The sequence below is a fragment of the Brachycentrus maculatus genome, unplaced genomic scaffold (genome assembly GCF_059751285.1).
Source record: "Brachycentrus maculatus isolate JH-2025_06_01 unplaced genomic scaffold, ASM5975128v1 h1tg000815l, whole genome shotgun sequence".
Lineage (NCBI taxonomy): Eukaryota > Metazoa > Arthropoda > Insecta > Trichoptera > Brachycentridae > Brachycentrus > Brachycentrus maculatus.
Window position 1 is genome coordinate 1 of NW_028281543.1, and position 59,275 is coordinate 59,275.

Consider the following 59,275-nt stretch of genomic DNA (forward strand, 5'->3'; position numbering starts at 1 on the left):
TCCCAACCCCAACCCCAACCCCAACCCCAACCCCAACCCCAACCCCAACCCCAACCCCAACCCCAACCCCAACCCCTTATTAGTATTAAATAAAATTCCCAACCCCAACCCCAACCCCAACCCCAACCCCAACCCAACCCCAACCCCAACCCCAACCCAACCCCAACCCCAACCCCAACCCCAACCCCAACCCCAACCCCAACCCCAACCCCAACCCCAACCCCAACCCCAACCCCAACCCCAACCCCAACCCCAACCCCATAATGTATCAGCGTGTATAAATGTCTAATGTACAAGTAAGTGTGTATAAATATATATATATAATGTATAAAATGTATATAATGTATATAATGTATATAATGTATATAATGTATATAATGTATATAATGTATAATGTGTGAACACCATTCCTGCTCAAACTTGTGATTATTATTACATTTTAATTTCAGTAAGCCTTAAGTATTCATGGGAGACTGCACCAGCACAATAAAAACAGCCAACCAGAATATGCAACCCACCAGAGATTTACGAATCCGAGGCCATAACCATCACCATCTCCTAACCGATAGACTCGGATACCCTGAATTGCCCTACGACACCGACAACGAGCAATATGAGCAACAATTCTATCAAATTCAAAACAAAACAAGCTACAATGCTAATCAAACCCACAATCCTAACTATCCACAATTCAAAGTCAATGATATTGGTGCACATTTCAACGAAGAAGACATTTCGACAGAATAAAACAAATGCGAATCAGCAAAAGGAAAAAGCTGTTCCACATTTCCGAAAATGGGGGAGCAAACTAAAAATAGAACTCTTCTCGCCAGCAAGCATGATGTCTCGAAGTCAAAGCCTGAAAGAAACCAGATATGACAACTTATCTATTTTATACTTCCGATTTCCTATCAAATCTTTATACATAATCTTATTATATGTATATGCAATATTAATCATGCCAGCACGAGGTCTTCGAATAACCCTCTCAGTTCTTTTATTTTATTGGCCTTGTCTCTACCTTTATTGGCCCCATATTTCTACTCATCCTGTTTGTGCTGCATAAACTAGTTTAGTTGGTCTTGTTTTCTAAGCAACTCGTCTGCGAGCAGTTACTTCGCCTTGTTTACATCTTTCATCTATTTTTTGAAGAGCTAGTTCTGTTCCATTAGCAAATAGAAACCTTACTCTACTCTTTCCCGTTACTTTTCCGAGTTTCTTAACTCTTAACCAATGCCTTTGTATTCGTTTTATAATTTCTTGTTGAATGCAGAAAGCCGTTATATTTAATTATTCGCCGAATCGAGCTCCCTCTCAGTGTTCTTGTAGAGTTCGAGCTTCATGTGGGCCTGGTTTAGTTCTTCCTCAAGCTATTTGGTCTTTTCCTTGATACTGGCTGCAAAGCTTTTCTCCAATTGTTCTCTGCTTTTGACTTCTTGATCGTACTTAACCGCCAGTTTCTTCAGCTAGCTTATGATGTTTTCGTTTTTTTCTTCAAGCTCTTCGACATCTTCTTCAAGTTCTTTACTATTTCTTTTTTCCTTTTCGATCGTCTTCTTGAGACTTTTGATTTCTGTTTTGAGCTCCATGATATAGTCCTCGGATCTTCGTTGCTAGTTAATAATACGCGACTTGAGTTCTTCATTCATCGATTTCAAGTACTCGTTCTTGCCTTTGAGATCCTCGATCGAAAATGACTTCTGTTTCAACTGATTCGACATATCTTGGAAGATCTGTTCACGCTTAGTCGAAATTTCATTCAGCATTTGCTGTTGTGTGTGATTGTTCAGACTGTTTGCCTACATCTACTGTAGCTTGGAGGACAACATTTCTACTTTGTTATTAGATTTAGCCAGTTGCTCATTCAGGATTGTCAGCATTTTACTCTCGTAGTAAGGATCTTTCGCATTATGTGATGCGGGCAAAGTTTTCTCGTCCACGAAAGATTCGTAATCTTCGTTATGAGCCGCAGTGTTCTTTGTATATTGTCGATTTATATTCTATTCAAGACGCATCGGTTGGGGACTGCGGAATCTATTCGAAGTCGCATTATGGTGATTAACCATATTCCTGCCCGGTATATGATGCGGATCCAGCATACTCATATGATCTACAGATCGTGAATACTGCAATGTCTTCTCCACATCCCGTTCCGCCCCTTCTTACTGCCTGTTACTTATTCTTGTATTGCTATTTATCTTACTATGGCTAGCTTTCGATTCCTCAACATGACCAAACTCAGTAATGGAGTAATTACTTTTCATGTTGGCATCTTTGGATATATTTTAATTATTCCTGGCAATCATTTACTTTTTGAATATTTTGGTTTTTTGTTTGACGAGCTCGACGACCGCCCCTATAATGTGCATAATTTATGTCTTATTTTTAGAGGCAGGCATATCTTGTGTTACTTTCTATTTTATTGCTTGCAGTTTTCTATTCAGTTTTTCTAGTTTAGTAAAGTCGGTTGTCATGGATATTTGATCCTTTAGTTTGAGCAGTTTCTGCAATGAGTCTTATTGGATGCTTTGTGACGACATATGCTTTGGGGGTTTTTGGAATCTGCAATTGCTAAACTTAAGTTATTATGCATTCATAATGGCAGAGGCATAGCACAAATATATTTAAATTTCATAAGCAAATTGTTTGGCAAATAAATATAAATAAATACAGTATAAATTTAACGATGAAGGTTCGCCAGGATTCAGATATTCCTTTTGATGAACACTTTCGGGTTTTTATTTGCTTTCTCAATATTGTTATTTTTGGTCATTTTATGGTTATTGCTATTATTACTTTCCGAATCCTTTGCAAAACTTAGCTACACTTGATCAGACTCTCTATCTCCTTGGTATCGCATTTGTTGGTTTGTAGATGGGCAATCGAGGGAGTGAAGGATTGGTTGATTTTTGGCAATTCCTTTGATGATGTCACTGAGCTATTTAATTATATAGTCCTTTTCGTCCTAACTTAACGATGAAATACCACAATGCTGACGAGGTAATCTTGCACTTATGCGACTTTCTCCCTCAGGGTTTCATTGGTTGACTTCTGCTCTTCGAGGGCCTTGCAACAATCTTCATAACTATGCCGAATATCTTCGATGCTGCCCTTGTAGGAGTTCTAATTGAAAAGATACTGCTTTCGTTACTATACTTATAATCTTAGGAGTACATCCTTGAGACGCTATTCGACTTCTGCCTCGATAATACGAATGAACTGCAGTTTGTTTTTGGTGTCCTCGACAATAGTGGAGTCTATTTCTACTTTGAGCTGAGTAATAATGCGATCCCTCTCTTGCAGCTCTAGTGAAATTATTTCGAGTTGTTTGTTAAGCCGTTTGTTTTCGATGAGCAGTTCATTGTACTGCTGATGTGAAATAGCCTATTCTTCGGATGCGTAATACTGTAAGCCCATACTATCAGTGTTGCTATGATAGTGAACACAGTTAATGTGAGCATTCGCTTATTTATGGTTCTGCTTCAGGTGTTTCATTTGCTTAATTTTAGTAATAATCAACGTACAAACCACTATAGCATTATGATGAAAATTGTTATCTTTATGAGCATTGGGGTATTCAGAATGCAGTATATCTTCGTTTAGGATATAGGTTATCTTTCAGAGTTATTCGGAGAGTCAGTTCTTTTGAATTAGATGTGCAACTATCAATGTGCGGATGACTGTAAACAGATTTGTCATGGTTAATTTAATTAAAGTCAAATATATAGATATATATATACCCATATTATTCTGTTTTGCAAAGCTGACCACATCTTCACATGAACCACTTGATCCTTACAATTCGGCATGCAATCACAACTCCGCATATTGCGCACACCGCGAAGAAGCTGGCCACTGACCGTAAGCTTTCTATGGTAATATTGGCAATTATTCGTAGTATCCCATTGTCGGCTTAGTGGAAACGAAACTTGGAGCTTTCTTCCTAAACAAACCAGAGAATAACAATGTACATTCACTCTCATATCCAAGATTATGAACGAGGAGGCCGTCGATGAATGGTTTCGGTTTGTTAACAGCTACCACCATGACCATAGTGTCGAAAATGTCTTTATTGAAAATCGAGGCCCTGTCTTCTCCGGAGGTGCTGACTATGAAGAACTACTGACTAATCCTATGTATCTGGATAAACTTTATCGGACCACCATTATGGTTGCAACATTGAATAAGCCCACTTTTGTCAAAGTCGACGGCAGTGTCAGGAACATCGCTGCCTATTTGCTCAACATGTTTTCAGTGCCACTTGGAACTGAGAAGTCCTCGCTCAGGCTCGATTAAACTGCACGAGGGTTTATTCCCATTATTGGAGGCTCGCACTATTTAGCGCATCTTCCCTGCAGTATCGGTATCTACCTTGCCTTAACCGGCAAAAAACTAGATCGAGATGAAATGACTAGATTAGGGTTCCTCAAAGCTGTGTTTCGGGATGAGTTTACCTCTCAAGAAGTGCGGAAGAAGATCAGTGACGCCAACTTATTCATGCAAAACCCTTTCCCATCGGAACTGCACGGTCTTTCAGAACAGAGGAAAGACTCGTTAGTCCGCACCCGCATGAAATAATTTTACAACATGATTGATAAATACCAAAAATAGCTTTTTACCTCCAAAAGGAACTTCTACACTAAATTCGCCCTGAACCAGTATCGAATTGCGAAGACCGAGTTCGAGAATATTATGAGGCCGCACCATACCTTTTCGGAGCACTAGGGCAAATAAATTAATAACTATTTTGTCATGAGGAACGATCGTCCGTTTAATTTCTTAAAAGAGTATGGGGCTTTCGAAGAGGCTGAAGCATCAGACAGATATTTATCGAGTGTGCCTACCGAGAAAGTAGTTTCTATTTTCGGTCGGGATACTTTAGAAGAGGTCATAGAAGCACTGAAGAATGACTCCAGCGAATGGGCAAGGGAAACAGAAAGGGCGATCTTCAAAAAGGACCCTCTTTCAGTCCACTTGACTTTCAAGTTGATTAAGAAGGCCCATAGCAGGTCGTGGGTGGAAACATTGGAGCTGGAATACACAACGGCCAAAAGGCTGCTCGATATCAGTCGGGTCGAGCTCCAAATCAAATAAGGCCAGAATAACAGCAAAAGCGAAAGCCGAAAGATATTTGTGAATGAATACTCGCAAAAGACAGTCAGCCAAATATCGAGTGCATAAGTCGAATAGAAGTTTTTCCATCCCCCCACAAAAGCATAGTAAGTCTTAGAGCATGATATCCCAAACCACTCCTTGCTCCCCACAAGCAAGTATTACAGATTTTTCCCTGACTCCGTTCGAAACTATCTCAATAGAACATTCTTCGAAGATGTGCATCAAAAGAATACCGTCACCGAAATAAAGAGATTCCTGCAGCTCAACAGCATCAACTATGCAGACCCAACTTACGATGTGAATGTGCTACGAGAGAAAGTACATAACGACATGCACTATTTGTAGCTATTCGAAATGGAGAGATCACGAATTCAGGCAATATTGACAAAAAATTCATAATCTTATCATTCGCTAAAGGCACGCCGATACGCAGTGATTGATAGCAAACTGCTGCTCTCTGAAGGAGGTGAGAATAAGCAGCAAGTTTTGGGGATTGTTGCACGAATTACACAAAAGATAAAGCAAAAGTTTGAGGATAGGCTATCCAACAGGTTTGTTGGCTTTGATGAAAAAACCTCCAAGGTTGCCTCAAAGGAGCAAAAACTGGAAATATTCAGGAATTATCAAAAAACACTGATTGACAATATTGTACTTAACGGGTCTATAATTGAAGCCAATAACATGGCACAAAATGTGAAGCACTAGGGCATCCTCAGGTTTGATGGACATGCGAAGGATGGAGGAAATATTTTCTATGCCAGCGAAACAGAGCACGAACGCAACAACAAATTCATTCAGGACACCAAAGAATAATACAAAAAGAACAGTCTGAGTTAGATCTCTGAACAGTATGCCAAGTAGCACAGCTCGGAGCCCAGAACTTAATCCAACATGCTGACGCCTCTCGAACTGACTCCTCAGGAAATCGAGTAATAACAGAAGGATGCTGCTTTACTAAAGAAATACAATAAGTCAACCCAATTGAGAAACAAGATGCTCAAGTATCGGTACCTTATGGAGAAAACAGCAAAGACTTCGGATGAAGTTGCATCAATGCTCGGGTGGGCAGACGAAGACATAGAAGCCATTATCTTAAATGCTCCGAAAGAGCCTGACAATTATATAAACTTTGCAAAAGCCATTCGAAACAACACCAAGGAAATTGAGGACAAACTGCGGAATCTCAATGCAGTTTATTAATAAATGAGGAGAAATCAGGAGAAGGCATTAAACGAACTTAGCGAAACTAACAATGGCAGTTCTCCCTTTGATGAGGGAGCCAGCAAACTGTTCTTCTTTGACATCAAGAAGATTCCAAGGCCATTCCGAAAAGTATACTTGGGCTTATTGGACAAAGTCATTCAGTTCTTCACTGTTAAATACTAACAAGATGGGTGCCCTATATTCCCAAATATGGACAGCAAAGCTCAGACACAGAACATCATGGACAGATGGGTGCAAAAATCTGTAGCTACGGATTTCACGGAATTTTTGAAAAATGATGTGGAATATGTTTTCAGTTATCTGGCGATATTGCACATGAGAGACATCGTGAACTAAGTAAAGTATTTTGAGGACTATGAGCCGATTGAGGCATTTGCAAACTTGATTGGGTTTGAATTTGAGGACGAAATATACCAAAATAGCAAGGCCATTGAGAAATAGATGCTTGACTTTCTATACTCGATGATGGATATCCACGCTGACTCCAAACAAAGACTTCTGCTCCCTGAAACCAAACTCATTGATTTCATCAACAGGCAGAAGATCTCCGAAGAAGTCGAGAACCAGCAGGGCCTCAGCTTTGAAGTATTCATGCTCCTTGTTGCGAAAGATCGAAAACGAATCAGGGATGTGCGAGACCACCAGAAATCTCTGCTTGGGTACAATGTTGAGTATACTCTCTCTGCATTGAAGGTCGAAGGCGATGCTCACAATAATCAGAAAAGGTTGAGCTTATTGACGGGTAAAGACTACGATGAGTCTCCGATCCGGGAAGATTACGAAAGTTCCGAATAAATTTACCAAACTTTGAAAGTTTAGGAGGTGAAATTGGAGAACCGACAAATTGAAGAGCGATAAAACAGATAAAAATATTTCAACAGGCGTTACGAACAATAAAATAACCCTGACTCGATGCGTAACTCAAGGTATAACAGATACGATGAGTAATCTGAAGATTCAGGCCTCTTAACCACAGACATTTCCCAAAATAAAAACTACGAGTTCCCATTCTTAACTTTAACAAAGTAGTAGCATCTAAAGAAACAAGCTCTCTAAGGATCGGAGTCTGCGAAATCTCGACGTCACCTTGAAATGGTTAGTCTATCCAATAATAACGCACGCAATAGAAAATCCCTTGTTGTCGGGTTTCAGTCATACCTCATGAGAATAGAGTAACTGCTGCATAAAGCAACAAACAGCGACTCATTCATGTTTGATGAATCCTTTAACAACGTCAACAAGAGCTCATATGAAACAGCAAAGAACTTACTCAGGACCGATATCTCCGATGAGGAATGGTTTGATCAATCCCTAAACAAGTGCATAAACAATCTCTTAGAGTTCAGGTTCGAAAGATAAAAATAAATGAACAAGGCGGAACTAATCTAATTCGATAAAGAGTTCTACCAATTGTTCAGCCCTGAGAATATAAGTCTCCTGATGAAGAAAGATATGTAAATGGAGGAATAATTTTGTCGGAAGTTTGCCAAAATGCGCACACCCACTGCCGGAAAAACCATCAATGAGGAAGACCACTCCGCCTACAAATAGCAACAATAGAACTTGTACCTTAAGCTCAAAAACTAAGTGAAATCTCCAAAGGCATTACAGCTCCTTAACAATTTGATAATGGCAGAGAATATTGTCAAGGAAAGGACCCTAGAAATCGAATATGAAGCTCATCATAAGCCTAAAAAGAATGCATTGAACAGCGAGGAACGCTCACCTGCCACAAACGAATAGATCAAGGATCTCTATGATCAGAAGAATATAAGAATGCCCGAAGTGACCTTAGCAAGACTGACTCGCGAAGCATTCAGATACTCAGATGATGAGGCAGATATCGAACATCAGAAGAAAGACATGCGCAAGGCAATGTCGATCTCAAATAAATCAACCACTGCCTTCCTGAACTAAATTAAAAGCATCAGGGATCTGCTGACAGAAGATGACATCAAGAAAGAAATCAGTTTAAGGATTTCGCATTTAGAAATGATAGAATGATACTGATCGAAGATATTCACATATTGATAATAATATCATCATCTTTTGCCAATGCAGATGACTCCATCACCTCGCAGATACATCAGTTTCTTTTACTGCGTGTCATACTTTTGTTATTCTGTCAATTGTTACCCGTTTTAGTTCGATGATTGAAGTTTTTAAAGGATGTCTTTGGGTTTGAGTTTCCGGATTGTGACATCCTTTAGCATCAAGTTCACGTGTTAGTCGTAAGCCACCAATACTCCATCGATTTGTGTGCTGTTTCTTAGTTTGATGTATACGGAGGAGTTTATGTGTTTTTTTATCATCTATAGTGGCTCATTGAAGGTGTCCATTCCTATTTATCAATATAAGCTATTATAAATTAACAAATATGCATACAATATAAGCTATTATAAATTAACATCGATGAAATCAAAGAGTGGAATAAAGCTGACATAAATATTGTATCAACCTGCATGTATGATTCACTCTCTCGTTTGCAGTTCCCATAATTGATTCTTCTTCCCATGGTAGTCCCATTGTATAACTTTGGCCCCATTAAACATGCTATCATTGTCGATGTCCAACGCTTTCCCGCAAAAGGTATATATCACATACTTGCCTGATCCAGCATCCTTCTAAACCATGCGAAATATCTGATTGGGTTTGAATGACCTTGGGGCTGTGAAAAGTGTGGCTCTATTCTTGTCATCATCGATGGTGAGGTAGAGCCCATTTTTGCGGCATCGGATGTAGCAATCGTGGCCGTCATAGGTAATCGAAAACATTTGGTGTTCTGCTTTCCACTCTGACCACACTATTAACTTCCCTTAGTTTTCACCCTTTTGGCAGATATCGAATACCTTGCCCGATTTTACTGACTTTATCACACAGAAATTGCCTTCTTCCGATTTCATTATATTATACCTTTTATATTAAAGCTAAAGAGCCACATTATGATAAAATGATAGCAATGGACATGAGTATCTGCAGATCAACAACACCAATTAAACACCAATTAAACAACAACGAAAAAAACAAAAAAAAAACAAAGAATGCCATGAATAATTCGTATCTATGGAATCAGACCAATTTGTTTTATAGTTAGTTTTCGGTGAGTTCAGTCTTGGCAACAATGAATTTGGCCAGCTCATCCAAAATAGCACCGAATTCGATTTCCTCCTTGTTCTTTTGGAGGAGCCGGTTGTTGGATAGACTTGCCTTCAGCTCTCCCTTGCAGTCGAGAAGCAAATCCAAATCTCTTGCAAACAGCTTGAGCTCCGAAATGTCACAAACTTTCTTATCTTTGCCTATGCTCTTTATGAATATCTTGTGGATTGTGTCGAAACGATGCACAAAATATCTATTGATGTTCTCGGTCTTAGAATATTTGAGCATTAGGCTGCTTAGGGGCGACCCTGATTTTATGTTATGATTCTGCCTCATTAAGTACTGCCCTAAGAACAAACAAGGATTGAATCGGCTTCGGACTTCTGAATCAATTGACTCAGTGTTGTCCATTAGCTCCTCTAGCTCTTTCGAAAGTGCAATCATTCCATCAGTGAGTGTGGGCAGTAGTTTCTCAACCAGATACAAATCTTTATAATATTTCTTGCCATCCACCACAACTGTTTATCTTTTGAGGGTGTCGATCCCAACCCCAACCCCAACCCCAACCCCAACCCCAACCCCAACCCCAACCCCAACCCCAACCCCTAGTTACATTTTTGAAACTGCTGAATTTGATTATACTATGCATACATACTATATCAATGTTACGAGCAAACACACACATAATAATTGCAATTTGAAACTCGATGATTAAAAACAATTACACTCTCATAGAGAGCCAATCGAATCTCTTTGAAATATTCGAAAGCGATTCATCTGATAACCCGCAGTTCGACAGCACTGTGATGAGTGACCAAAATATAAACAAAAAGAAAGCAATCTGTGTAGGCACACTCTCCTAATAGAATCGATCATGTTTTCCTTTGAAATCAAGCCATTGCTTTGATGGCCTTGAGTTAAAAATGTATGAGCAAACTCTCAGCATCGCGTCCAGTGACACTAAGTATTGACCATTTTATAATTAGGGGGAAATGTTGTTGGCGATGCAGACCTGAAGTGAAGGTTATAACTCCCAAAAAAGTGGTGATTGGCACTCTCTCCAAAAAGAACACATGTTCTCTCTCCTGCTCCAAGCAGACATCCGTCGAAATTAGGGACAGTACTGACAAGCTGATATTTTGTATAACCTCTTCTTGTTGCCAACTGGGCAACTTCATCCCAGACTGCTGCGGATTCCTACGCTGCGACAGTTAAGTAATCTACGAAATCGAGGACAAATAGAATAAGGTTATCGGTAGGATTGAAAACGAAAGCAATGCCAAATGTGGAATTAATCGCAAATTTAAATTGAGCATAGACTTCTAAAATCACGAAGTTAAGAAAAAGATACTCCTAATAAATGCGATTGCATTGCTGTTATGAGATCTTTCCTTATTTCGAATCGATGATATATATTCACATACTTGATGCGATATTGTGGGTATTTCTATGTTATTTTCTGATGGACAATAATGTAATAAGTTTATTTGGGATAGATTTATACTCGAAGGCTTCTTTAATAATTATATACTATACACCTATCTTTGCGGATTATGCAAGAGTATTCAAATAAGGCTTACAAAGATAAAAGCCGCCGTGGTTCGGAAATGGTCTCAGAATCGACGGCCTATGAATCACATGTCAGCACTTTCATAGGAGTGCGCAAATGTTCATAGACATTGTCAGACTGCTCAGTAAAGTACAAGACTGAAGTAAACTCCTGACATAGCTTAGATATGCCAATATTGGAGGAATGACGGCTTGTGCCCTTTTGGTCCATCTGTAGCATTTATTTAAATTTAGTGTTCATTTGCTCACGGAGAGCATGAGAAGAGGGGTAGCGTGTCGCCAAAGTACAAGACAAAGCCATGTTATAATTTTACAAATAATTATACTTGTCCTTATGGCATTCGCTGTCAGTTCCTACATGAGGATGCCAAGAACAAGTTTGATAAAAATTCTCGCGTCGATAGGCATCGGCTCAGGCTTTCATGGTTTGGAGATTAATTCGGTATTGCTAAACTTTGGGCCACAAAATCTTCAATTTATAACGAACATAGGCCATCATCAGCACTCATTCGCATTCTTGAAGATAGACAGTAATAACATGAAATATAAAACAATTATATGATGAACGCGGAGCTACCTTCGTAGTAATGCAGTCGTTGTTTCGACTAGGAAATCATGGAAATGTTCGATATAAAAGTGGGGGATCCGTTTCCGAAGCCTCGCCTGTATTCTCTCTGAGGCATTCGATATTGATGGATGCTGCAATATATATATAATATGTATATGTTTATATGCATTTAATGTGCGCAATATATCATACATATCAAAAGTTAATTAAATAGACTGAATAGATTGAATAGACTGAATAGATTGAATAGATGGCACATATCAATATTATCAATATTTTGTTTCCTGTTTGCTCTGATAAGAGGAGGAAGATGGCCTATAAGCATAAGATTCTGGCTTCACTTATGGCTTGATGGCATCAGTTCGCTCCATATACTGAGAACGGGAAGATGAATAACTGTTGTATCTGTCCGCCATGCTACTCCTGTCCGAATTGTAGTAGTTGTTTTGGTTATAGCCCGACGCAGTGGTAGAGTATCCGTTGTTGTTGCTACTGCTGCTGCCGTAGTTGTTGCTACTGCTGCCGTAGTTGTTGTTGCTGTTGGTATACCTGTCAGAGTTGTTGTAACTCCGGTAGTTGGATGAGCTGTTGTTGTTGTATCTATCCGAGGGAGTGTAGTCCCGGTTGGAAGAGGACTGGTTGTTGTATCGGTCTGATGTCTACATCGCCATAGGCTTCAGGTCACTGCAGTTTAGGGCGAGTAGTTTGATCTTGGATTATCTTTCGATGCGGCGGATCAGCTGTTCCTCCTGTGACGAGAAGAGTGTGAGACAGACTCCCTTCTTGCCTGCTCTCCCAGTCCTTCCGGAACGATGGATGTAGGAGTCGGTGGTGCGAGGGGGTTGGAGTTGGATGATCAAGTCGATGTGCGGGAAGTCGAGTCCCCTTGCGGCCACATTTGTTGCAACCAAGCACTGGATCTACCCAGCCTTAAAGCTCCTGAAGATCTTCTACCTTTTGAATTGCATGACATCGCCATGGAGAGACTCAGTTCTGAGGGAAGGCAGCTTGAGGTTTCCAATCCTTTATGTTTCTCTTTTGGTCTCGCAGAAGATTATGACTCTTTTGTCGGTCTTGTCCTTCAGGAAGTGCTCAAGGATGCTGCCCAAGTACTTCTCCACATCCATCTTGGAGATCCGCATTGCGAAGTGCTCGACAGTGGTGGATGCCTGCGTTGTTGAGTTCTGGATCAAGTTTATGAAGGGCCTGCCCTTTGATTGGTATCGGTCCGAAATAGACCAGATCCATTCAGGGATGGTCGCCGAGAAGAGCAAGCATTGGATCTTTTATTGCTTCACTTTGGTGATGTATTGGAAGACTCGTTAGATGTCCGGTTGGAAACCCATGTTCAACATTTCATCCGCCTCGTCCAAGCAGATCACTGAAAGCTCCTGGAAGTTTATCAGGCCACGATTGATGAAATCGATTAGCCTGCCCGGTGTGGCGATCAGAATGTCGACACCATTTTTTACCATGCTGATTTGGTAGTCCATGTTCCTGCCTCCGTAGATTGCGCCACAGACGAAGTCATCCTGGCCATGGAGCCTGAGACTGCGAACTTCCTCGCAGACTTGGATGGCGAGCTCTCTTGTGGGGAGGATGATGAGGAACTTGGGCCGATGAGCTCTGTTGAACAATTTTTGCTCCCTCATCTTGAGGATGGTAGGAAGAGTGAAGGCCAGGGTTTTACCAGAGCCTGTGCGATCCTTTGCAACCACATCCTGCCCTTTATAAATGATATTGAAGGTCTCATACTGGATAGGGAAGAGTTTGTTGATTCCTTTCCTTTTGAGAATACTGATGGTGGCTTCGTCCTGGACATAATTTCTAATGTCTTATTTGGCCTACTGGGTGGGAGACTCGCCCTGCTTCTTCTCCAAGGTGGAGAGAGTGGGGGTATCTGCGGCGTGAGTGTTGATTCTTGTGGTCATGAGCCAATTGATGGAACACTATTGATTATAAGAGAAATTATTTAAATGTTGAAATTAACAGCACAACAGCGGAATTCTATAATATATAATCAATCTATTATATATAATATATACTCTGTTGGTATTGTGGTATTAGTAGCCTATTATACGTCAATAATTCGGAGCTATTATACGTCGAAAATAATCCAAAATAGTTCTGTTGAAATTCAAATATTTCTTTGCACATCACCACACTTTCTATGTTAGTAGGGCAGATTTCCAGCGTATTCGCATTCACTGCCCAGTTCCTCCTATATCCGCAGGAGTTGGTTGTACTTGGCCAATCTTTATGATCTGCATGGTGCTCCTGTTTTGATCTGGCCTGAGCCGAGTCCTACAACTAAATCTGCAATGAAAGTGTCTTCAGTCTCGCCAGACCGATGGGACACCATGAGTCCCCATTTGTTGTGATGGCTGAGAGTGGCAGCAGAGAGTGCTTCGGTGATGGTGCCAATTTGGTTAATCTTCAGGAGCAAGGAGTTGCATGCGTTCATCTTGATGGCTTATTCGATCCTGAGGATGTTGGTGGCCAGTAGGTCATCGCCCACAATCTGGACCTGCTTTCCCATTTTGGAGGTCAATATTTGCCATCCTTCGAAATCGTCTTGATCGAATGCGTCTTATATCGATATAATCGGGTACTTTTTCACTAAGTCCACATACATCTCCACCAGCTGCGCAGATGTCAGCAGTTGCGGCTGTAGAGGCTATGTGTTTTTGAAACTTAAGTCATACATTTTAGTTTCTGAGTCATAGAACTATGATGCTGCACAATCCATCGCAATACTAATCTTGCCTTGATGACCTGCAGCTTGAATTGCCGTGGCTATCAATGAGAGGGCCTCCTCCGCATTTGATACATTTGGTGCAAATCCCCCTTCGTCCCCGACATTCGTAGCATTCAACCCATATTTCTGCTTGATAATCTTGCCCAAATGATGGTATACTTCTGTGCCATACTGCATTGCTTGATAGAATGAGGTAGCCCCCGTTGGAAGTATCATGAACTCTTGCATAGCCAGTTGATTTCCAGCATGGATCCCTCCGTTTATGACGTTGAATGCTGGACAAGGCAGTATATATATTTCTGATTGTTCTGTGTTGGTTTTATTGGCGAGCTTGCGAATGTATTGGTAGAGTTTCATTTTGCTGGCTGATGCGCCGGCTTTGCAGATTGCCATTGAAACAGCCAAGATAGCATTGGCTCCAATTTTGCTCTTGTTCCATCCGTATTCACCTTGGGACCCATCCAACTCCTCCACCATCATCCTATCGATTTATTTTTGATCAGTGCAGTCCTTGCCAATGATATGCTTCGCAATGATAGTGTTGATGTTTGCGACCGCAGTGAGGACCCCTTTGCCTAAATGATACTTGGAGTCATGATCCCTGAGTTAGAGAGCCTCATATTTTCCTGTGGAAGCCCCTGATGGAACAGCTGCTCGAAAACACCCATTTCCTGTAATGATATCGCACTACACTGTAGGGTTCCCTCGGGAGTCATAGATTTGACGCGCTTTTACTCCTATAATTTCAGACATGCTACAGAACAACAATTAATAAATAGACAACTAAATTGTCAATTATTTTGCCCCTATTTTCATAACCTATCTCATTCCCGACTTCTCGCTTTCACTTCGCGCAAATCAAAACACTTTCTACACTAAAACAGCTCACAAATAACAAATTTAATAAATTCATCATCAATAAAATCAAAGCTAATAAGTAAGACTATATTTCACTATTCAATCATCCGAATTTCCATCATTGAGTCTATTTCCCATTTATTAATTGATAAAACACACAATATTTATACATACCATTGCGAGTTTAATCCCAGCATTCTGCAAACACAACAAATAAATTTATTTGTTAGGTTTATTTGTTAACAAGCTGACTGTTATCATCTGTTGTGTGAGCATAATTATCGATAATTTAAATGCTGGTTGAACAGAAACCAAGAAGAAAAGCTGCTGGCTTCATTCGCACGAGTTCATATAGAGCTCTCCCCACATTCAAAGCACCCTAAAAGAATGACTCATCTGATTCATTTTCATCGTTTGATAATGGCAACCATTTCAAAAGATAGTCAGAAGATTAGTTTAGCCCATACAAACATAAAGCGAACATTCAAATCAAATCTACACTTCCCCATTCTTCGTCTTATGCGTCCAGACTCAAGTAAAAGACATAACTTTAATATTTCTTTCCATATGTAGAGTCCAATCCACAATATAATTAAATCACTGTGAATAGGAATACGAAAGAGCGCGTGAAGGTGAAGAAAACGCTAGATTCCAAAGATGAGCAGATCTAACACATTATTAGAAAGAGAGCGACAGTAGAGAAATAGTTGGCTCAAATTGGGAAGATTTGCACTAAAATTGCAGAAATGAAGAATCCCTATTCAGATTCATCGTCCTCTCATCGATAAAGAAGGGGTAAAAAAGTAAAATCGCAAGCTTCTCATTCAAAGCAACAGCTCCTAAACAATGTTGAGTACAGTTTCGAATAAGTCGAATAGGAATAGCATTCTCCCTTCAAAATTGCAGCCAATGGCCACCCTCGAAGAGCACCAAATCTCCACACTTTAAAACCGAACAATTTGCACACATAAAACAAGAACACCCTAAACAATCCATCGAAGAACAAAAACAAATATACACTCGCTACTAATCAACCAAAATTCATGGACGAACAATCGCAATTCAGCAACTAATCGGCCCAAAATATACAAAAGATGGTGAGTAAAAAATCCCTAAAAAACACCAACAAAGTGTCACATAAATTTGAAGAGAGTTCAATCCACAGCTAATCAGAGAATTAACAAAACTAAATTATACCTTAACGCCATTTCAAAAACTAAATACTTGCATCACATTATAAAAATAATAACAAAAACTCTGCAAATCACCCTTATTTTCACAAAGGGAGTGAAATGAAGAATAGAGTGCATACAAAATATGCGAGTCCACATTATAAAGACGAAGAACATTAGCCATCTCTAGTTAGTAATAATCACAATAATGAGAATAATCGTGATAATAGCAATATACAGCAATAATCTAGCTTAGATGAAGTGAAGATGAAGCATGACCAAGCTTTGAGGAAGTTCATTAAAGTCGAATAGAATAGTGGATGCTACGAAGATCACTATGAATAAGAAAGGGAACAATAATGCGAGTAGTAATAACAATAGTATGGGGAACAGTAACAATAACAATCATACCAATAGTAGTAATCATCAGATCAGGAGTAATCTGCAGATGATAACTAGTAGAAGTATAGGATAAAGGAGAAGACTATTCAATAATATGCGAGTAATCAGTCGCCAAGGATCATCAAATAATCCATAGATTAGTCAGAGCCATCTCGAGTTTCAAGGGATCTGCAGCCCCGTTACAACACTCATAACAACAATCACGGATATCCAAAGCAACACTCTAACCATTATGCCACAAACCAGAACCATATTCGGAGGCAGTAACAAAAACAGTAGCAATATCAACCAAACGTACGCTCACAAACGCACGCGAGCAATCAGAATGAATGTTAAGAGGAAGATGTGGCTTACTATAAGACCAAAGGAGGCATCTGCTTTGATTTGGATGTGAATCAGTTCACACAGTCTGATTCAGTTGCTTTGCCTCTTTGCAAGCCGGCCCCTCGAAAGGCCAACAAGCGACTAAATGCTAAGTAGTAGATATTGAAGAGAAGACAGATGGCTAAAAACTATGACAAGCAAGCCAGGATGCAGGTCTTCAGGGCCATCTGATTTTACGATATGCATTCCATATATCACACATACACACACACATTCATCATATACATATACATATACGCATTCATGATATGCCCATACACACATACATACATATACATAGACATATACCGATATAAACTAAGAATATCCGTTAATTATAACACTTTAATCGCATAATTGTAGACTCTCGTTATAAATACAATGCAACAAAGAAGCCCTCATAGTTCCTGCGAGAGCAAACAGTAAGCATCATAGACCTATTAATGCTCGCAACTATCTCATGATGACAGTTCTGTGGAAGAAGCCTCATCCATTAATCTCATTACTGATTGTCAAGTCACCAATCCTCCCAAAGTGCATGAAAAGATGACATAAATGCTACTATTGCCCAGTATCTTGGGCTAATAAACTAGTAGCATCGAGAGAAGTGTCGGCCCTAAAGCGCAATTATGTTGTGATACAAGTAAAGGACAGAGCCAATCCTCAAAAGCAGGACGTAGACCGGATACTTTGGCTTTAGTTTTAGCTGAAACTATGCCTCCCAGAATTAAGAAGGAAGTTAAAAAGATAGTGGAGTACTATGAATCCCACTCATACGACCAACTCAACCAAATTCACAAGCTTGTTGCCCAGAACACCCGACTCAGGAAACAACTTTAGTCAATGTAACGCGTCGAACAGAATGATAAGTAGAACTATGAACTCAACCCAGTGCCAAATACAAACTTAAACAATGAAAATGACAAATTGAATTGCAATAAGAATAAGAATAGGAGGATCGAAGAACTTGAGTAAATCATGCTTGACAAGAATAAACTCATTGGCGAACTCAATCAGGAAATTACAACATTATATGCAAATCTCAAAAGATATAAGAAGAGAGTCTATTAATTATAAAGTAAATCCCCTGTTAAAGGTTGTTTGCGCTCCAAATCACCTCTAATAGAGCTGCTACCTGTCTCAGCGTGTAAATAATGAATCATGATAGCGCGTGTGTGTGAGAGTATATGTGAGTATATGTAAATACAAATATAATGAATATACTATGAATAATATATGATTAGAATTGAGTCTAATAGCGCGTGAAATCCAGATAGATTATGAGTGTTTAGATGTGTAATTTAAAACTTATTGAATAGATTGAGTTCTATGTATATTTTCATATATTTGTCCATCAAAATCAGTCTTCATGGAGCCAGAACAATCAGATGATACTGTAGGCGGGTTTATTTTATCTAACGAAACACCCTAAAACCAAGTCCCAAACAACGAAGCCCCAAACAATGAGCCATCCAACAACTAAACACCCGATAAGCTCGATATCAAGAGCAGCGGTAGTGACTAGATAGAGTAGCTAATTCCCTCTCCCAGCATCATTCGCACTAACGAAGCAAAGCCAACATACGAGGAAGATGAAGTTATTGTGAATACGCTTACTGATCCCTCATCCTCTTCCCATAACATGATCTGTCTGATCAATGCCTCAAATGACTTACATGAGCAAATCATTCAGTTCCGAGACTCCAAAAATGCAGAGAAGGCTTGTGAAATAAGCCGGATACTTTATAACACAAACGAGCAATAGATCCTCATTGAGTTCGAGAATGCTGCAAAGATGGAAGAATTCACCAAAAAGCTGAAGAATGGGGAAATTATCAATATCTAAGATCCATTTAGTTCTGATCTCGCTTCGAGTATATAACTGAGGGAAGTGGGGGAGAATGATATAGTTGGCTTCGGCTAAAAATGGATCCAACAACAAAATCTGCTGAGTCAGAATATCCATACACATTCAGGTATGCCAGAAACACTTGAGCAATACCAATCCACTGGCAAACTTGACCTTGTTGATGGTCAGACTAATCAAGAAAGCGAAGCAATGCATCAACCCGGATTTATTCTGGGCAATGAAACACAGGAACATATTCAAAACAACTCAGGAGTGCTTGAATCAGGTTATAGTGATAGCCAAGGTAGGGAGGAATTAGTGGAGTACAACCAAAACTACAACGAAGAGATCAAAGATTAAAGGTTAGAGTACAATCAAAACTAAAGTGCCAAAGAGTCAATAGTGGAGTACCCCCATAATCAAGGTACATTCGAGTAAGTGTATAACCAAAACTAAGTAGCTCAGGAGTAAACAGTTGAGTGCAATGACAACCCAACTTTCGAGTAAGGGTATAACCGAAACTAATTGCCCAAGGAGTAAACAGTGGAGTACAATGATAATTAAGGTGTCAGAAATTAAGTGGAGTATCCCCGTAATTAAGTTCCTTAAATCAACTATCACGAAACTTCCCAAATTATATTAGAAGAACCATATCAACATCAAAATTAATAAAAACAAAGCTAATTCCTTTTATCTGAATCGACAAAATAGGAATATATTGCACCACAGAATGAGGCACCACAGAATGAGGCACCACAAAATGAGGCACCACAGAATGAGGCACCACAAAATGAGGCACCACAAAATGAGGCACCACAAAATGAGGCACCACAAAATGAGGCACCACAAAATGAGGCACCACAAAATGAGGCACCACAAAATGAGGCATCACAATATGAGGCCTCATAAAGATCATAAGAGTTACTCCATAAAGGAATAATCCCGACATTGAACAAACTGACTTCGATGGAGGCCAATTTCCACAAAGAACATCCAGATTTGGCAGAGGGTAAGTACTCTATAAAACATGGCACTATTAATGAGCATGAAAACTAATAGGCCATGAATACAGGCAATGTCATCGATTCAGCTAACTTCATATTGCCGGAGGCTGATCATTTTTTAGATAATCTCAACAATGATCACAAACAGTAATAAGAAGTAACATATCCACCCAATTAAACAGTCATATAGCCTGCTTAGGAGACAGTCACCTATCTGATCAACGAAATGATCCCATAGCCAGTTCAGGAGGCAGTCACAGACCCAGTCAAAGAGACTGTCATAGAGCCAGCTCAGGAAACATTCATCCTGCCAGTCAATGATACATTCACACACCCAAACAATGAGACAGTCACAGTCACAGAGCCAACCAAGGAGGCAGTCACCTACCCAAATAAGGAGACTGTCAATGAAACAGTCACAGACCCAGTCAAAGAGACTGTCATAGAGCCAGCTCAGGAAGCATTCATCCTGCCACGTAATGATACAGTGACCTACCCAAATAAGGAGACAGTCACAGTTGTAGAGCCTGCTGAGGAGACAGTCACCTATCCGATAAATGAAACTGCCAAGGAAGCATTCATCCTGCCAGCCAATGATACAGCCAGATACCCAATCAAGGAGACAGTTACTTACCCAACCAATGAAACAGTCACATACCCGAACAAATACCCCGAGGACTTGCTGCAAAACAATCAGAAGAGCTCACAGTTATACTGGATAATGGCCATAATGACACTCGCAATCCTTTTGCTCATCTGAACCCATAATTGATCCCTCATGATTATTCTCAGAATAATTTAAATCAACTATCCTAGCGATCGCCAATTATTCAATGCCTATTTAATTGCATATTACTAAGTAAGTGTTTATTTGTTGAACATCAACGATTGCCGAGTAGATCTATTATTCCAGATCACATCACCAGATCATCAGATGGCAAATTATTAATTTCCATTCCGAGAGAATCCTTCAGATGTTCATGCAACATTGTACAATTTATAATAGCCATTAAAATAAATAGACATTAAAATAAATAGACATTAAAAGCACAATCATAAATTCCTGCTGATTTAAATAATATAGAAATCATCGAAGAGTTTACAAGAAATGCTCATCTGCTACACAACGCTTCTAGTTGCTATGTTGGCTGCTACAGTTTCAGGCGAGTCATTGCAGACCACCCTCAAACCTACTGCTGAGCGATGCTTCTATTAGCAAATAGGTACAACCCACATAATGCAGATTATAACACAAAGTACAAGTTTTAAATCAGGCCCAATCTTCAAAATGACATCAATGATAAAAACTATGCTGACAAACAAAAACAGCAGTTGCTCTACTATAATGCATATATCAGCTACTTCAATATCGAAGATCAGATTTGGGTCGGCCTGCACAATAAAAGCAGCATTACGTATGACACTCCTATGAATTTGCACAGACTGGCTCCGTATTCGGCTAGATACAAGTTCTGTGTGCTCAACCAGTCTCCAACTACAGCATTGACATTAAAAATAGCAATTTAGTCGAGCAAAGAACTGATATAGCTGCATTTGCTCCCCCAAAACAAGGATGCTGAGCATTTGCTTGAATCTATTGAGATTCTCGAACAAGAAAAACTTAGTCTGCTTGCATCATTTTCCGCGCAAACTGCACTCTAACGAAACGAACAGAATTAAGTAATTGATGCCGGCAATGGATACATTATGGTTTTAATGAGTTTGATCATTCTCGGGGGAAACGCACTTGTCTATTGGAGAATATCCAAGGCCTTTCATGAGCGAAAGAAAATATGAGAATACCAATAATGCTATATGCAAAATATAATTAAACAAATGCTGGTTTAATATATTATCAAAAGAGGCTGGTTTAATATATTATCAAAAGAGGCTGGTTTAATATATTATCAAAAGAGGTTAGGCAATGCATATTTATTTTAAACTTGGCGCTTCAATAAATAAATATATCTTATTAAAAATTTAAGGTTTTTCATTTGTGAAACATAAAGTTTAAACAATTATATACATGCCATAATCTCGAGGAAGTATGGGGATGTGGGGATTTGGCGATGATTTGCATTAAGCTTATTTTGAATAATTATATCATATTTATTAGTTTTGATATTTAATATCAAAATTGCTTGATTGCTGGCTTCTATGATTAATCGGCCGATTCCCCCAAAAGCCAAAGGGCTTATCGAGTAGGCTTTTACAGTCAAATCCTCACTTCGTCTGCAGCCCAAAACTCCGCTCTAAAAATAATAGATTATAAAGATTAACACCATTCTTACTCACTTGCTCAACCACACCGATTCAATTGATTTCAAAGAGCCCGTCGATTGGGAAGGTAACGGATTACATAACATTAGCAATAGAATTATACGATTATCCTGAAATTATTGAGCATCCCATTGATTTGGGGACGATCGTTCGCAATATCAAGGATAAAAAATATAAGACTGTCGAAACTGTGCTGAATTAAATCCAAACTGTTTGGGATAACTGCAAACTATATAACCCCAACACTACAGTAAGTCTGGCCTTATTCCTTAGGAAATTTATCATATTGCGGATAAATTGGAGGGTATCTTCAGAAAAATGATCCGCAACTATTTGCCACAACTCAAAATCTCAACAGTCACAGCCGCTCCACATATCCCTATGACCCAGAAGCCCTTCACTATTCTTTACTAGCCTGAAAGACTCTACTAAAAGCAGTAAAAGCCACAAGTCGCGAGAGTGAAGCCTTCCAAATAGCTTAACAACACCGAATATCCCCCTTACAAAAAGATAAAGAGGAGCCCCCAACTGACTTCAATAGAAATAAAAAAAGATTTTGTCAGCAAGCTTCACATACTCACAGCCTAAGAGTTAGAAGTAATCATAGAGAAGATACAAAATAACTGCCCAACAGCGTTCAACGAACTCGAAAACGATTTAGCATAGCTTAATGTCGATCCCAACCCCAACCCCAACCCCAACCCCAACCCCAACCCCAACCCCAACCCCAACCCCAAGCCCTAGTTCATTTGCTCAATAACCATCGTAGAGAATGATTTTATTAATATTTTAATTGTATATTAATTAATTGTTCATGCTCATAAATATTTTGAATTTATTTCATTATACTATTTATCTGTTTCATTATTATTAGATTCACAATAATCAATTAAACTACAGTTCACAACACAAGTTTTTGAATCATGGGCTTGTGTTGGTCCTCTACTGGCTGTTCTGTTGGCTCTTCTTCTTTGGGTTAGCTTTTGGTTTTTGTATCGGCTTATTTTTCGAGTAAATTCGATTTGTGCTATCTGTAAGTTTCCTGAATTTTATTTATAAACTCAGGAGTAATTTTCAGTTCTGTTTGTTCTTCTAGTTTCAGCTGTTTGTACCAAGTGTTCAGCATTCCTAAGCATGACAGTTTAATTTCTGTGAGCTTCTTCACATTTCTTTGCTTTTCATGCATTTTTTTATTGAGAATTTATTCTGATTCTGAGATGAGGCTTTCCTGCGCTTCTTCTTCTCGCAATTCCTGCTACTTTTTATCTTTTGTCTCTGAAATGTCTACTTTCTTATGTGCGTTTGCAGCTTAAAGTTTTTTCTATTTGTCCTCAGCGAGGAGGAGAGTGTCCAATAGTTTTTTTTATTCCTTGCACTTTTTGGACAACTCCTTTAATTAAAGCCTTCGTTCCTCTATGATGGTTTCTAGTTCCTTCTTCTTTGCGAGTCCATTCAGGAGTTTGATATACTTTTATGAATGCAAGTAGGCGGATTCGTCCTCCTCTGCCTGATCCTTCTTGATGCCAAGATGCTCCATAATCTTATAGTAAACCTTCTCATAGTTCTACTCGTAGTTGTTGAGGCCTGAATTGCTATTGTTGAGCAATTGGGAGTTATGGACTGATCCGTAGAGGTTGGTTTTTCTCATATTCTTTTCTATGTTGTTGTTGGCGTTGTTGTTATGCAGATCTTCGCTATTGCTGTTGACAATGCTGCTTTCATGGATTTGTTTTGCCCTTTCGTTGAGTTCCTTGCGTTTCTCCTCGATTTCTTCGAGGATGATTTCATCATACTTTTCAACTTCCTCGTGGAACATGTCTCTGTTCTTGAGAGTGTTGTTAATTTATTCGTTGAGAATGGCCTCATTTTTGACCCTTTCGTAGCAATTCTTGAGAAAGTTCTTCATGAGTTTCTTGATCTGTTCAAGTTTAATGTAGAGCTCTTCAATTTATTTCTTCTCGAGCCCGATCATCTTCTTAAGGTTATTGCATTCGAACACCAAATCGGGGATGCATTCCTCATTGTGTGTTTTATTCTGTTGACAAATCTTGATAAGCACATTAAGCCTCTCATGCTCTAGAATTGAGTATGCGTACTGGTACCTCACCTGCTGTATTTTGGTCTCATAAGTATCGATTTTGACCTTGGTTTCCTCTAATTTCTTTTCATTGTTCATTGCGTTGGTGTTATTGTATTGGATGATCTTCAGTTACTTGAGTCGTTTTGCTAGCACTTTGTTTTTGTATAAGTATGAGTCCACTTATTTTCGCATGTTTGCATTGTTCTTTTCGAGCTATTACAGTTCGCTTAACATTTATTTGTTTATGTTTTGTTTTATCCGTGGTAGCATGCCTTATTTATTGTCATTGACACGTGTGTTTGTATTTGCGCTGATGTTGAGGTCGTCCTCTCCGAAGGGTTTCTTCTTCTTTTTCTTGTTAACTGAATGCAAAATGGAGGAATATTCTTCGTATGTTCGCTACTCTGAAGTAAGGAAAACAGAATTGGTTTAATAATTGGGAGAAGGCGCAATTTGCTTTTGCTCATCCTATTTAGTTTTGGAAGTCGATAAAAAAGCTTTTTCTTTGCTTTTGCTGCGTTTTAGATTGGATTGTGCTAAATTCTTATTGGCTTCGCTCATCTCCTTTTCCAAATTCCTTAGTGAGAGGAATGAATTAGTAACGAAGCCTAGTTCCTCCAGTTTATTCTTGGCTCTAGATTTTTTGGCAATGGCTACCGAAGACTCATCGAATCTAGTTTAGTTTTTGCTTTGGAACTTGCTTGTTTCAGTCAATGGTGCCAATGAAGTTTATTTCTTTTTCCGAGAAGGCTCATTAGACTCTGTTTTCTCGAGTATCGCTTGTTTCTTTCTTTTGGCTTATAATGCAATTTTCAGGGCCTCTAAATTATGGATTAAAATTACGCAGAGTGAATTATCTTTCCTCAGAAACAGACATATAGGATGTTGGTGAAGTGAAGCATTTCCTGAGTTTATCAGAATAGTCGCATTTCATTGCCATACAAACCCATGGGAATTGCATCCAAATCCATCTTTTATAGTAGTAGTTTGTGGGGGGTTTCTGATTGAGTTAAAATTACTCTTCAACAGTCTTCGTGTACAGGTTTTTCAAATTGGGCAATTATTAAAACTTCGACTTTTCTTTTTCCTTTTCTCTTTCGATACTCTTGATTTTGGCTGCAAGATTTTCCGAATTAGATTCTTACTTATCAGAGTCCTCCTCATACTCATCATCCTTGCCGTCATCCAATGCCACTTACTTTGTTCCATCTAGTTCAAATCGCTACAAAAACGATTTAATCTATTCGTAGTAATATTTTCGGAAACTTTATTGATTGCTCTTCACTTCCACATTCAGTTGCAGAACTGTGTTTTTCTTCTTCTTGTTCTTCTTCGGTTGGTATTCGCTTAATGCGCTTGAAGATGCCTCCTTAATTGAGACTTCGGTCTTATCCAGAGATACGTATGATTTTTTGTTTTTACCAACTTGTTCGATTTTATGGTAGACTTGTTTTATTTTATTCTTTAAACGCACTTCACCCTTGTCGACTTCGCCTTCTTCCTCTTTCATTTATTAAATTTTTCTCTGTTCTTCGTCCTTGTTTTCTGTAGACTGATTTGGCTCATTATAGCACATCCCTAGATTTCTGAACTCCCCTAATATTCCAATATCTTCAAGTTCCTTTTGGTTTCCAATTATTTCAGGGTGTCTGAATTAGGGAGTGTAATAGGTCTCAAAATCTGCGAACTCCTTCAAGAACCTAGAAATCTGCGTGATAATTCTGAACAGATCATCGGGGGAGGGATGGTAATGCATTTCGAACCCTTCAATTGCTTTGTTATACTCGATAACGGGGTCAAAAGATTTCTCTTCTAGCCTTTGCCAATATTTGCAGAGATCATACTTTGTGTAGGGATTGAAGAGCAACAAGAAATTCTAAATATCTGAAATTACTTATTTCAGTCTAAAGTAGTTGCCTGCTGTATACAGTTGAAAGGTTTCTTCTTCAAGTTTTCTAACTGAGTTTGGTGTCCGTTTTAGTGATTAAGCAATCTTGTCGCTGAGTTCCGAGATCATGAACTCGTACTTGCTCGTGATGGCCTTCTTGAAGCAATCGTTCTTAATCATCCACAAATCCTTAAAGTTCATGAGAAAAGTTCTGAAAAGTGTGATGAAGAGTTTGAGTTCTTCGGGCGAGATGTTGGTGATTGAGACTATTTATGATCTCGTCAGTCCTTTCTGTGTGTGGATGAGTACTCCCAGCAAAGACTTGAATTGATCTTAATTCTGGAGCAGGCTCGCGCCCCAGAATTCCAGCATATAGTCAAAGAGCTATTATGTGGTTTTAAGGGAGTTCAATCGATTTGTATCGATCTTTTGCAGCTGGCATTGCAGATAAGTCAAGGACTCCTATTTCAGCTCGAACTCGTTTATTCTTTCAGGAGTTAAGCAGGAGAGGTACGATTTGACAAATAGACTTGTCACATCCTTACTGTTTATAATCCCCTCTAGAGTCTTGAATAATTTCTATTTAACTTTGCCTTAAATGCATAATGACTTCTCACTTTGGGTCTTCATCATGTTCTGGACGAGAGCGAGATCGGTGGGAATTCTCACAATATGGCATCCTAGGGTGTTAAAATATTTCATGGATTACGATTAGCCGTCGGCTGTTACAATCACCTTTACATTTTTGGGGAAATATTTTGGCAGCCAGAATGCGATGTTGCCTTCTTTTCCGCTTCCTCGGTCTATAAAATAGTCGATTCCTTAAAAAACGAGTATGATCTTATCGTAGGCTGTTTCCATGTCCTGAAAAGAATCGCTTTCTATCTTTTGGTCGCACACATCGAGCCAATAGGAGAAATACTTCCTAATTTTTTATTCGTGAAGTTCGACCTTTTGGCCGATATTGAGCTCCTCCCGCAACTTGATAAGAATGCGGTAGATGGCATAGAAATAGTTGCTGTTATTGCCGCCTGTAGTTGCAAAATGCAAAATCATCAAATCCTTTTTGCTCTGAAAATAAAATTTAAAGTACCTTATTCTTATTAGCAGCCTGATGATACTCATACCACTTAACCAAAAGAGTCTTCTTACCGACCCCTCCATTGCCTTCAATCACAAGTGGGAAATTATTCTAAACATTCATGCTAGACTTTTAGTCGCTCTGGTTTATTGCCAGCCATTCTTCAATCATGAGGAAATACTTTTAGAGTCCTTTCCCTTCCTCATTCTTATAGAAATCCAACATGACATCCGAGGTGCTGAATAAGACAAATGAGTACTCGATGTAGTTGGTGTAATCCTGGAATTCCTGATACTGCTAGATTTTCGACTTTGGCATTTTCTATATAGAATATGTTCAATGCAATTAATATGGGCATCGAATTCTCGAAATGAGTCTATTAATTTATATTATATTCGGTGTTGATGTTAAATGTTGATGATAGGATTTTTTATATTAAATAGTGAGTATCTGATGAACAGACTGTTAATTTTGGCTGTGCTGCTTGTTGCGGCATCCTGCATCCATGAGATCAAGATGGTGCACAAGCACAGGACTCCCCTGTAAGCTAAGATGTTTATTGATTACATGGATCGAGGCTATTTGGCTGAGAAGACCATCGCCATCCTATCCAGCATCTTCCCTACTTCTCAAACCCCCAACATCTACAGTTATCCAGAAGTCAAAATTATCAATTATTTGGATGCCCAGTACTATGGGGAAATCGGAATCGGATCTCCTCCCCAGCCATTCACTGTGGTATTCGACACTGGTTCATCCAACCTTTGGGTGCCTTCCAAATAATGCAAACTCTCTCCAGCTTGCTACCTCCACAAATACTTCGATAGTTCGAAGAGCTCCACATACGCCACAAACGGAACTCACTTCAATATTACATACGGGTCGGGAGCAGTGGTTGGCTTCGCAGGGCAAGACACAACAACTGTCGCTGGGCTCAAGGCTGAGAAATCTGTATTCGGCCAAATTACAAAACTGGAAGGTATTGCATTGATATATATTTAGGGATATCCTTCTTGGCTTCGAAATTCGATGGGATCTTAGGGATGGCATGGCCATCAATTAGTGTCTTGAACATGCCCTTGATCTTCGACTTATTGGTTCAACAGAAGCAGGTGTAGGAAAACTCCTTCTCCTTCTATTTGACCAAAAAGGCAGGGCAAGATGGGTCAGCTTTGGTGTTGGGTGGAGTCAACAGCAGATACGCCACCACTGCATTTAAGTACTATCCTCTCAAAATGCATAACTATTGGACTCTGGACATGACCGATGTCATCTTCAATGGAACAAGCTATAAGACAAGCCCAGATCTCATCGGCATCATCGATACTGGAACATCAGTGATCGTCGGCCCCTCTAAAATTGTTGATGAAATGACAGCTGGATTCGGCCCTGGCAAACAAAAACAAGTCGACTGCAATACTCTCCCCAATCTGCCTAATCTTGAATTCAAGTTCGGCGGTGATTCATATGTTTTGAAGCCTGAAGACTATATTCTTCAAGTGGCGGAAGGTGCTAAAACAGTGTGTATTGTCGGAATTATGGGTCTTGACCTTCCTGCGTCACTTGGAGAAGCATTTATTATTGGAGATAGCTTCATTAAAACTTTCTATACCCATTTCGATGTCGGAGGATCGCGAGTCGGTTTCGCCAGAGCAAGATGATTGTCTAAACATTTAAACATTTAAATATAAATAATAATTAAATAATTAATTAATTAATTAATTAATTAATTAATTAATTAAATAAATAATTAATAATTAAATATAATTATAATTCCGAAATAAAAAAGTAAATTATGATCTGAATTGATTCTACGCATTTCACATGACATAACAACATATATATTTCAGAGTGCAAAGATGAAAAGACAAATACTGAACTATTCACGCACCTTCCCGAGCCATTTCCGGACTCATGACTTTAAACTTTACCAGCTAACCAAAGAATCCCCCGCACAGGCATTTCAAGTAATTTGATAATAAAGCAATAGGAACTCAAATAAAGCTTGATTTCCAATTTAGCGAAGTATTGGCATATTGCTTTATCCGGCTATGGAATTTTGGCATTCACTATTTACTTTGGATACAGATTCTATGACATTACCGATGATCAGGCCCTATTGAAGCATAAGGGTGCGAGACCTGCAGTGAAATGGGCACTTCTCGAGCAGAATAAAGAGCTGGGAAGATTCGACTTTATTTTAAACCGATTTTAGAATGAAGAGGGAGGTATCAAGGACTGGGAGCTCGAATGAACAGACGAATGATCATAAGTAGAACATAATTCATAAAATTAATGCAAATCAACGATTACGCTTGCTCCTTTCTTTCATGACGAAAAAGAACTTCTCATCGCACATTTACTATCGTCTTAATGACGCTTATTTCTTTTATTTTATCAGTTTGTTCCTTTTCTCATTCATGTTCTTCATTCGGATCTTTGAGCTAATGTCCTCGTAGGTCTTACGAACCGATAAGGTGGGATAATGGAATTCAAGGCGCGTTGAGTGCTTCATGTTCATTTGGCTCGGCACATCCTTGGAAATAGTCTTATAAAATTAATGCATGCTTGGAGATTCATTGACTTTCGAAGAATTTATGGCTTTAAGCAATAGTTAGTGTGGAATCGGCAAAGGTGGCATATTTGATTCCTATTTTTATTTTTTCTTACTATTGTTGAGCCCGACCTTCAGATTCTTGCGGCTATCTGTCAAACCATAATTGACCAAACACTCATAAATTGATTTATTGAAGAGATTCTTTTATTTTATTTTGCCGATTTTGTGAGAGTTGAGATCAACTTCTGGGTTGCTGATCTCTTTCTGAGGCGATCTCACCTTCTGAGCCTTTTCACGGGAAGTCAACAAATCAAAGTCTATCGTCTTATTTGGTGTATTGCGAGGCGAGCGAGTTGTGGACGAAAAGTTATTGAATTGATCTTAATTGCGACAAGGCGACACTCTTTCCCAGAATGATTTCCTGGGTGTCATTTTATTCCAGTTCTGCGCTTTGATTTTATTCCTCATAGTGGACCTGAGTCTCTCATTGTCTGAATCTGTGATACTCATGTTCAGGTAATCATAAACAGCCTCGGCATCATAAGTCTCCATTTCTTGATATCTTCGCTTAAAGGAAATGATTTATTTGCCGAGTTTCGCCTGAGCAGCCTCAACCGAACTCAAAAATGAGGAATCCACCCTCGTATCAAGAGTTTAAATTGATCTTGTTGGCTTTCGACGCATCTTTTCTTCAGCATGTTCCTGAGCATTTATTCTTTAGACATCGATGTAGCGTCTACTTCTCCTATAGATGCTGTGCATTTGAAAATGTTTTTCGACTTGATTCTATGCCATACTCATAATCCTAATAAAATTAACTCATTATTTATATTTATGCCATTATCAAGGAATACAATTATGGGCTTTTTTAAATGTGATCTCAATTCACAGGACTAATTCCTAAGCTTACTTTGGCATAAAGTTTAAAATATAACAAATAAATTAAACTAATTAACAAATTAATAAATTAAGTAATTAACAAGTAAATTAACAAATAAATAAATAAACAAATAAATAAATTAACAAAACAATTAATAAATCTATAAATGAATGAATGTAATCCATGAACATATATACATAACCGTCATATTTGTCAGTTTATTCTATGCCTCTCGAGCTGAAGAAGCACATGCCTTCCATACTGAGATTTGCTTATTTCCGATGTGTTTTGATTAAGTAGGGTTTTTAGAAGTGCTCTTTTCTATTTGCATGTCTTCGCCATCATACTTTGCACGACATAGTTCCCAAATTGATGTTTCGAGAGGAATACCAAACTTCAATATCAACAAATAATTACTCGCTCTAGTTCTTAATGAACCAATCAGCTAAGCTATCACAGAATTATGCCCCTTGTGATTGAATAGCCTTTTCGATTACATTGCTTGCATACTTATTGACGGACAATTCGACAACATTCTCCAGGAAATTATGAAACACTTTCTTCCTCTCTTCTAAGCATTTTGTGACAATATGTTGCATTACATAGTTTCCATACTGACACTGAGAGAGAGGAATTGCAATAGTGAGCAAATTTGATAGGATGAACTGACATTTCTTTTGCTCGCGATGGTTTTATAAATATTTCTGGATCACTCGGCATCCATAGGCATGAAAAGAAAGAGTTTAAAGCTGCATAAGATACTACTTACATTATCGACGAGTATTTCAGTTAGGGACTCGATCCTATTGTGGTCGAAGATTTCGAAACATTTCTGAACAACGTGATTACCGTTTTGATTTTATATTAACTGTAAAGGAAAAGCTTCGATTTCTTTCATAAACTTCGACTCTGCCTCTTACTTTCCTTTGATGAATTATATGGATTTTTGAATGACTCTGCAACCATAGGGATGCATAGACAATTCAATTATGTTTCCCCAGAGTGCCGAAACCAGCAGCTATTTGTGGTTTTGTAGCCCCTTTTCAAATATTTTTTGGAACACATAATTGCCAAATCGGTCCTTGATGAGAGTCATGGCATCTTTGAAAATGACATGAAAAATGGCTTATTTATTTTATTTGTTTTCGCTTTCGAAGATGCTTTGGACTGCCCTCGAGCCATTTTGGTCCTTGGCCCAAAGAGAGACTTGATTTAAATTATTCAATAACTCTTATTATGGGCTCGCGATTGAGCCATACTGGTAATACTGTGACGAAAACATTGTGGACTGCTCGTAATAGCTCAACATTTCAAGATCGCAGCTCATCCTGAGTTACTAACAGTGTACTTTCGATAGCCATTGATCTGGGTATGATCGCTCATTTCCTTAAATTTTGACGGCTCTTTGCGAGTGAAGGCTTCCTTAATTGAGACATCTTCGGGATCTGGGGAATCGAAGTCCTCATACTCAAGGAATGTTTCACTGATCTAATTAAGAGGACTTGTACTTTAAAGCCGAGATCGAATAGCGCGGGTGGTGCGGAGGATGCCTGCACCCTTTTCTGGCTGGTGAAGCTTTTTTCCGCAATAACCGGATTGTCTTCGTCTGAATTACACCTCATTTACCATCGAGAAGAGACCCCAGCAGATCGTGTTCGTAATCTTTTATAGAATTTTGTGACATTTCAGTTTTATAATGTAATTTTGCTTAAAAAATAAAATTATTATGACTATTATACCGCACCTGCAGTACCACTGTCGCATCCGCTGCTATAATGCTATTTTAATTGCACTTATCTTATTCACTTTGAGCCTTCTTTCTGAATTTACTATTTCTAAGCCATATCCCAGTAGCCAAAGAAATCTCACATTCTTGTGAATTTCAGGAAGCGTCGAGTATCCGAATAGAGTATCAGTTCTCTGATAGGTTCAAACAATCATATGAATAATCAAATCAGGGCTTTCTCAGATCGAATAGCTCTGGTAGAGTGCAGCTTATTATTTTGAATAGGCTCTACTGGATTATCAGGTTGATGTGCGCAGTTCTTCCAATGAGCCCGTCAATATTGTTCTTCTTTACGTTGAAACTGATATCTACTCTGTGCACCGGGCTGTCCCCCAAAATGTTATTTACCATTTCCTCTTCAATTTTCACTGAGTCCGTTTTCTTCGTCTGCTCATGCACCTCAATTCTCGCAGAATGCCAGGCTACGTAACTATCTTCGAAGCTGCTCCAAACAATGACCTTCATAAATCTCTTTAAGGAGCCTTCATAGCTCAGCCGATACAACAGTGTTTCCCTCAGATCTGAGTTATCTTCCATGGAAAGCTGCTACAGACTTCGGATGGGATTGAATTTGCGGATCATCCATAGTCCTGCTTTGATTTTTTGATCAACCCCATTCAAATAACTGAGATGCGGACTCGAAAGTGTAAAAAAGAACCCGAACCTATCAAACACATTGTTCAGATGTTTGAGTGCTGCTCGAGCTATGACGCCTCCCATACTGTGGCCGACCATGTTAATGATGGCTTTATCAGCATCGAGATAGTTTTTCACATAGTTGATGACTTCTATTGATAGTCTGTGTCCCATTTCTTCGATGTCACTGCTGGTGTCAGCTTAGTTGGTTTTGGAAATGAGATAGTTGGCATTGGGATATTTCTACTTGAAGCTTCGATAGACCACCATCATATCATGGGAGGAGCCTTGGAACCCATGACACATCACAATTAGTAAGTCAGATTAGTTGTATTTCAACTTAAACTACTCTGTAAGCCTGAGAGATTTCGTGTGATCGCATTAACGGTACCCACTTTTTTCATAAATTTATTCAGATATGTCTTTTTGGCCTTGATCGCTCTTGCACTCCAAGGAAGAATTCGAGGGCTATGACTCGATACGTTACTCCTTTTCTTTGAGGCTACTCCCTTCCTTGAGTTAAATATCCGAAATCTATGACCCGAACACTTCTAAATTCGACTAACTTCGCCCCGATTACTTCGCCTCTTCAAAACTATTTCTCCTGTTTAGAGGTTCTTCCTTCATTTGTGATGGCTTTAACAACTCTAAATCCTCTTGCTCTTCCTATTTATATGAGATTTAGGAATTTATATTGTTCTCTCTTCTTTCCTATATTTGGCGATTGCCTTATTATTTGACCATTTATTCTTTGCTCTTTTTTATCATTGACTCACTCTATAACAATTTGACGATGTTTGTTGCTGGGGTCGCATAGGTCCGCTTTCTGGGATATGTAATTTAATAGAAGATATACTACATCGCCGCTTTGTCTTATGCTTCATCGACACAGATTATGGGATACTAAGCCATGCATTAGTTTTGTTTCTATCGCATTTTCTTGGCTATCTTTTTGTTTTCCTCTATTGTCGCCTTTATTTTCTGGTTATAACTGGGCGTGCTACTCTCAATAGATTGCTTGCTGATGTTAGTACCAGTTCTGTCTCTTTGAGCAGAAGATGCAAGACTATTGGCATCATCACGCATTTCCTGCTCTTCCTCATGGTCGATGACAGACTTGAAGACACGCTCGCAGTATTTATCTCGGATGTAGGCATCGTATTACTTTTTCAATGCGAAATAGTTGATGCCGGCATAGACAAACTACTTCTCGACTTACATTATGAACTGATAAATGTCGGAATGCACTTAATGAAGCTCTTACAGTAGGATTTTGATGCTGAGGCTACCATTTTGTTCACTGGGTGTGTAGTTTGTCATGTATTTGCTGAATATCTTGCATTAAGTTTCAGATGTCATTTAATATTAGGGGAGGTTTGATTAGGATAGGTTCGATTAGGGTAGCTCGAGAAAGTGTTTAGGCACCTTGACGATCACCCGATTACGAATTTTGATTGCCCTGCTGAATTTGTCTTGGATGGTGTAAAAATAGTATCGCATGTTCTTCACATAGGTCGCGTAAAAATAGAGCAAGGCATTGTCTATTCTTTTGGAGTAGAATTTGTCCACCCACTTCAGCATCTACTCGAAACTGGATACTTTTGCGCGTTCTAACTATTTAGGCTTTGTGGACTTATTGTTTATTGGCTTAGATTTATTATTTTGATTATTCTCACTCTTTTTACTAATCTGAGTAATTTTATCTTTGCTGATTTATCGATCAGCATCATCGCTCTTGATAACCTCATGAGAACCAAACTTACTGAACTTAAAGTTGAAAATAGAAGCAAACACAGTCACTCCACATTTAGCAATATAATCATCAGCAAACTACGCTTAGAAATAGTTAATAAGCCCGAGTTCAGCTTCCATGAGTTAGAATCTCTTGGTGGACACAATCTTTCCACTATATTACTCATTCTGGCTGTCATAATTGTAAAGTTTGTCCGAAAAGTATAAATCTAAGACTAAGTAAATGCCTTAGGTTTCCAGTTTGGGGAATGCTTAGACCTCCAGTTTGAAGCGAGTCAGATCGTTAAGTTTGGTTCTTTCATCTGCATTTAAAAGGGATGTACCGATATACTTAATGATGGCAGTTTTTGAGTAGAATTTTTATAGGCTTGTTTCTGCTTAGTGTATAAATTTTTTCTGTTGGTTCAGGGTTTTCTATGGGTAGCTTGCGAGATTGTAGGGGTTTGCGTATATCTAGAATGCTATCATATCATACTTTGGAGCTGCTGTTGTTATTTTGTTGGTAGATTGTGAGGCCGATGCGGAAGGTGCCCTGGTTAGGGAGATCTATGTTGATCAGGTCGTGCAACTGGACCAGAAACTACAGGCATCCTTTAAAACTCATAACTATTATCAAATGCTATATTATTGTTTATTTATATTTGCGTCTGAATGGAATATTGGTTCTATGGACATTGTCAATAGGCAAATACAATACAAAGTAGAAGAAAGGATTATGACAAGAATTGCGGGTCAAACTGAACAAAAAACATTCATATCATATTGGTTTCCGAAGCATCTTTCTGATATTGACAAAGGAATGGATGTTGGTACTATTCGTGCTATACTTAGCAGTCTCGTTTTCATCGCAACTGTTTCGGTATGATCGATGGTTTCTTGGGGAGAGATAGGATTTAGGGGAATCGAGAGCACTACTCTTGATATAGCTATTGTTCGAGCCGCGGCGGATATGAGTCTTCATGCTCTCATGGGCTTTTATGCTATCATGGGGAGAGTCCCATAATGCATTTACTGAAATTTAGTCGAAAGTTTCCGCGCTTCGATGATGCTCGTTCGCGAAATATTTTGGAGGGTATATATCTTTGTTTTGCTCGTTGAAGTGAGCATGATCATCCTCGACGAATGGGATTTACTTTTTGGTGAACTTAAAGGCCGATTATGAGAAATTAGGGATCCTTTTGGAAGTAATAGCGTTATTAGAGCTATTCCATTCTATGAGATTCAAAAGTCGGAGATTTTATTGTGGTTTTTAGTGGCATTATTCAAGTGCGTGGAGGGCGAGGTTTGTCTGACTGTTTGTCTGACTGTTTGTCTGACTGTACGCTGCTGGATTGTAAGGCTTATAAGCCGTATTGGGCTTTCTATTGTGTTGTCTATTTTGTTATCTATTTTGTTCTCTATTTTGTTCTTTATCTATAAAATGATGCATGGAGTCATTTGGAGTTTGTAACTTGCGTATACTACAGATCGATCCTGGTGCTCCCGCTCGAATGCCTTATTTGTTAGGATTATTACCGCTGAAGCTATTGTAACTGCATTTTTTATGAAAGCTTGATACTTATGAAGTTTGTGGGGTCTTCACAGTGCTAAAATGTTCAGGCTGCTCCATATTCTATTTCACAACCCTATTCGATTTCACGCACATATTCTATTTAAAAACCCGATTCTATTTCACAACCCTCTCAGCAGAGTAATGCATTTAAATTAGAGTATCAAGCTAATGCTGAGCTGCGTGTAGATCAGCTTCTAGAGAGTGTGCTTGCCTTTTGAGTTACTCTTCTTCACGCATGGTCTGTTCATAGAGCATCATGAGCTATTATACTTTGCGGATATTATTCTCCTCAGATGTTTGGCAGGTGGAGCTCAGGAAGGAGGAATCCTGATACTGAGACTACTCTAGCTGTGAGGATCGCCCCAGCTAGGAGTTCATGTTGATCACGTGCATGCTATTTGTTCTATTAATTTAAATTATTTACCAAAATGGAATCTTTATTCATATCAAGTAAGCATCAACATGTTTGAGATTTGTGTATGCCATATTAAAATATTATGGGTGTTTCGGATGGTAATTGCAGATATAATTCTAGTCTGAGAGTTAGTATGATCGCATGAACATACATATAAGCATATAAGCATATAAACATATAAACTATATTTAGACTCGAAGATAGCAATAGATGGGGTGGTCCACAAACTAAAAGTATTTCCTTTGTGAACATAGAGCACAATAGAAGCGATAACGCTAAAACACAAAGAAAAACCAGAAGCAGCAATAGAAGCAGGAGAAGCAAGAGAGCGCAAAGTGGAGTGATGACTTGACCCAGAAGAAACAAGAGTAAAATGTACACATCTAATCATGCAGGCAAAGAAATAACAGAAGAGGCTCGAGGAACTGGCACGCAAGCAGTAGCTCCAGAAACTGGTGAAGATCGAAGAAGAGGAAATGGAAAAATAATGTACGTTGCTTTCATATCATATCAGCACTCAAAATCAAGAAGAAAAATTAATTCAATGAGAAAAAGTTAACCCTCAAACAAATAGAAGAGCGTCAGCAACAAATGCTTGTGGAACAGCTTGACAAATAGCATGAAGAAGTTAACAACCCCAATCGTAACGATGCTTTGTAGGGCTACATTGTGACAGGTACAGTTGCTAAAGCCTTGGAAGTACTTGATGATGGGGAGGAAAGGCACCCGGAAAGGAGGTACAAAGCTGCATTCGAGGCTTACTGCGAGTAGAGAGATGGTAAAATCAGAGTCGAGTTTCCTAAAACTAAGAGATCGCAGAGGCTTCAAATGATGAGGAAATAGTTCTAAAAACATCCTGACAACCCGTACAATAAGAAAAACCTTGTGAGATACAATTACAAGGAGGGCAAAAATGAAAAAGTATAAGAAAAAGAAGAGAATTAATAAACCCCATGATCCATAATCTCATGATTGCGATAATCTCTAACCCGCATATCATAACACATACCATAACACATGCCATAACACATACCATAACACATATCATAACTCCATACTCTCAATTTGGTTACCCTGATCTTCCCTATTTAGTTCGCCCCTCATATCATTACCATGCTGACCATCATTAATTTGTTCTTGTAACTTCCGGAGTTTGGCATTCTGAACATCCACAATGAATTTCTAGAGTTAATGGAAATAGCTTGAAATGTTAGAGCTCCATCCTTGTTAATATGTCCCTTCTAACATGATGTATTCTCTTTTTAATTAGCTCGAATTTGCTCGGCCCATGAGCCTGGTCATGTGACTAACGGGAATAACCTAATTTTTCATGCATTTTATAAATAGAATCGGACACTTTACTGAGCCGATCCGAAGTATCGAATTCCAATGATTCTTCAGGATGAACGACTTGAAGACACTGAGCCAGAGATACGAATTGGTCATATCGGACATTGATGTGAATGTGTTTTATAGAATGAGGCCAGTCATTTGATCCTTTATACTTTAATTTGATGAGATGTGAATCCCGACTGCACCTCCAAGTCCTTTCCCATATGCGAAAACATCGAGATGGTCCAGCTTCTATTATTCAAATGCGAAGTTCATGATCGCTTATGCGTCAATTTTGATTCCTTATTCAGTAGGGACTCCTTCACTATCGGAGTATCCGCGATATGCCACTAAGATAACTTTGGCACTCAACATATCCACCACATGTTTGACAAACATGAGCTGAAGCCCAATATCTACCATTATTTGATAGGTTACTGCCTCTGTTATCATGAAAGATAACAATTGTCCGCAAGGGAGTGGCATGATATGGTTGGGTCGCCCACCCCCTGAGAGTCACATTATCAGGAGTCTTAATAGAAATGTTTCGAGTTTTCAGGCGATGGTTATCAGGATGCTGGAAAATATACCTGTTGTCGGATGGGGACTGATAAGACTATGGGATGTTGAGAAGAGGTATTCCTGGTGTAGTTGGTCGATACAATATTTTATTCTGAAAACAGTAGAACAACCCCAGCATTATGAATAATATCCCCAACACATACAGACATCCTTTTTTCCCTTGAATCAAGATGAAGATTGCGATTGCTATATAAATTCCCAAAGTGAAACTAAACTCCATTCGTAGACAATCCAATTCAAATTATCAAATTATTATTATCATATGAAAATGGATTTAATTTATAGCCAATGTGAAATAATCGACAATGAATAATATCATAGGGTTTGTATCTGAACAAGGATCTGATTGAAATTTTTTTATAACTATACCCGATGTTCTTAAAACTATTTGTGCACGTAAGTACAGTAATTGAATATTGGTTTTTGATGGATACGACGCTACTCGATTGTGTGTTCTATCATGCGGATATGTTGGCCATGAGATCTGCGAATTTTCACAAGTTTCTCTAACTTTTACATAATCTGTTCTTATTTGGTTATTTAGGGATCTTCTGCATTCTATGTATGAATAGTTTAGAATGATTTATGGGTCTGCAGATATTTGTTTGAATCAGTCATATTCTCAAGCTGTTACTTCGGCTGCTTTTTACGACTCTGCGATTTGCTAGTATTTGCTTACTTTTTAGGGGAATTCGAAATGCTATTATTGTTTCTAATGAATGAAAATGACAGACTATCTGAATGAGGGCTATCAATGAATAGAGTCCTATTTTCTGTTCGAGTTGGAACAAGCCGTAAATCCGGCCACATAAGTTCATAATCCGCATGTACATTCTTCTATAACAGACAAACATGCTGATCGATCTCAATGTTGGCTGTTGACGATTCCTATGATTTTGATGGATTGACGAATACACTCATATCGAGTAATTTGTCAAGCTTCGATGCGACTGTCTTCATAATTACAAATGTGTCCTTGTTTTACATGATTTAGTTTTATGTCATGTTTTGCAGTTTGGAGTGATGGAACAAGATTCTGATTTAGTTCATCCATCCAACTGTATGCTATTTTGTGATATTAACGAATTTGATATTTTAAAAGGCCACGAACAGCGAAGGATTCAGCAAGAATCGATTTAAGAGAAGTTTCTTCAAAATATCTTTGGCTATTCTATCGGAATTATTATGTGATGAATACTTTTGTTGAATACGCCGATATATTTTGGCCAAAAATCCAACAAAGCCTGCATGTGCAGTTGACAAATTGGACACAAAATCAGGCAGTTGTTTCAGCATAAACTATTTATTGCTGTAAAGTGTTGCTCCTTCGTGAGCAATAAGTGTTTAAAAGAGTGGATGAACAACAGACAGCCAGTCCAAATAGACATCCATATGTCTATACTCCATGTTCATGAGGAAGAGTGTATACACCCTATCGATTTCTGTTGAGTTTTCTGAGAAGAGTTAGTTCTTGTTATATGTTCGAATCAAATAGTCGAGAATTTTATCTTAAATATCGTTGCCATTTAAGGAAGTTTGTTTCGGACTGACATATCGAAGCTCATTCTTTGAGCTTTGTGGAACATTGGAAGGTTGGTTGATATTGATAAGTCGGATAATAGATATGAGTTCCAAATTATAGTTGCTTTGTAGGATTGATTTTAAGGTTTCAAACTGATTTGGAGCAAATATGCGCTAATTGCATTTATTTATTTAATCGGCAGAAAGTGCTGTTATTTGTTTATTGCCAAATTTCTCAATTAATTGTGAAAAACTTTCTGAATACACAATATTGACCTTATTTATATGACTGAGATAATCAATTACTTATATTAGTAAACCACAGGCCAATCTGCTATTAAAATTACTCTTACTATGAGCAATCGGACTATTGGCCTCTATCTCATTTTTATTTGACACTCCATCAACTTAATGAGCAGCCTTACAAACTTTGTTCTGATACTAAACAATCTATTGTAAGACTGGAAGGTTTAATAGTTTATACATACACTTTCTCGTGTAATTTTATATTTAGCTGACTATTTAAATGTTAGAGACATTGCTATTTTATTGGGTGCTGGGATGCTACTGTTGGGATTATTTCTGTGTGATTAGAAGTCTGATTTCGGAGATATATTGTGAGTTTCTGAGATGCACGTTTAGTAAAATAGTGCTAAACCATTACTCAATTCTATTGAGCTATTCATCAGAGGATCGAGGGAGCAACAAGGACTGTTCGCTTTTCATTCTGTTAATGTTAACTTTCAATTCAGGCTTATTTGCATTACTTTGGGATAGTGATTACTCTGACTTTATGTTTGAGAAGGAGATGGAAGTAGCATGAACTGGAATGCGATAGATTCTGGCAATAAAGTTGTTCAAAATGCGAAGATTGCGTTAGAAAACAGAGAAATCGAGATCCGATTTAATCATCAGCTCAGAACATATTCTGGCATTTACTATTTTATGATTGAAAATGTACTGGATGATGAAATTCTGTGATAACGAATCCAGAAATCGGATTAATACTGCAGTAGCTACGATAATGTGGGTCTTTGCATTGATATTTAAATTATTGATCGAAGGACTGTTAATTATTAATTATATTATAGCATATGCAATCCATTATTTATATTTAAAGTTCTTTCATTTATAGTTTAACTCTAATTAATCTTATCAATCTTATCAAATAAATAAAAAACAAACAATAATAAAGTAAAATCAGATAAGATCAAATAAATTGCTTTAGATGTAAAATCTTAAAGTTGAGCAATTTCATCAATTGCTGACAGCTGCTATTTCTGAGCTATTGCAAATGAAACAAGAAACTTTTCACATTTTTCTTTTAAGTTCTTCCATAAATGAGCACATTTAAGTAGCTATTCATTTATATGAGTTATTATTTCTGTTACCTCACTCCATTACTATTCGAAGAAACTGTTTCACTCAACGATCCAACGATAGTCTTCATAATCTTCTTAATGATTCTGATTTGTTTATTTTAAGAATCGGCAATAATGCTCAACTATTCTTTATTTTGTTTAGATTTCCGAATTTTAGTTATGAGGCTAATTTATTTATCAAGCAATGCATGAGTTTAATCTATTTTCGTATTCTTACGAATTTGTACTTTTTTGGTAGATTTGGAGGCAGTCATCGATTTTTGAGGGCTTCTTTTTTGATGAAGAGAATGTAAAGAAACAGGAGAAGTTTACAGGAGGAAATTACTTTTTTGCGAGAGTTTTATAGCAGAAAGTTAGATGAGAATAAAATCGAGGCACATTCCTCTCAGTTTTTGGCTTCGAAAAAGCTAAGATTATTTTGTAAACTAAAGGGCATAAGTGCAAGTTTTTATTTAATCCTACGAGAGCTATGTTTCGTGGTATTATTAGCTGGCTTCAGGATTCAACTCTCTCGAAGTTTGATGGGATGGGTTCGAATTCAGTTTCTATTGCCCCATAAATTTTGCTCTAATAGCTTTGAAAGTTGGCCTCTTCCCAGGAGTGTATTCGAGGCAGGATCTAATTACCCTTCGATGAAACTAATTTATGGATTTTGGGAAGTGTATGCTTTCGGCCTTGACCATTTTCTTGAGTTCTTTCATATTGGATGCAGGCCAAGGCAGTTTCCCAGTGAGGCTTTCAAACATCATCACCCCGAATGACCAGACATCGGCCTTGATGGTATACTTGAACCCCTCGAGAATTTAAGGAGACATATATGCAGGACTGCCTATGAAAGATTGAGCGGATATGTTTTCTTCGAGGCTCCGGCTGAAACCCCAATCTGCAACCTTCACGACCCCCTCCTTGAATAAAATGTTGGCCGGCTTTAGATCACGATGCAGAATGCTATTCTCTTCGGCATACTCGCATGCAGATAGAATTTGTAGGAATACATGGTTCGCATCATTTTCAGAGAGAGGTAATGCATTCTATAAGTCGCCTCCATCGCAGTACTCATAGACCATATATATATTGGATTTCCAACAGAACAAATCGTGGAACTTGATGATATTCTCATGCGCGAGAGTGGACAGAATTTAGATTTAATTCTTGAGCAGCTCCTTCAATTTGGGGTTTTTGTTTATTTTCTTCATTGGTATTACTTTAATTGCGTAGAGTTGATCGGATTGGTTTGTCATTTCGAGGGAGGTGGCCCGATAGACTTTGCCAAACTGCCCCTGACCAATCATTTCCTTGATATCATAATGATCTAATGGGCAGTTGTTTGGTTGCCAGAGTTCAGGTGTCCTATTGCTTTCCATTATTTTAAATATACTCTCTAAATAACCGATATCTATGGATGTTAATGCACTCAAAAGTGTCAATAATATTTAGTAGCAGTGGTAGTAGCAAATAGTAAATGAGATAAAGATACGGGAACAACACATGATACGTATGTATGTATATATAGAGTGTAATAGGAAGGTAACTTCATAATTTCTATCAGATGAGAAATAAAATGGGGAATATGTGCTTGCATCACAATTAATGTGTATTTCAATATAATAGTCAAAGATTTAAATACATTTAAATATAAGTTGAATGCAGCAGTAGTCATCATAAAATTCAGTGCAGTTGCCATAACAGCCATAATTGCTACAACAACCGCAATAATAACAATAACAGCCATAATAGCTATAACAGCAATAATAACAATAATAGCCAACATTGCTGTCAAAGCCCCAGAATTCCACCAAGCCAAAAAATTGTACATATCCGACTCTCCAGCATTTTATCAGCGCAACATCTAACTTGCTACGAAATGAACAGCAGCAATAGAAATTAGCCTTCTAAGAACTCACAGCCAACAAAACCAAATAGGAGATCGAATAGGAAGGAGCAGGACTTGCAAACATGATCGTAATAAGCTCAAAGGATGGCCTCTATGACAAAATGATCATAACAGTCGTCAAGTCATTTTCATCATAAAAAAATCCAATTGCACTCCCGGAGTAATGCAAGCTGCATGCAGGAGACGATGTGGCAATCTACCACAACAACACAATGATCGACGAGGGAGTGGTCTATAAGAGATTGAACCACAAGCTTAAAATCGCAATAAAGCTGAAGGAGGAAGAAATGAACCAAGACTACGAGGGATACAAAGTCAACATTGTTCTCAAATGGAATTAAACCACATACAATCGGTATTTCTCAGCATTGCGATCGCTATCGGACCCCGAAATGGCCAATGAACTCACCAGGCTGCTCTTTAAAACTACTAATGATAACTATGTTCCCAAGAAGATCCAATCCAAAGACAGATTACCCAATGCTAAGATGAATCAGAAGCAAAACTAAGCCATATCGAATGCGCTAATCCAGAAATGCCATCTCATCCACGGGCCCCCAGGGACAGGAAAAACAACCACAGTGTGCCAGCTCATAATAGAGTCAGCCAAAAGAGGGGATAAGATATTGGCATGCGCGCCATCCAACATCGCAGTAGATAACATTGTCGAATCAATATCCTCCAAGGTGAAGTGCGTTAGAGTTGGGAATACGACCCGGATAATCCCCGAAGTCATTAGCCAATGTCTGGATTTCCTTTTAGATGCTCGAGCTAGCACTTGGAAGGCAGAGTAAAAACAGCTCAATGCCGCGAACAAGAAGCTCAAAAGGGTCACAGATCGTGCGGAACGGAAATAACTATACAAAGAGATTAAAATGCTCAGAAAATAGTTGTATGCTTTGCAAGAACAGGCTGTCTAATAAATATTATTGGATGCGGATGTGATCTGCTGCACTAATGCAGGAGCCGCTGATCGAGTGTTCAAAAAGTACCTCAGCAAAAGGAAGTTCGATTTGGTGGTCATTGATGAGTGTGGGCAAGGCCTTTAGATAAGCTGCTGGATTCCATTGCTCAAAGGTCGGAGGGCTGTGCTTGCTGGAGATCACAAGCAACTGCCTCCAACTGTAAAATTCCAAGGGGATTCACTGCTCGGCTACACATTATTCAGCAGGGCAATGTAGTAGCTGACGTACATCTCATCCACAATGCTCTAAGTTCAGTACCGAATGAACAACTAAATCATGGGCTGGTCCAACCGAATGTTCTATGAGAACAAACTGCAAGCCCACGAGTCAGTGGAACATCATCAGCTCAGGCAAATCTACCAGCAAGTGGACGAAGAAGATGCATCTCTCATGTTCATGGACACCGCTGGCTGTTTTATGGGCGAGGAGGGGGACGCGAACTCAAGCAAAATGAATGTGGGAGAGGCTGATGTTATTGTTTATCTATGCAAGAGGATCTTAGCTTATGATGTGAAACCAAAGGATATTGCAATACTGACCCCTTATTCGAAGCAAGTCTCGCTCATCAAGAATCTACTGCTCGAAAAGATATCGGAGAACCCCTCAGAAATCCCCGAAGTCTCAACGGTCGATGGAATACAAGGCCGGTAGAAGTAGTGTATATTAATTTCGATGGTCAGAAGCAACCCAGAAAAACAAGTGGGTTTCCTCAAAGATTGGAGGAGAATTAATGTGGCAGTAACTAGAGCAAGGCGCATGCTCATAATTGTAGGGGACTCTGATACAGTTTCCGCCGATCACAATATCGCATCCTTGATTTAATGGATGGGAGAGCATGGGAATGTTCAAAGTGCAGAAGAATTGAGGAACTCAGAAGACGATATTAGATTCGGGAGAGGGAAGATATCAGTTCCATTTTCCATCACCAAAAATTAGGAACCCTCCTCAAATGTGCAAAAAGTGAAAAAGTAATCAAAAAAATAATCAAAAAAATAAACCAACAAAAAAACAACAAAAAAATAAACAAAAAAATAAACAAATAAAAATAATGTCATAAATCTGAATAATTATTTCCAAAACAGCGAATAGCAAAAGCAATAGAAATAGAAAGAATTTCGCGCACTACTCAAAGATATGAACGAATAGCTCATACTGAATAATTTATCTTCTTTTGAAAGGATGATTATGCACGAAGTTGCTTAGAGTTATGGGTATCAACACTTTACAAGTGACGATAAACTGAAAATGACGATAAGAAATATGGAGAAGCAACAGACAAAGAGAAAAGAATAATAAAAGGAATAATTATAATCAGAAGAAGAGGGGGGTTCGGAACAAAAAGGATAATAAATAGTCAAATAAAAGGCCAATAAAAATAAAAATAAAAACAAGAACAAAAACAAAAACAAAAAGGAGGAAAAAAGTGCATCAAATACAAATAACTAAAAAAACAAAAACAAAACATCAAGTACATTAGCAGAGCTCATTGGCAATCAGACATCATAGGACGAGTCATAAGCATAAAAGCAAAAACCGAAATAGTCCGTCAAACCGAAATAGTAGTGCAAAATGAAACAGACCAACAGACGCAGAATAAGAAGAAACTGAATAAGAACAAGAAGAAGAATGAGGCAAAGAAATAAGAAGAAGAGTAAGATTGGGAGAAGATCCTGCAATAGTTCCAGAATTAGCTGCCGAAGAACGACTAATGTTTCAAATGCCACTCCAAAATAACATCGGTAACCTCGATAAAGTGCAAATACTGCTAACTCTTTTTCTGCAGGCATGATGTCTTGGCAGAAGAGCACGGCTGTGAGCAGGCTGCCAGAGAGCATGCCAAAAAGGGGAACATTGACAAGTTCATTGAGCAGGGCACCAAAAAGATAAACGAAAGGATCAGAGAGGCAGAACAAAAGAGACATCGGAAAGTCAAGGAGCCTTAAAAGAAATGATATATATGCATGTATGCTATGTATGCTTATACACAGATTCTGTTATATCGATTTGATGATATATAAATTCAATTTGAAAATGAGCCACATGAGCGATAGTAAGAATTTGATGAAGAGCTCGGCCCGTCCAAAGATATTCCAAGATTGGCCTCGGCAATAACCAAGGAGAGTCTCCAACTAGGAATTCATATAGAACAAGCGCCAAAAGCAACGTGAGTCCCTTCGAGCGTAATAGGCATTATAAAAATCTCTGTTCTTCCACAATAACATAACCGCATTCCAGTCAGTCTTCTTCTAGTACCAACAGAAATGCTCGGAGTACAAGCATTATGTCAGTGGCATTGAAAATGAGTTGTAGGATTTGAGCCAGGAGGATCGAAGCATGCTTGAATCGAAGGATATCTCAATATATGATCTAAAACTATATAAGATGAAGCTGAGGTAATACTATCAATCGATACGAAATGGCAGCACTCTCCTTCGGTAGCTGCGTACTTTCACATTGAGCAACCTCCAAAATTATGACTCCCAAACCACAGAGATGAAGGTTACGAGGACATACGAGGAAGCAGGTCAGGCCCTGGAACATAAACTGGCGCTGCTAATTGAAAAGAGAATTAAAGTCCAATAATCTCTGGCCGGATATTAGAATAATATCGCAGAGAGCGTCATCCTTGGGGAAGACAAGAACTTTTAGAATTGTTTGATGGAGTTGGTGAGGCTGATGGAACCTGACCAGTTGACTGATTTCCATTACTTGATGATCTATCAACTGAAGGAGCTTGGCCGAATTGCCAGGTAGCACGAGCAGCTCATGGTCTCTGTTAATTAAAACTATTCACGATACGAGGCCTTGCATGACTCTATGAACCTCATGGAAATACAGACGGCCGATATGCGAGCAGACCGCCACCAGCTTAAAAGTAAATTCACAACCCTCAAAACATAGAACGCAGACTAAATAATATCAAAAAGCATCAGTTCCCGGCCGATCCTCTAAAAGAATGTCAAAATATATGAGTCCAACATCGACCTGCTGGCCAGATACAACGCAGAAACTAATCTCAAGTTGTACGCCAAAAGGAGGAAATAGTATAATGGAGAGTTTTAAAAATTCAAAAAAGTCCTCGAACAGTGGAAAACAGAGCAAAGTGCCGCCGAGTATTTATATAAAAGGCATCAAATTCTTAGTGCATTTCGGAAGAAACTTGAAGTATCAAGCGATAAGGCATCCATGTAATGGGAACGCAAGAAACTCTAAGATGCATATCTCTAATGTTTTTCATATAAGATCCACAATCAGGGCGGTAATGTCTAAGTCTATAAATTCGGCCTTATTGAAGAGTTTGAGAAGACATTCAAAAGATAAAACATAAAAATGCCCAAAAAGTCCTCCATGCCCTCAGCCAATAATATGCAGAAATAGTACATTCAGTCTTGGAGCAAACTGTAGGAGTTTGTCGACTTCTTCATCCGAATCAAGCACAAGAAACATACTGAACAACTGGACTATTTGGTGTCGAATAAGGATACAATAATTGCGATGGATTATCAAATGGGCATATAGTTCAGAAACGAGAAATAAATCGAAGAGCAGAAATATCGATACGGAATCAGGTATGCCAAATCGATCACAGACTATTTAGAGGAGCATCATGATTTCCGGAAATACATTGCAGAAGTTGAGGACTATTCGAAAGTTCGTTGGCAAGCGCTTCCCATTGGTTTGGAATCTCTTGTCTTTAATTTCACCAAGGACCTCTTCACCAAAAAGGCAGCCTCAGAATACCTCGACTAAATTTATGGAAAACAGTTGGATGAGTACAAAAAATAAATGGTCACCAAAATTCGAAGGGTGCCCAATTGGAATTAATACACGTAAACATCATAAATACCTTATTCGGCAAACACCAGCATCAGTAGTTAGAGGAGATAATTCTTCATAAAGTATGTCCGCAAAATTTCAGATTACAGCCATGTACTCCGAGACTAAATGATCAACGAGTACTGGAGCCTGAACTAGGAAGCAGTTCGAGGGGCCTATCGGGAAGCAATCCGCCAAATGAAGACATTAGGGGTCGTGGATAAGCAAACATTCTTCAGTTTCAAAATCCTATGTTACCTGACTTAGGAAGATAGGAAGCTGAAAGTGCCCAATATCAAGGAGCTCATCTTGCATTACTTAAGCTACATTGATCGTCATGACTCAGCCAGATGCTAGCAAACCCACATTTTCGCAGAAATCATCAAACAAAGGATTCTAATTAATTACCTCAGTATGCTTAGTAAGTATATGGACACATCCTCGGAAATTTAGTGCGTCCAGAAGATAATGAAGGCTTACCAGCTCTTGTATGAGGCGAACGATCATTTATCATTGGCCCAGAAAGATGAGATCGAGGACCATATTGCGCATAGTTTGGTGATCGAGGAGGCCATATAAGAAGAAAGAGCTCACAATAAGGCCATCTATGACACAGAGATTTCAACCAAAACTGACAAAGTTATTGAAAATATGAAAAAATCGGCATTGACATTAGGAAATAAAAAACGTATCAATGACGATTTATGTCTGCTCAATGCTCACAGGAAACTCGAAGGTCTCTTGAACGTGTCATAGCAATACGGCCGAATGTATATGCTCAGCGAAATATACGCAAACTCCTAATCATTGATAAGAGCACACCACATTTTAGAGAAGGGAACTGGTTTCGGGCCTGCAGATATCTTGGCAGTGCAAAATCACAACAAGAAGATGATCTACATGGAGCAGTTCGCAGATCAGTTAAAACGCGATATCGATGCCAATTTGATGGAGAAAGTGTCTGATTTAGAGGCTGTGTATCGGGGCCATGACGAGCAAGAAGGCAAGCCAATTATGCAAAATAATCAGAAGCCAACAAACTTGGAAAATTTACGGATAGTTTAATCGCTGGTTAAGAAATTGAAAAGTATGAGCACCATTTGATGTGTATGATATAATTTAATGAGAATTGATTTTTTATATGGTTCACTAAACTATAATTTAAAATATAATGCTTCTAAAGCCGATCGTCCCGATTTACAAACCTTCATAAAAAGGATTGAAATAAACCAATATAAATATCAAAGATGGGTTATTACTATCAAATTTCTTTTACTCCCAACAGCATTGGCATACACAAATAGATAGTATACACCATATTACCAATATCATAATATTTTATAATATAATGTTCATATTCTTCTATATCTATATCTATATATTTGCAATATTCTTCGAATAATGCTGCATGAGAATGCTCCAAACTTCAGCACCCCTGAACAATCACAACCTCCAATACTCTCAAAATAGTCAGAATATTCCTTAGGCCTTCTCGAAATGGCATCACTATCCTTGCTTTCACACACCGAGTAAATATAAAATGCATGGCTCACACTGTAGTCCAATACTAAACTGTTCAATCAGATTAAGTAGCAGATGAATAAGATTCATGAGTTTTCATTACGAATGAAACCCATTTTCGATTAGCTACAAATATCGCATATTCATAGCATTGAGCATCGTGTTTTTATGGCATCTTGCAGGATTAATGTGAAGCTTATTTAATTGTTGACTACCAAGGCAGATAAAATGGTCAACAATCATAAGTATCAGGTAATCACTGATCAAAATAGTGCTCAACTCAATGAAAGACTCCAACCTGCTTCCAGTTAACATAATACCCAATCTCACAATTCATTCAATAATTATCCAACACAATGTAAATGTGTCAGTAAACAATTAAACTCAAAGGACACCATAAGCAAATAAACTAACGAACATGAATAACTGGACACTCGAACAAAGAAGAAACTGAATAAACCGTTAGTTCAACCACCTTCTCCAGACAGATACTAATAAACATAGTTTTAACTTTACACAAAGTTCCGCACCAAAATATTCACCCAGCTCTATAGTTAGCTCGAGTAGGCTCACAAACAAATCGGACAAAAACCCGCCGAGCAAGAAGAAAAGGACTAAATCACAACATTCTTGATATTCGAACGGAAATTCCTATAAAGATTCAGCCATAGCTCAAGGGAAGATGACATAAAAGAAATAGAAACATTCTTCAATCGCTCATTGACTGAGGTGAACGAGTTCATCCATAATTACAAAATATCTGGAGAGGTTGGGTTATTCTTTTCGAAGATCAACAGCTTCATCATGGAAATGAAGTCCAAAAAGGAGGAGAGGGAAAATTAGATATCCCTCAAGTTTTAGGCCATCAAGAATAACTTTGTTAAGTCTAAAAATTAGACCAATGAAAAGATAACTGAAAGGTTTGACCATTATGAACAATTGCTCAAGATGAAGTCGATGAAAATTTAGTTTGGTATGAACACCAATCTTAGTGAAGTGCGGAGTCTCAAAATTTATTAACGTGCTATTGAAGATTTAAGGGAAAAACTCAAAAATATAACTTAGAGGCTGACCAATTAGTATGAAATAAAGATTACAGAGATGGATCATAAATATAGAAAGCTCGAAAAATAGTATACAGCTCTCTTAGTTGAAAACCAACTCCGATAAAATATAATTACAGACTTAAAGAAGTAACTCAGCAATGATCCATCGAGAGCTTCTTCTGCAAATTTAAACCCACCAAAGGCTGAGCTCACAAAGATGAGAAATAGCACACAGACTCAAAAACTGAGCAAAATCGAATACAATAAATAAAATAGTGAAATGGACAATATCATAGGAGACGAAATGGAAAAGCGTCGCTCATTAAGAAACAGCGTCAATAATGGACTGAAAAAGATGGGAGTAAATGCAAAATTGAGCCAGGATATGAGTGACTATATGCAGATTATAAGTGATGTCGCGGATGACGCAGAAATCCTTTCGGATGAAAACGAGAGTCGGAGAAAGAGCAGGAAAAGCGATTATTCCAGTAAAAAAAGTAACTGCAGTAGTAAAAAGGCAGAGTCTGCCTAAGAAATAATGGTGACCATAAGAACTTTAATGCCGAAAACCGAAAAAACTGAAAACAAAAAGAAAAAGTCAAAAAAATAAAAAAAGCCAAACAAAGATCTCACAATGCTAAAATCAAAAAAATACATTAAATAATCAAACTTTCTATCTCCCACTGATACTCTGATCGACACTCCCACTTATTTATCAGATGAAGATGTAGACCTTCAGTTAAAGCCATAAGAAATGCTATTTAATATTCAGAAGAACAGAAACCATGGCATACTCTCAAAGAAACTAAGCAAAACAATAAAAAATTAATCTTTAAACCTGCATCAAGTTCTCTCGATTGTAATCAGCAGCAGTTATAGTAAAGATCAGAGCATTTATCTCAGTCGAAATGATCGTAGTATGGATAGCAATCATAGTCACAATATGAGCCGCCCTTATGTAAAAGGCCAAATCCCCAAATATCATACAATAAACACTGAGAATCACATCTCAGCTACTTTCAACAAATTAAACACAAACACATATGCAGATAATCTTTAGAACCCCAGACTCGAAAGATATCATCGGGCTTCGTAACTAATTAATCAAAAGGGTAAATCAATATCGATTGATCAGACTCCGAAGCGAAGTTTCCTTATTCTATAAAAATAGAAGATACGCTCGCTTAGCCATCACTTCGATGGCATCAAAGTAATATCCTACGAGAATTCTCCTAATAGTAAGAAAAGTAATAATTTCGTGCAACTTCCAGATCTGGGCCACAAACAAAGGGATCGCGCAATATAAAGCAATCCTCTCGCCTCTTTAAGAATATATAACTGGAATCGTCATCAGGCCAATTCCTAAAATTAATAATTCCAGGAGAATATCCGTCGCAAATACTCAAAAGCCCTCCAAAGTATGGCATAAAAATAAAATGCAAAGACCTTCAAAAGTCTAAATTAAAATCTAATGTTTGTGAAATCGATGGCGAATGGAGCCAAGCCCGAAAAGGAGCTGCTAAAGTAGTAGCTGAGCAATGCATGCCAAGGCAACAAACTCGTGAAGAAGAAGAGAAAAATTTGTGAATTTGAAACTGCCAACAAAACCCATGCAAAAAGAAGGAGGGAAATATGCGGGAGAACCAATAATAGAAAGTTCTCAATCCTGAATGACCCGATAGAAATGCATCTGCCCGAAGTGAAGAAGATAGTAATTTGCAACAAAAATTGAATACTAAGGCTGATGATCTGTGATATGCATACAATTGCAATTAATAAAAAAGTATGTAATTTGTACTATTATCATTATTTAGAGATAAAGAGATTGAAATGTATTCATGATAGGTAATTAATTTAACTTATCAGTGATTTGTGTGATATGAAATACTCCACAGTTTGATTTTCTCATCGTCGCTGCATGATACGAACATTGGCTGCTATTTGGCGAAGTGGGGCCGGACGCTGATATAATTTACATCTGCCTCATGATAAACTTGGCCGATTTCTGTTAGGTTTCCCCCAATGCGAATTTCGGCAGCTTTAATGCTGTTATCTGCGCTTCCCTATAAATTAGTGAATTAATTACTGTGAGCAATATATCTCTTTTCTATTCTACTTTCTATTCTGCTTTCTATTCCCTTTTTTATTCGCCGGATATTGTACATATTTTGCATGTATAAATCGGAAATAAATGATAGTTCTGATATTTCTGTGTGAGCGTGCAGAACTCGCGAGTCAGCTAAGATTCTGTGCCTTAGGGTTATTCATTCACTTTCCATAGGGCCACCGTAGAGTCCTCACTGACAGAGGCCATCATTGAGGCATTGTAGTTAAAAGTAGCAGCCCAGACGATGGAGGCGTGGCCAGTATTGAGAAGCTGCGTGCAAACATAGTCATCATCCTATAAATCCCATATTCTGATGGTGTCATCATAGCTGCAGCTCACCAGTTTATTCAAATTAGCCTTAGAGTCTGCAGCCTGCCTCTACCCCCCTGCAATGATCCACTGCACATATTTGACATCTTGAGAGTGCCCCTCGAGCACATTCTCGCAAATGTACTCGTAGTTGACTTTATCGAATTACCAAATCCAGATGTTCTTATCACGGCTGCATGATGCGAGCTTGCTATTGTCATGGTTCCATGAAATGCACTTCACTTAATTCTCATGGCCTTCCAACAGACACAACTGCTCGTATTCTATGCTGTTAGTTGCGGCTTCTGTGCTGTTGATCCATATGGAAATATTGGAGTCGAAGGATGCTGCAGCCAGCATGGGGTAGCTCGTGTCGGGGGTGTTTGTGGCAGTTGTGGTGGCCGTATGAGGCAGCCCTGAGAACTTGATGGAGCGTATCGTTTTTGTGTGTTCAGTCTCAATAGTTTGCAGCTTCGAAAAAGAGTAGATGCCTACTTATTGCTGCAGTTTCCAGATTGTGATGGTCTTGTTGGACCCCACAACTGCAAGTATTTTGCCGAGTGGATCCCTATTATTATCGCATGATAATTACCAATCGACGCACCAGACTCTTTGTTCACAGTTTATTTCTGACTATTCTTTGATTTTGTATTTTGAATGATGTGCATCTAATGGGTCGGTTGTGTTGACCCCATCATGTTATTTTGCTTGCATTGAAATTTATCTACAATAGCACCACTATATTTATATATCTATATGTCTATATATCATCTATACTCAGATATACTCAGATATACTCAGAGATCATAATATCGGGAGCAATTTCTTGGAATTACTTCACTTAATTATCCACAAAACCAATCATCCCAACGCTCTCATAGCATATACCGCACAATCTTATAATATACCAAATTGAAATCAGATAAGCCTACGAATTTCCAAATATGATTTTATATATATAGGATCAGCTCTTTGGCATCGAACAGATCGCTCGATTGCGGCCAATCAATATTACTGCGAATTGGTTTGCTCGTTAACCAACGTTAACTAAGCCGAGGACATCGGCATCGATGATGTCGGTCCTTATTCGTTACTCACGGAGATCGTTGTGTTTGATATGCCAATGCTCATCATAGGAGTATTGGGAGGAGTGTTTGATAGGGCTGTGGAGTGGGCATTAGTGGGTAATGGGCTCATTCCCATGTTTATTGAGTTCATGCATATTTGTTTCTTCACGTTCATTTAGTTCATGTACATTTGGTATATCATCATAAACAAATTTATTTAGTCCCTGTATATTTAGTTAATGTGCATTGAGTTCATGATTATTGAGCTTTATTATATTTGTTTCATCATGTTTATTTAGTTCATGTACATTTGGTATATCATGTACATTGAGTTCATGATTATTGAGCTTTATTATATTTGTTTCATCATGTTTATTGAGTTCATGTACATTTGTTTCATCATGTTTATTTAGTTCATGTACATTTGGTATATCATGTTTGTTGGGTTTATGCCCATTGAGTTCATGTACATTTGGTTCATAATGTTTATTAAATTCATGTACATTTAGTTCATGTTCATTGGGTTCATGCTAATTGAGTTCATGTACATTGGGTTCATGTACGTTCGGATCATGTCCATTTGGTTCATCATGTTTATTGAGGTCATGTACATTTTGTTCATCATGCTTATTGGCTGGTTGATTTGGTTCATGTTTACTGGGTTCATGCCCGTTGGTTTCATGCCCGTTGGTTTCATGGGGCCTCTTGCCCTTCGACCCCTTGGGCCTCTTCTTTTTGATCTTCCCATTGAAATTGGCACAGAGTTGAGTTACAGCTCTTCCTTCTCGACAATGGCATCCACTTTGGCCATCCACTATCTTTTCTCAGCCTTCAGCCTGACTTCCTCAGGGGCTAATGGGATCATCTTGGTTTTCTTCTTCTCATTAATCCTGTCCTGCCGTTTCAGCATCCGACGAATGGTCGATGTCTTCAGCTTCTTTGTGCCGTATGCTAGATGATAAACTGACAGATCATGCCTTTTTCCAATAAAATTCAGCGCTTCTAAATCTTTGAGCGTAATTTCAGGCAACTTTTCAGGAGTCGGAAAGAACTATGCGAAACTGTCCATGCTTCTGTTCAATTAATTTGTTATTCAGGTTTATCTCCGCCAGGCTTTAATTGACAACCCATATAAAAGACATTATTAAATTAATCAAAGAATAATTATGTTCAAATTGACTCCATTTTCAACAGGGCGCTACAGACAATTTTGTGAAATAGAAATTCGGATAAGAATGAGATAAGAATTATAGCAAATAACTTCTGCAGAATTTAATCATAAAAAACATCGTTTCCCCCGAAATGTGTTTTGGGTTAATGATGATAATGTATGTTTGATTAAGCATTAATAATATTTTCAATAATCTAACATTATGATTGACTTCGAAAGTATGGTAACTGCGTCAGCTGCCTCAATGGCAAAAACTCTGAGGGTAGCCTTAAGAAAAGAAGTGGCAATTTCTAATCATAATCATCTATCATAATCATCTATCATAACCATCTATCATAACAATCTATCATAATCATCTATCATAATCATCATACAAGAAAGAAAAAACTAGATCAAACCCAGGCTTATATAAAATCCAATGCCCCAAAGATCGATAATATAATAGAATAATCAGAGCAAACCCGCAAACAAACAAACTCGAAGGAGTGCCCAAAGCTTGGCTAAATAATTTTGCTATTGCCATGGTTCCATGAAATGCACTTCACTTAATTATCCACAAAACCAATCATCCCAACGCTCTCATAGCATATACCGCACAATCTTATAATATACCAAATTGAAATCAGATAAGCCTACGAATTTCCAAATATGATTTTATATATATAGGATCAGCTCTTTGGCATCGAACAGATCGCTCGATTGCGGCCAATCAATATTACTGCGAATTGGTTTGCTCGTTAACCAACGTTAACTAAGCCGAGGACATCGGCATCGATGATGTCGGTCCTTATTCGTTACTCACGGAGATCGTTGTGTTTGATATGCCAATGCTCATCATAGGAGTATTGGGAGGAGTGTTTGATAGGGCTGTGGAGTGGGCATTAGTTTGGGAATTGTTTGTTGAATGAGAGTGCATTGATGGCATGCTCATTCCCATGGGTGGGCTCATGCTCATTGGGTTAATGCTCATTCCCATAGGAGACATAGGATGATGTATGCTCATTCCCATTGGATGCATATTCATTCCCATAGGAGCTGGATGAGCTGAACTGAATTGTGCCATACCCATTGAATGCATAGTCATACCATGAGGAGTAATTCCAGGATGAGGATGAGCAGGACTGAAGCCCATACCCATTCCCATCGATGGCATACTCATCATTAGTGGTAGACCCATCATTGATGGCACACCCATTCCCATACCCACTATTATTGGCATACCCATTATTGGATTGGCCGATGCCATACCTAATCCAATTACTGTGCCCGATGCAGATGCAATCGCCTGATTATAATTAGGATAAAAAGGTATGGCAGCAGCATATTAGTCTTACTCTTAGTAATCGACTTCAGAATAACCCTCACTAGATTAATGTTCCATTGGTTCACTAATGGAATCGTGAGAATCCTCCAAAGAGGTCAGATTGAGTTGAGCCAATCTGAACTCCTCAAAATTCTTCAAATCCACTGAATGGCTTAGAATTGAGCCTTTACTGGGCTCACAATCACTTTATGACTTCAATTGAGCATTCTTCCAAATTTGAAGACATGTCAAATAGCTATCTTATTAATACATAACTATTTATTATAAAAGAATTTAAAATCGCTTAGAATATAAGCCAGCCTATGATCATTACTGATGTCGGATACATGTTCATAGACACTTTCATGTTTGTTGTGATGTTATGTATTGAGTATATGGATGGTACATTGATGCCATAGTGATGTCATATCGAATTGTTGTTCCTACTGTTCCATTCGATCTTTGATATCACTGATAATAATAAGAGTTTGGAGACCCCTAAACAATACCCTAATAGCTATATAAATGACATAGGAGACAACATGGCGCATTGCCTTCATATAGCATATAATCTATCCAAGTTTAAACCAGTATCACTGGTTGTGTGGATGACGCCCTATTCCGGAGCGTCTTCACATTTTAATCTAAACAAAAGAACATAAACCAATTATTAAACAGACTATTATATTTGCATAATCATTTATATTTCATGCGAACTGTATATTCTTCCATGTTGCGAGATAGATATAGGCCAAAGTTACTAAAACAAGAGTTATTACCATAAAGACATTGCCTTCGTCAGGCAGAGGTACTCTTAGTGACACTCTTGGGACTTATAAGTATGTCTGATTTGTTTTGTTATAGTGATTAGACTGGAGGAGTGAAATTGGGATTGAGCTCATCTATTATCCTCCACCGTAGATGTTTTAATACTGGTCGACTGGCAGCAGCGAGCACACCATTTCTATTTGGATTTCGAAATCTATTGAGTTGTTGGGGTTGAGCAAAGTAGTTGGTTTATTGGCATGGATCGGGATCACACAAACTTCTGGCTTCACATGCATTGAGTTACCGTAATGGGCTGCTGTTATCGATTCGAAGCGATCGTCTTCCCCTGAAATTTTCAGCTTTAATTGCTTCTTTGTCGAGCAGAGTGGCTCCTGAGAGTTATCATGTCTGATAAATATCTACTTTTAGGAGTGGCCCACGGGAAATAGCAACTTTAATTGATGAGTTGAACATCCAGGAGGCAGTATCTCCCTGATTATAAGCTTATTCATTGGAGATGATAGGATTCCACTCACTGATACGGACAATATTTTATGTCGGCTATACCAATTTCCAATGACACGTCTCGATATGCTTAAATCATGGCTCTCTGTTTTACTCTATTTCTATTTGTGGGCTTGCCTGAATTTCAGAATCGAGTTGTGCATCCGATCCACAATTATTTAATTGTTTGATATTTGGTGGCCAAGAGCGTCGATTGCAGTGAATTATTAAAAATAAGGGAGACATCTTTCCTGAATCTTAGTTCTTTTGAGGCCAATGACTTTGCTTCTGAGTTACTGACTTAGACTGTCATCCATATCGACATGCTCCAAACTGAGAGTAACTTTGAGTGAAGCATTTGACCAATTTATGAGCATTCCGACATGCCTCTTTATAGAGTACCGAAATATATTTTAAATGTCGAGCAACATTGCAAGCCCTGCGTAATTCCTACAAGGCAACAAGTTGCGCACAATTGCCTATAAATGCTGTACGCAGAATTTATCATTGGGGGATGAGTATCTGAGCTGATTGCTCTCTTACAGGTAAATTGTGTATTTGGGGTTATTTGTCACTGATATTGAAAATATAGCACTTAGCACTTATTGGATGTTTGGGGGAAACCCATTCTTATAGTTTTATGCCCACACTGATATCCCTGTGTGCTTTGAATCCACAATACTATCGTATTGTAGGGTGAAAGTAGATGGGTGCTATTGGTGAATACTCTGTAGGGGTATAGGCATATCTCTATTTGCGATATCGAACTAAAGAACAATATGATTATCCTTGAACTAAATGTTTTCGTATGTTGCGGCTGTTCCAGATAATTCTCCGCGAGGTAAGAAGCATGCGATAACTACTAAGGATACAATGAACATTCGATTATCGTTATTATTAATATATAAAGTATAGTCTCTGATCACAGGGGTATACAATCTGTGGCGACCATTTATCTCTGAATTATGCATAATCCTTTATTTATATTCATAATCATCAGGCAATCGAATATTCAGAACAGAATAAAATAGAAAATAGAGGGGTTGGGGTTGGGGTTGGGGTTGGGGTTGGGGTTGGGGTTGGGGTTGGGTTGGGGTTGGGA

At 38.4% G+C, this 59,275-nt stretch overlaps 1 protein-coding gene and 1 pseudogene across 1 annotated transcript; one reads left to right on the top strand and one right to left on the bottom strand.

The window, feature by feature from the left end:
• Positions 1 to 13,829: 13,829 nt before the first annotated feature.
• On the bottom strand, positions 13,830 to 14,995 carry LOC148300143 (enolase-like). The gene is given in 1 exon segment (XM_088275191.1): positions 13,830 to 14,995. A coding segment is annotated over 1 exon segment (981 nt). The 5' UTR covers positions 14,811 to 14,995.
• Positions 14,996 to 27,771: 12,776 nt separating this feature from the next.
• LOC148300144 (cathepsin D pseudogene) lies at positions 27,772 to 28,993 on the top strand (annotated as a pseudogene).
• Positions 28,994 to 59,275: the final 30,282 nt, after the last annotated feature.